A 72,089-nucleotide genomic window follows, 5' to 3' on the forward strand; every position below is an offset into this window, starting at 1 on the left:
ATTTACAATAAAATAATAATACATATGGTAAGTATTAGAAATTTACACCACAATTTATAATATTAAAAATTTAAATTATTTTTAAATAAATAAGATCAAAATAATTAATCTCACGGTCAAAAACCTATTTAAAACAATTAATTAGAATTAATTAAATCAATTAAAGGTTAAGGCCAAAATAAAAAATAAAATTAATTGGGATAAATGATGTACCGTATTATCTCAAAATAATTTTAGAAAAAATTAAATGACAAAAATAAATAATTTAGAGTGAATTTTGTATCCAATTCATCTAAAAGAATTATTTATTTGAACCCTAAAAATATAAAAAAATAAAAATAAATTGGTAAAATATATTCCATATTTATTTTAATATTTTATTTGAAAAGATCAAAATTAAATCCAAAAAGGTAAAAAAAAATCAATTTCAAATAATTCCTTAAGGTTTTAATAAAAAAAAAATAGTAATCCAATGCAGCCGAAACTAGGGGTGGACCAACCTACCGATCTGGTATTTTGGATCGGATATCCGCCTCTATTTTTTTTTTAAATCGCGATCCGTATCCGACCTGATATTCGACCACTATTTGATCCGAAAATACCAGATCAGATCGGATAGGCCAGCCGGATACCGTCGATCCTTTTTTTTCTTCATATTTCTATTTTTTTCATATTTCTAATTTTTTTCATATGTTCCAGCCTCTAAGCCTCCAATGATTATTGACTATTTGAGCTATAAGGAAAACGGGAAGAAAAAATAAAAGGAAGAGATATATTTTTGTTTGGGTTTGTAAAGGGAAATGAGAGAAAACAAAAGGAAGAGAAAGATTTTTGTTTAGGTTTTTAATTTTTAATAATATTTTTGTTTGGGTTTGTAAAGGAAAATGGGAAGGAAAACAAAAGGAAGAAAAAGATTTTTGTTTAGGTTTGTAATTATTATAAATATTTTATTTTATTTTTAAATTTTAAAAATCACCGGATCGACTTCGGATATCCGATTTTTTTTTGCCCGATGCGTATCTGATCTGGAAATTCAGTAAAACTATCGGCTCAGATCGATATCCGAATCTGATCCAACGGATTCAGATTTTTTCGGATCGGATCAACGGATTGGATCTTTCGGATCAGATTTTTTGGCCACCCTTAACTGAAACTCAGAGAATTTGCTGTAGCAGGATTCGTGACCATTGGATGAGCGCTAAATTTTTATCCAGCGCCCAAGAGCGCTCCGCGTAGCCCGTTGTAGACAAGGAGACGCGCGTTCAAGTCGTATCAGATTGAGAGACAACCGTTAGCTAGAATGCTAACGGATCGCCCAAATGCCAACAACGCCAAGACGGAACTCCAAGACGCCATCAAAACAACATCGTTTTTTGCTCCGATCATTTTCTTCATCGCGACGCCTCTAGATAAGCATGAAGAAGCCGTGTTGATTTTGGATTTTTGGAACTCCCTCGTTGGTCCACCAAATCAACTCATTCAAAGTTTGAAATGATCACCCTATGATGATGATCGCCTAATCCGACCACTTGACCGAAGAACAAGCAAAACATGATTAATGGTTTTTGGCTGATTCAAGCCACTAAAAGCTTCAACCGACCTTAGGAGTAGTATAAATACCACCCTTAAGTCATTCTGAAGCTAAGATACCAACATAGAACCCTTAAATCAAAGAAAATCAAAATCCGCCATTAAAACTTCAAAGCTTCAAATTTTTTGAATTTTCTATTTAGCGCCTTAAAGCTTTGATTTGTGCATCCAGAAAGCTTCCTTAAGGATCAAGGAGTGTTCTCCAATCCTTGGTAAAGTTTCAATCACCCTTTAATTCATATTTATAGTATGAATTTGGAATTTTTATATTTTAAATTAGAAAGCATGTAGGCTTGTTGTTCATGTGATTTTGATCCTAGGATAATTTAGAAACTATATGGATATGATAGAACCGACCAATCGATCTAAATAACAAAAACTCAAATTTGAATTTCAATAATAAAAAAACGTGTTTGTTGTTCTTGGTTAATTTGATCGAATCACAACCCATAAAGCATCCCAACATAATTATAATGATGCCGAGAAACTATTTAGATCACGTTTGATCTATACCGATCATATTTGATCAAAATCATTTTTTTCAAAAAATAATGAAATTTTGATTTTTTGTATTGGTCAAAATGAACCGCCAATGTGGTCTTGTTTTGGTACCAATCAAATATATATGATATAAAAAAGCTATTTGCTAGCTCATTTCATTTCAAAATAACTTTTAAATAAAAACCCAAATTTTGATCAAAAATTGTTTTGAACAAATTAATCATCATCCAGGTCGATTGATACCTTGAGATGATGATCAACATATTTTTGGGAGCTTTGTGAAGCTACTAAAACTCTTGGATAAATGAATTATATCTAAAAAAAACTAATTTAAAAAACTGAACCTTGGTGTTTTGAGGACCGATGCTCTTAGCCTAGAACTGTGAGATCCAACCGAGGATCCTCGGTCTATACCAAGAAACCAAAAATGAAAATCTTAGCCTAGGACCGCGTAATCCGACCGAAGATTTCATTAAGACCGTGGAGTCCGACCGATGTTCTTGAGTTGGGACCGTATCGCATGACCGATGTTCTTGAGCTAAAGTCGAGAGGTTCGACCGATGATTTCTAGCCAGGACCGGGGAACTTAACATAGGATCGATGTTTCTAACTTATGATCGAAAACCTCTTTAACCTAGGACCGATGAACTTAACCTAAGACCGATGTTTCTAACCTAGGACCGAAGACCCCCTTAGCCTAGGACCGATGGGTTTATACAACCATACTGGTAAACCTAACATAGGACCGATAACCCTCTTAACCTAAGACCGATGACCTTAATCCCGACCTAACCTAGAACCGATGGGTATATGCACCCAGACTGGTGAGCCTATCCCCAAACCAAACCTGGACTAATAAGTTTTCACACTTAGACCGGTAAGATCATCCAAGGACCGAGAGTCCTTGGCACCTCGACCGAGGGACCCCGACACCTAGACCAAAGATCCCAAATCTCGACCGAGAGGTTCCTAGACCCGAATCAAGAGTTTTTTGACCACGATCGATGAAAATGAACTCTAGCCTTAGAATTCCGATCCTAAGACCTATTTGGTTCCACTTTTCAAAACCCCAAATTATTTTTGTAATTTTGGACCCAAAACTATTTATAAAAAAAAATAGAAAATGGTTCAAAATATTTTGGAATGTTTTCCACCAAAAATATTTTGTCAAAGGTTTGATTGGTGTTTATTTCTAAACCCTAATGCCTTTAAAAATGACTAACATTCTTCAGGTATTTCTACCCTAGCTATCACCCGCAACAGGTACCATTAATTAAATATTGATGTTTCAATACTTTAAATAACACTAGACCTAGAAGCATGACTAGGACCGGAAAAATAAACGGTTAAAATTCAAAACGTTGTACAATCAATTTCCAAAAAGTCAAGTTTACAAAGTAAAGACCGTTATCGAAAGGGTACAGAGGACATAGCGCGAAAACTTTTTTCCGAGTATCACCAAACTTCAAACCAAAATAAAATTCTGGTGCAAAATACGTTTGTACAGGTACACATTTTTATTAATTTTTCTAAAATCAATTGACGACTCTTCAAATAAATAATATTTCTTAAATTAGTTATGTTTAATTAATTTAAATCGAATTTCATAAAAGTAATTTGATTATACCAAAATCCCACATTATTAATATTTGAATAAAATTAATTATTTTTATATAATTAATTTTAAGAGTGACTATCAAATTTTTTTAAAAATAATGTTTTATTTTAAAAGATATCTGACAGACACACAAACCAAAGTTAAAACCATATAATCTCGAGTCACTTCGGACCGTATTGCCACGTGTTCACCAACACGTGCTATGGAATTATCGAGAGTTCCATATATTTATTCTTATATTTGAATAATATTTTTTTAATATATAATTACTAGCTACAAAAAGTATTAACAAAATTTTCTAACAGTTTTATTTTATTTTTTAATATATATAATATGATCACTGGTTTTATTTTATTTTTTAATATATATAATATGATCACTTGTAACTGGTTGTTTTATTTTATTAAAAAAAACATTGTTTAATTGAAAATAATTTATAAAAAATGTCAATGTACATCAATATTTTAATTACTTAATATTACTTCAAATATAATGTAATTTAACCTTATTTATTTATTCTTTAAAAAAGTATTTAATTATATGATAACATATCTTATATTTATATAATAAATACTTAAATTTCTTAATCATGATAAATAATAATAATCATATTTAATCATAATACTAAAAATTATCTGACTAAATTTTAAAAGAAAAAGAAGACATTAATTAATTGTAAAAAAATTTATCTATCATAATAATAATTATTGTTTCGGAATACTATTCCTATTAATTTAGAGTGTATTTACTCTAATTATAGTAAATCATATACAATTTCCACACGGAAACTCCAGACTTAAGACTTATACATACAAGTATTCCCTCCTACAATTATTTAGTTTTGAGAATTTATTTCCAAATATTTGACACAAGAAACAACCTTTTTTTATTAGCCCATTTTACTATTTTGATTTATTCCTCCCCATTTCCGGTATACTTTTAAGAAACAACATTTTTTTGTTTTATTTTTTTATTTTTTTTAATTAATGTTAATGCTTTTCGAAAGTGTTTTAAATAAATTAATTTCTTTGAGAGTAAATTCATGTGATGTTTGATTTATTGGAACTGATAATAAGTTTTTAGATACATCCGCGTCGAAATCGTGAAGTTCTTTTTGTAACACAAATGTGTGATTCGATCCTCCCATCTCAAGAAATCATCAAGTTGGACAACAAAGCATAACAACCAGCGACAATTTGAGTTGCCTTGGCCTTTCCATTTTGATCTTCCTTTTCTCACTTCTACTTAAATTATTTGTAGCGTTTGGAAAATTTCAATAATAGTCCAATTTTGAATTAGAATATGGTATCGGTGGTTGGAATTAAACTAATTTTATTAATTAAATGGAAATGATATTTGGGAAATGAAATTCACACCAAATTCAAATCTGAATTAATAGTGAAATTTAATTCAAATGAAATTCACACCAAATTCAAATGTGAATTAATTGTGAAATTTATTTCAAATAAAATTCACACCAAATTTAAATGTGAATTAAGGTGAAATTAATCCAAATGTAATTCACATCAAATTCAATATAAATTAAGGTGAAATTTAATCCAAATGAAAACGAATTTGTTAATTATTAAAATTATCATTAATACTTTGAATGAGACAATTAACAAAATGTTGTTAATTGCAATTGTAACTACAAAATACTTATTGATGGATGTAATTTGAAAAGATAATAAAAAGGCAAACAAGGATAACCATTGTATGAATAGATGATAGATTAGTGGTCGTTGGATTAAAGAATTGATTAATGGTTTTAGAGTTTAATTTTCGACTATAAATATCCCTTCACATTGTATTCCTCTCTACACATCATCTTATCATTTCTCACTTTATAATTCCAAAAGCATTTCATTATCTTTGTGAGTGTTCTTTGTGAGCGTTCTTTGAGTTTTTGTCTAGTTCTCTTGAAACCCAGTGATTGTGATTTATGTATTTTTGTTTAGTTCGTTGTTCTAGTGGTTTTCTAAGCTAAACATTACAGGTTTCGTTGTACCCTGGACAGTAGCCACCGACGAAACTCTCCATCACAAACGGGAGACGGTGAAGTTGTTTTAAGGGAGCTGTGATTTTCACAGGCCACAGAGCAAACAAGTAGATTTTTCTTTGCTTTATTTAACAATCTATTGTATTTCTTCTATTATCATTTTAATGTATCGATATAATTTGTATGTATAATTATTTTGAGATAAGATTACCGACAATCTTAAAATAGTATAAAATATTACTCATCTCAGATTTTTACACGTTTCTGGTTTTATTTCAGAAATGATTATCAAAACACCTACTTTCAACATGAGGATGTCGGTTCCCGCTAACCATCTGGATAAGCCAGAAAAGTTTGATGGCTCAAACTTTAAGAGATGATAGTAGAAAATGTTCTTCTACCTCACGACCTTTAGTCTCGCACGATTCCTCGCGGAGGATCCTCCTACTCCAATATGGATGAGCCATATGTGACTTCATCATCGGATGCAAATGTGCATCTGAACGTTGATGTGCAAGCGACTTCGTCCATTGATGCTTGACACTATTCATATTTCTTATATAGAAATTACATATTTAATTGTTTGTTATATTCATTGTACAATGTTTATAGTGAAAAGAATACGACCAAAGAACTATGACAATATCTTGAACGTAAATATAAATCGAAGATGCGGGTGCAAAAATGTTTATGGTCGGTCAATTTTTGAACTACAAAATGATAGATTCAAGACCGGTCATTAAACAAGTTCAAAAAATCTAAGTTATTTTGCACAAAATTCATGCTGAGGGCATGAATTTGGGAGAAACTTTCCAAGTGGTGACTATTATGGAGACGTTGCCACCGTCTTGGAATGATTTCAATAACTACCTTAAGTACAAACGAAAGGAGATGAACGTAGAAGAACTGGTGTCATTTACGCATTCAATAGGAAAATAAAAGCACATCCAAGTAATACTTTAGTCAACATGTGGCTAAAGCAAATGTGGTGGAACATGGTAAAGACAAGAAGAAACATAATTTTTTTGTCAAAAACTGAAACTTTAATCCTAAAGACGGAATTTCTAAGAAGTTCACAGGAAAATGTTTCAATTGCAATGACATGGGTCATAGATCTTCCAATTGCAAGAAGCCATGAAAAGTTCGAGAGGCTAACTTAACTCAAGGATTGTCGAACATTGATCTATATACGGTAATATCCGAGGTTAACTTGTTGGGGTCTAATCCATGAGAATTGTGGATTAACGCATGAGCTACAAGATATATTTTCTCCAACAAAGAAGTATTTGCAAGCCTCGAAAAAGTGAAGAATGGTGAAAATTTGTGGATTGTTCATGAGGAATTTTGCCACTTCTGACATACAAGGTGAATGAAAAGTGGTGTTAAGGTTGTCTTTAGAAAAAGATTTAACTTTAATTAATGTGTTGTATGTTCCGAAGATCCGAAATTTTTTGATATCCGGTTCTTTTTTAAGTAAACATGGTTTTAAAATTGTGATTGAGTCGGATAAAATTATTTTATCCAAATGTGGAATGTTTATATGTAGTTGTTATGCTAGTTATGGGCTTTTTAAGCTTAATGTAATGACAATTAAGCCAAATATGAATGAAAAGAATAACTCTTCTATTTATTTGTTGGAGTTTTCCATTTTATGGCATGGTAGACTAGGTCATATTAATTATGATTTGATTCATCGAATAGTAAAACTAAAGAGTATATCTACATTCGAAATAAATAAGAAACACAAGTGTGAAATTTATGTTGAAGCAAAATTGACGAGATCATCCTTTTAAAATGTCAAAAGAAATAATAGACAACTTGATTTAATTAATTCAGATGTGTGTGATTTAAAAGGAACACTAACACGTGGTGGAGGCAAATACTTCATTACTTTTATTGATGATAACACAAAATATTGTTATGTGTATATTCTTAAAAGTAAGATGAAGCCATAAAAAAATTTACTCTTTATAAAAATGAGGTTAAAAACCAACTTGGTAAAAAGATCAAAGTGTTAAGAAGTGATGGAGGTGGTGAATATGAATCACCTTTTGAAAATAGAACATTAAAAAAAATGACGAACTCACTTCTATTAAGTTCTGATCTACCATAGAACATTGGGGAGAAACTATTTTGACGACTAATGACCTTTTAAATAAGGTTTCACGAAAGAAACTAGACAAGAGTTCATATAAGTTATGACATGAAAGAAAATCATCATATAATACTTACGAATGTGAGGGTGTTTATCTAATGTAGACGTACCATTACCTAAAAAGGTAAAAGTTGGACCAAAAACTATTAATTGTATATTTATTGGACATGCATATAATAGTGGTGCTTATCATTTTCTTGTGTTTAAATCAGACATTTTAGATATTCATAATAATACGATAATGAAATCGAGAAATGCATTGTTCTTTGAACATGTACTTCTATATAATGAAGAACAACGTCCTCCAAAAATATTTCTTGAACTGAATGAATAAGAAAAAGAAAATAAAGTTGAGGTTGAACTTAGACAAAGTAAACGAGCTAGAATGGAAAAATCATTTGGTCCAAATTTAATTACTTTCATGATGGAAAGTGAACATTAAACGTAAAATGAAGCAATTACCTCGTCTAAAAACCTCAATGGAAAGATGCAATTAATAGTGAGATAAAATCTATATTGCACAACCATACATGGGAACTAGTGGATCTGCCTCTGGGAAATAAACCAATAGGTTGCTGAAGGATTTTCAAAAGGAAAATGAAAGTTGATGGATCAATTGATAAATATAAAGCAAGACTGGTGGTAAAAGGATATCGTCAACGAGAATGTCTTGATTATTTTGATACATATTCTCCGATTATGAGAATAGTTTCTATTCGATTGATTCTTGCAATTGCTTCTTTGTGCAATCTAGAAGTTCATCAAATGGATGTAAAAACAACTTTCTTAAATGAAGACTTGGGAAAAAAAATTTACATAGATCAACCTCAAGGGCTAGAAAATAAAGTTTGTAAATTAGTTAAGTCTTTGTATGGCTTAAAACAAACTCCAAAACAATGCAATAAGAAATTTGATCATGATATGATCTCAAGTGTATTCAAGATCAATGAATGTGATAAATGTATTTATATTAAAGACACAAAAAATAGTTAAGTCATTTTATGTCTTTATGCAGATGACATACTTATCTTGTGAAGTAATAATAAAATGGTTAAATCTACTAAAGATATGTTAAATTCAAAATTTGACATGAAAAATATGGGATTGACTGATGTGATTCTTGGAATCAAAGTGATTAGAACATCAGAAGGATAGTTCTAAGTCAATCGCATTATGTTGATAAGATTCTTGAAATTTTTAACAAGGATGATTCTACATTGGGACGCTTATAGATACGAGTCAACATATATATAAAAATCGTGGAGACAGTGTTTCTCAATTAGAATAATCTTGAATAATTGTGAGTCTAATGTACTTAATGAGTTATACAAGACCAAACATAGCCTATGCAGTAAACAAACTAAGTAGACACACGAGTAATTTAGATAATAAATATTGGAAAGTCATTGTACGATTACATATGTATTTGAGAAATACTCGTGATTATGGTCTGCACTACACAAGACATCTTGTTGTTATCGAAGGGTACACTGATGCTAATTGAATTTCAGATATGAAAGACTATAAGTCAACAAATAGGTATGTATTTACACTTGAATGTGCAATTATATCTTGGAAATCTTCTAAATAATCTGTTATTGTTAGATCCACAATGAAATATGAATTAATAGCTCTTTACAAGTGTGGTGAAGAAGTTGAATGACTACGTCTATTCTCAAAAGATATTTCAATGTGGTTTAAGACCGTACTAGCAATTTCTATTCATTGTGATAGTAAATATGCGATCGGACGAACTAGGAGTCATATGTATAATGGTAAGTCTAGACATATACGTCGTAGATAGGATACCATTAAATAATTACTCTTTACTGGAATTATCTTAATTGATTACGTAAACTCAAAATATAATATTGCGGATCCGCTAACCAAAGGGTTAATCAAAGAGTTAGTGTTAAAGTTAATATGACTTAAGCATACAATAAGTTAGAGTACAATTTCTTTTCCTCTCCTCCAATAATTTCTTTAATTTTACTCAAAAATATAAATAAATAATTTTCATATTAATATTATTTTTCTAAATAAATCAGATTATTTTCAAATCCTAAATAGAGTACAATTTCAAATCATGTATTTGTTTAATAAAAAAAAAAAAATAAGAACTTCAAATCATAAATTATATGAAATTGAATACAAATGGCATTTTAAATTTTAATTCCACATAAAATTTCAATTATATATTTTTTTCTAACTTAAAAAAATGAATTATAATTCTAATTAGTTTAAACCAAATATCCAAACAAATTTTAATTCACTAAATTCTAATAAACCGAATTTCAAATTAGTTCGAATTCAAATACAGTTTTCGAATTGATTTTCGAGTTTGAGTTTCAACTCAAAAACCAAACAATTCAATTTTTATTATTTATTATATTATTTATTATATATAATATATAATAATTTATTTATTATATTACTTATTATATATAATATATAATAATTTATTTATTTTATTATATATAATAATAATTCGCTCGGCCCAACAATTCTCTAAACCTAATTTATTAGCCGCCCAACTCATCTATTTTTTAACCTAATTTCTCAGCGGCGGCCTTCGCCCATCTTATATATATAATTCACCTCATTCTTTCATCTCTATTCTCATATGAAAGAGCCGCCGCCTCGCCACCTCCCTCTATCATCTCTATTCTCATATGAAAGAGCCGTCACCTCCTTCTCTTCCCTCTCTCATCTCTATTCTCATATGAAAGAGCCACCTCCCTCTTCCCTCTTTCATCTCTATTCTCATATGAAAGAGCCGCCATCTCCTCTTTCATCTCTACTCTCATATGCTATATAGTCACCTCCTCTTGTAGTCACCTCTTCATCGTTATCTTTTAGTTTCTTCTTTTAATCTTAAATCTCGATCTATCTTTCATTCAACACCTATTTCAAATTCAAAATCTATCTCCATCGTTCAACATCTATCTTTTTTTTTTCAACATCTTAATTCAAATTTTATTTTGAATTAGAATAATTTGAATTCAAGATTTAGCCATAAAAGAAAAAAAATCCGAATTTCATATGTGTACATTGAATCTTAACTATCAAATTCGAAGGCTCTATTTTAATGGCAAGAATTTGATAGTTGAGGTTCCATGTTCACCTATCGAATTTTCGAATTATGGTTCGATTTTGTTATTCACTCACTTCAAATAATTTTTTTTATTTATTTTCAAAACATAATTTACTATTTAAATTTATTTTTTTTATTTTCTTTTCAATTATAATTTTTTATTAAATACATTCTAAATTTAATTATTTATATTAGTATATTTAAATTATTTTTTATAAATTTAATTCTTTATGTTTTAATATTTATTTATACATTTTTAAAATTATTAGTTTATATAATATATAATAAATATTGACTTAATCAAGTTTCAAATACATATAAATGTATAATATATATTATTTAAAAATAAAATTAATATATATTATACATAATAAATGTAAAAAGAATCGGACTTATTAAACTATTTTAGTGGGTCCTACCTAAAAAGAAGGTGGGCTGGCCGATAGGTCCGTCCATTAGCACCAATTTCTAAACGGAAAATAAAAACTAAAGAGAGACACGTGTCCATCATTTACTCACAAATTCTCACGTACCGTTAAGTTTTTGGATATCAAAGTCCAATCCATTTCAATTTATTTTTCTCCGCCCGAAAATTTTATTTTTCTACTTTTTGCCAAATTCGGTCCAATTCATCTTTTAACGGGTTCGAGCCCAATTCTCTCTCTCTCTCCTCCTGCGAAACCCTAGATCTCTTGCAGCTGCCTGCAATCTGACCGGAAAACTGCTCGTCTTGGACCTTGGTTGATCGGCTCTTCTTCCGCTCCTCGAGGTATGTTAATCTGCTTCGTCTTTCGATTAGATAGTTGAGCTTAGAGTAGTAAATCTGAAAAAAATATCTTCGTTGATTAAATATGCTTAGAGTTGTTATTTCTCATTCTTTGTGTATGTATCGTCATCGTGTATCTTGGATTCGACGGTCTCTTCATCTTTTATGGTGTTTTTATTCGTGATTTTTTGTTGCTGTGTGTTGTCGCTTGTTTCTATCTGATCGTGTTCGTATTTGAAGCGATCTGTTCGTTTCAGCTCAGATTTGTTGTTTGATTCGAACTACAGAATCCAGATCTCCAGATCTGAGTTTTTTTTTTTTAAATCTCTGGTTTGATAGTTGCAGGAAGCCTATGGCTAGTTGGAAATTGGAATTCCAATTATGTCCCTATCCCTAACCTCTAACCTGTGTATCTGTTTATAGCGAGCGAGTTTTTTTTGTTGTTTTTTTTATAATTATCACTGTGCTTCGTCCATAGACATTGATCTTGACTGACATTCATTGATTATTGGTTTGTTTTGAATCTTTGATAGAGACAATGGATATCTCCGCTGAAAATATTGAAAACAATGAGTTGGTCACCTTAGAAACACCTACGATCAAACGAAGGAAGAAGAAGTCAGTTGTGTGGGAACACTTCACAATCGAGACAGTTGGTGCAGGATGCAGAAGGGCTTGCTGTAAAGTTTGCAAACAATCCTTTGCCTACAGCACGGGCTCGAAAGTTGCAGGAACCAGCCACCTTAAACGTCATATCGCTAAAGGTTCATGCCCAATGCTTCTCAAGAATCAGCAAAACCAATCGGCTACTCCATTTAGCGCGCCTTCTAAACTGGCTAACGGCTCTTCTTATACTCCTAGAAGACGTTACAAAACAACTGCCCCGCCCTACTTTGCCTTTGATTCAGATCGCGTTAGACATGAATTGGCGAGGATGATGATCATCCATGACTATTCTCTTCACATGGTGGAAAATCAGGGATTCATTAATTTTGTACAGAATCTCCAGCCTCGATTTGACATGCTGAGCTTCAATTCAGTCCAGGGAGATTGTGTGGCGACTTATCTGCGTGAGAAGACGAGTTTGCAGAAGATGATTGAGTCTATTCCGGGTCGGTTCTGTCTCACGCTCGATATGTGGACATCCAATTTAACGGTTGGTTATGCTTCTATATCTGGGTATTTTATTGATAATGAGTGGAAACTTCATCGGAAAATGCTTAGCCTTGTGATGGAGCCTTATCCCGATTCCGACACAGCTATCAGCCATGCTGTCGCAACTTGTCTTTCCGACTGGAATATGGACGGTAGGTTGTTTTCGATTACCATTAATCAGAGTTTAAGCGAATCTGCCAACGATAATCTACGAGCGTTGGTTTCGATCAAGAACCCTCTAGTACTCGGCGGTCAGTTGTTAATCGGGAGCTGTCTCGCTCGAACTTTAAGCCGAATCGCGCATGAAGCGTACACGGCGAGCGACAAAATCATAAGGAAAGTCCGAGACAGTGTAAAGTACGTTAAGATATCTGAATCCCATGAAGATATTTTCCACAAGTTGAAACAACAGCTTCAAGTCCCGGGCAGTAAGAATCTTATTATAGACGATCAAATGCAATGGAACAGAACATTTGAAATGCTTTCAGCCGCTTCCGAAGTGAAAGAAGTATTCTCGTGTTTGGACACAGTGGATCCCGATTACAAACCAGGCCCTACTATGGAAGAATGGAAACATGTCGATACCATCTGTACCTACTTGAAATTCCTAATCGAAACCGCCAAGATCTTAACTTCCTCAACCCTTCAAACGACGAACATGTTCTTCCACGAGGCATGGAAGATTCAGCTGGAGCTCACAAGAGCCTCTGCCAGCGAAGATCCATTGATCGCAAGTATAACTAAACCGATGATGGAAAAGTTCGATCGGTATTGGAAAGACTGTTGCCTAGTATTGGCGATTGCTGTCGTCATGGACCCCCGGTTCAAGATGAAGCTAGTAGAATTCAGCTTCTCTAAGATATACGCCGAAAACGTAAACGATGTAATCAAGATCATCGACGACGGTATTCACGAGCTTTATCAGGAATACGTCGCCATCCCTCTTCCGCAGACGCCTAATTATGCCGCGGAAGATGACAACGGTAATAATAATAATGACAACGAGAGTGGGAAGTTCGACGCTGGGGTGAGCGAAGATGTGCTAGGGCTAGGGGGGCTGGCGGATTTCGACATGTTTATAATGGAGACGAGTAGCCAGCAGTCGAGATCGGAGTTGGATCAGTACTTGGAGGAATCGTTGTTGCCTAGGGTTCACGAGTTTGACGTATTGGGGTGGTGGAATATAAACAAGATGAAGTACCCGACGCTGTCGAGGATGGCTCGTGATATATTGACGATACCGGTTTGTAGCGTTCATAAGGACCTAGTATATAGTAGGGTTGGAAGGGTCATGGATTCCAATCAAAGTTCTTTGAGGCCGGAGACGCTCGAAGCGCTTGTTTGTGCAAAAGACTGGTTAGAAGGAGGGGTAAGTGAAATCTATGTCGAAGAAACTACCAATCCCCATTTGAAAATGGATTTTCCGGTCTAGTTTTTATTGTTTATTATTATTTGGATATTCTTCATTGTTGAACTTCTTCAATGTGTAGTAACAGTAGACTATAGACAATAGTAGGATTTCAAAAGAATTATATCATCTGATGAGGGTGGGTCATTAGGATTTTAAATCTTTTACTGTTTCTTTCTTTCTGGGATTAATTAATAATCTTCTTTTTTTTAATTTTCTTGGTTTTAACTTGGGCCTTGTTTCATAATGTTGTATTATATTATCTAGGCCTTATTTGATTGATTGGGTTAGGGAATAAATAGTTAGTTTTCTTGGCTTAATTTGGTTTTATTAAAATATGTTATTATTATGCTATTTTGTGTTGTTTTAGGGTGTTCATATTTAACTATTACCTAAATCTTCACATAGTAAATTTTTTACATATTTCTTCAAATAAATTTTTTCATTTATAAATTTTTTCATTTTTATGTTTAAATGATTTATTATTATATTAAGTTTAATTATTTAATATTATATTTTATTATTACTAAACTTGTTGATTTGCAAATGGATCTTCTGTTCCAGGAGGAAGTAAAAAAATTATTATTTTTTCTACCGTCTTTCAAATTCATAAAAAGCTTATTAAAACAGATATTGGGTATCAAATATGGATTTCATCTACTCCCCAATAACCCAATGGATACTTTCTATCTCCACCCGAACTCGTTTTTTGGCACCCAAAAATTGATTAAAAGTCAACCGACTCACAAATAATAAACACTGTTTTGAAATGAAAATATGTCAATAATATGACTAAGAAATCAACCATATCAAAATGATTGGCAAAAATGGTTTATAAAACTCGAAGGCTCAACCTAGTCTCATTTACATTTATCTTCACTTCAATCTTCGTCTAACATGTTACCTACTCCATTAACACCACATTTTAAAAAAAAAATCAGCAAAGTAAAAAGCAAATAGACTCAAGCCACTTAAACAATATATTAAAATCTTTTAAGCATACAATAAATACCATAATTTGAGAAAAACTTAATGGAAAAAAGACATGTAAAAATAAATAAATGTAAGAGAACTTATTTCAAGAATAAAATAATTGATGATTTCTAACATAGACCAATTCATCAATAAATTAAAAAAGTGAATACTAGGGGTTTATACATCAATGATCAAACAATATATAATCAATAATCACAAAAAAAAAATACAGCCATATTGGCTCATTTACAATATTTATCAATGGTTCATACATACTCTCTATATCCTGCTTCTTCAGCATCAAGAAACAGGATGTGATGATTCAGTAGAAAAATCTCGCCCATCTTATTCATGATGCAAAATAACCAATAATCCAAATAATAATATCATCATTCGTTCACACAAGTCCCGGGTATTGACCATAATACCCTTGAACCGGAACACTAGCAACAAAAGGATCGCCAAAAGGATTTATTTGTTGCTGCTGTTGCTGTTGTTGAGGACCCATCGGCAAATTCTGCTGCTGTTGGTGCAACATGAAAGCTTGATTCTGATCAGCCATGGCTGCCATTTGTACAGAAGATGGAGCTGCCACATTGTTTGAACCATAGAATGGATCATATGTTGCTGTTGATTGTGGTGTCTCCCAAGGATTATTATTATTATTATAGCTAACATTTTGCTGATTGCTTCTTCTTATGGCATCGTCGTATAAACTATCTAATGTCAGTTTATCAAACCCTCCCCCCTATCATCAAAAAGTTAATTTTCTTTACTAAAATGTACCAATGAATAACAATGAATAATAGACAATTTGTACCAGTTGGCTAGCTGTTGTAGAATTCAAATTGGAGTTAACGTCCGTAATAAGAGCTAATTCCCAGTCTGTCGTAGTAGTAGAAGCATCTTCAAACAAAGAAACAACAAATTAATATCAGTTGAAAACAGTAACAACACTTTAACTAAAAACATACCAAGAGGTACAATAGCTAATGCAAGAGCATTCTTCTCATCCAATTCTGAAACCGCAACAATGACCGGATCATTCAGATCCTGTAAATTATTATAAAGTTATTTCATTTATTCATGCAAAACTACAATATTTACAAGCAATAACACCACATAAACTAATAATCACCATTAAATCGGGGGGAGTAGCAAGTGGAGGAGTTTCCTGTTTAACAGGTTCGGATTCAGGTTCGGGTCCTTCGGGTGGAGGACTTACTTCTTGTGTCTGTTCATTTTTGTTGTATTCTATAGCCAAAACCGCGGCAGGAGAAACACTTTTATCACCTGCCTGTTATTTTGTAATTGGAATGAATGATGAACGTATAACTTTATCATAAAAACAATTGTTAAGCTTTCAGTAGGAATTAATTCCTAACCTGCTGGTCTTTACTGACAGCTTCTCTCAAATAATCTTCCATGGATTCCACTAATGAAGCAAGGGGCTAAATCAGAAAAAAAAAAAACAAATTATAATTCTTTTCTTTACAGTAGAAAAAAAAGAACCACTATGGAAAACACAAGAGACCTGTTCAATTTTAATAAATTTCTCTCCACGTCCAATATCAAGGTTTTTACAAACTTGATAAAACTCCGAAAGCCTCTGCGCCTGAAATTCCATCCATGTTTATATGAAATGAAATACAGGCAAGTTCGTTTTCCAAATAAATCCATACCTGCTGTTCTGCTCTATGGTGTATATCGAAAGCCTTAAAAGCATCTTGGCGTTGCATCTTAAAGAACTAGAAAAATAATCACATGTCAAAATAAGTATGAAAAATGACTCTTTTATTTCGAAAGCCAAAATGCAAACCACACCACTTACCTTATCAGTCAAGTTAGTAATACCATCACTCATGGCTTGATAGATTTTGATGCTTTCAGAAACAACCTGAAATAAGGACCAAACATTCTTTTATTGGTCACAATTCCATCTATAAAATTCGCAGCATCATAAGATCCGCGTACTCACCAAAGAAAGTGCTAGATGAATCACAGTATTACGTACAGCTACACCTTGTGGCTATCAATGAAAACCATAATCTCCTCAACCTCGGTTAATAGTGAGTTATTCACAAAAAAGAAAAGAAAATGGAACATACCAGGCAACCGAGAAGACGAAATAGAAGTTGTTGCAGTGCTGGTAACTGCTCCAGCAATTTCGGTGTGTCCAAATCTTTAGTTCTCTGCAAAATTATAAGCATTAACTAAGTTGAAATGTCGTGTAACTGCCATAATAAGAACCCTAGAGGATAAACCAGTTAGATAAGTCATCCTCACCAGGCCATTTGTCACCACATCAAACTTCAGTACATAAAAGCATTCTAGTTTCTCCTCTAGAAATTGTGCGTAAGAGCGAACCCAAGCAGAATAATCCCATGCTGAAAAGAAGACAATTTTCCACAAATAAGGTCTTATAATGTAATTTGTAGAAGAACCATAACTAAGAAGAGATCGTATTCGTACTCTCTGGACTAGTTTCATCCTTAAACTGAGCCATGTTGAAAATATGGCCTCTGTTCCTTCCATAATTGATAAGTTCTTCATGGAATGTTTGATCCGTTTCCTTAAGTGCACGGTGAATAACAATCAATGTCTTAAGTGCAACCTAAGCATAAGAAGAATGAATGAAAAATGGTGAACTCTTGTTTTACACAACACAAATAATATCTCAATCAAATAAGAACATACAGCCCAATTACGTGTCTTTGATAATCGTCTAGCAAGGCCATTTATACAATAGGCAACATCAGCTCGAGGCCTTGTGGATGAAATGGATGCAATAATAGCTACACAAGAGCGGAAAAGAGACTGAGAAAGCCCTAACAATAAGAAATTGACAATCACAGTGCAAAATATACAGACCTCTAACATGTTTCTCTTTTGCTGGACGTTCATAATGACTTGTTGCCCTAACTATAGCAATGTCTAATTCCTGAATATGACAGAATAATTATAAAGATAAAGAAAGATAAGGAATACAAATTAAGGTTAAGCATGGATCTATCTATATATATATATATATATATATATATAAATACCTTGTAATCACTGTTTACTTTAGCTAAATTAACAGTAGTGGAGTCTTTAATCGCTCCAAGAGCTGTCCTGATACCGCCTCCTGACATTTTTCTCTTCCTATAATCATATATTATGTATCATAAATCCATTTATGTAATGATACTGGTCTGAAACTTTGAATTAAGCTAAACAAAACAAAAAAAAGTTCAAATTCAACAACGATTTCATAATTTCGACGTGAAATCATCAATTATCAGATATGAAACAACAAGTATCACGATCAGAGTAATTCTATTCGATATAAAACCGCTCTTAGATAACAGTGATTAAATCGAGCTCGTTCTTTGAGAAGAATTCACTTCTTCTTCTTTTTATTCTGATTCTGCTTATCATTTAAGTTATAGCTCGATTTGAAAGATATAAGAGAAACGATATATACCTGAAAACGCGGAATATTGAGCTCAAAATGACTTTTCAAGCTCAAGTAATAACAACGAATTCAATATGCCGAAATCGATCGAGAGAGATCAGTATCAGCTTCCTTATAAGCCTTACCTGAACCAGAATGCGGATTACAGAGAGAAATGGTGATAGAGAGAGAAACGAGTCGGTGGAGCGATGGTCAGAGATGAAGAATAATCGCCAAAATTGAATCTTTCAAGCATGGTAGGGAGTGTTCTGTAATTATTTCGTTTTGGAAGAAGATTAAAATAGCCCCTGAAATGTTTTCCATACATAAAATAAATCCTTTTCTTACAAAATGTTACTTAATATTTATTATCCATTTATTTTTAATATTTAAGGTGTGTCAGGGAAATTTAATCTTGTATCTTTATGAGTAAAACAAATACTAATAAATCTTCAAATAATTCTTGATTAGACTATTATAAAATTATTTATAACCTTGATTATTAAAGTTCGACAACATTTTTTTTTACATTGGTAACCTACAGTTTTTTATTTGGCTGGAGATAATAAGGGAAAAGATGTGATTTGATCTCGTTAATTAATGTAATATTTGTTTGAAAGTGAAGAATTAATTTATCATATTCTTTTTTATTATGACCTTGTCAAAAAGATGTGATCTCTTATGTAGAATCTCTTACATTTTTAATGGGATACATTATACAGAATCTCCTACATTTTTAATGGAATACACTAATAATATCATCGACTTATGGTTCAAATGAATTGAATGGAGATCTATTAACAACATCGCGGACGATTGAAAACTAATTTCCTTTATCATGTGGTGGTGGACGATTTGAAAAGAAATAAATAGAAGAGTTTTCGAAGAGAAAAGTTATAGGTACAATCGTCTCAAATATTTACGCATTCGCTTCGATCCGAAAAAAAAAAAAGGAATTGTATATCATGAAAAAATTTCATTTTGTTAAAATGTTTTCGTTGTTTTTTTTTTCACTGAATTAATCTTATGCTTTTCTTTTTTTTTAATAAAAGTTGACTTTTTTTTTAAAAAAAAAATTGCTTAACTTCCATCTCTCATCTATTATTCTTGTTATTTATTATATTTTTATTTTGAGCATTTTTTACCATAAAAAAATAAAATTTTGTCTCAAATTAGTTACACAACCTGTCAAATCATTTTGGTATTTACCTATTTAATTTTTCATTTGTCAATGGAGGACTCATTAGATCTAATATATATAAATCGAGGGCTTAAATGACATTCTAAGTTTGGGTTTATTTAATATTTAATTATTTGAATCTAATTCATCTTCTATGTATTTTTTATTTTTTTGGGTGAAGTACAAACTGACTACTATTTGTCAGTGTCGGCTACAGAACCCAGCTACCCTCAATTGTACTAATTATAATCATAAATAATTGAAAAGGATTTCTTTTTTTTTTTAATTGAAATTTTATGTTTTTTTGTATGCAAAAAAAGAAAAGGCTAAAATTATAATTTTATTGGTCAATGAAGACTTATATTAATAGGTCTATTATTAGCAAGAGCTTAAATAAATTGATTCAAAAGCTGATGAGTTGAATAGTAAATTAAAAAAAAAAAAAACTGTTTTGGCCCAGGATTCTGGTAATAGTTCTAATTTGGCCCTATACTCTAGTATAAATACAATTTAGACCCCTTTTAAAATTGAATGAATAAAATATTGTCAATGGAAATAACCCATAATTATCTAGTTTGTATTGCGTGGCAATCCATAAATTTATAATACACTTTAAAATAATAATAAAATCCTAATATTCATTTGAGCATATAATAAAGAAGATTAATAATATAAAAATAAATAAATTATCATATAATATATATATATATATGAGTTAGAGTTAAGACATTAAACAAATATTATCGAGAATCAAATAACACTTAAACTTGAAGATTAACTAAAATTTGTGGAAAGAAACATCAATTTATATATATTACTCTTAAAAATCAAATTATGATTATATTGATCTCAACTATGATTATAGAAATATAGAATGATTTAAATGCACTAAAGTAACATTTTATTTTTCCGATTAAATTTAATTCTTCTTAGTGTCATATTTTTTCATACACCTTTAATATCATTTTACAAAATCTAATTTATTTCATACATTATTTTATCTATAATTTAAACCATGAATTATTCAATACTACAAACAAAGTAAATCTTTCATATAAAGGCCACTATTTAGAAATTTGTATTAAATTCATAAATAAAATAATTGAGTCATTGTTAAAGTTCTTCTGAATACTTCAATTACAACTAAAAAAACATTGATTATGTACAAGATAATATCAATTAATGTAAATGTTCAGTTAAATTTAGGTAGGATACCAAGCTAGTTAGTTTGCAACCTTTAAGGCATTCAAAATTGACCAAAAATGGATTTTTTGAAAGTTGTTTATAAGTTGCTTTCAAGATTAATCTTATTTAAAAGAATTGATGTTTATGTGTTTGTATATGAATAGTTAATTAATAAGTTTTTAAATATAATGTAATCTGGTCTAAATCAAAATCTATTTGGCTTTGGGGAAAGGACTTGTATTAAGTTAAAAAGAATTAAGATAAATAGATAGATTAATTATTATTCATTAAGTTATTTAAACACGATTAAAAAATAACTTTAAGTTATGAACATCAATTAACTTAATTATACAAGTATAAGTATAAAATAGTCTTTAAATATTTTTAATATTAATTTATATTTAATTAAATTAATTTATTAAATACTTAAAATTTAAATATTTTTTTATATTATTAAATATTTAAGTAATTAAATGCTTCAAATAAAATAGAGAAATGATTGTGGGAGAAAATTTGGGAAAATAAATTACATGACACAATTATTTTTCAAGTGTCAGAGCATCTCCATCGGTGGGTGGAAATCTGATGTGGAGGCAAATTGTACCTGGGTGCGGGGAGAGTTTTCCAAAAGGAGCCTCATTTTTAATTCAACTTTTCAAACTAGCCTCATTTGTTCAATCTTCCCCAAACTAGTCTCTTTTACTATTCAAACTCGAGTTAACTCGATATATATATATATATTATATTTAATTATTTATATTATTATTTTTTATAATATAATATCATCACCTTTATAAATAATTAATATATATTGTTTCTTTACCAATTATTTGTTATGTTTTCTCTGTATCATTTTCTATATTATCATTTTAAAACATCTTCATCCAAATAATTATTTATTAGTCTTCTGTTCTTATCAAATATTTATTATAAATTATTTAGTTTTTTTTTTTTTTAACACTTCATACATTTTTTAATGTATAAATAAAAAAAAAAATATTGTATTGTTAATTCACAATTTTTTTAATTGTATATTCAAAACTTTTCATTGGGTTGTATATTCAAAGTTTTTCATTGTGTTATATATTTAAAACTTTTCACTAGATTCTCATTTCATAACTTTCTGCTTAATCATCTTTATCGATCGATAATATACAATAAAATGAAAAACTTTGAATATACAACACAATGAAACGCTTGGAATATATAATAAAAAGTTGTAAATTGACAATACAATTTATACAAAAATAATTTTTTATTATTATTTATATATTGAAAAGTGTATGAAAGAGAATAAAACACTAAATAATTCATAATAAATATATAGTAAGAAAAGAAAACTTAATAAATAAAATTTTGGATGATCGATGTTTTAAAATGATAATATAAGAAATGTTATAAATAAATCATAACAAATAATTGGTAAAAAAACAACATATATTAATAATATATAAAGGTGATAATAATATTTGTTATATTATAAAAAAAAATAATTTAAATATATAATATATATTTAATAATAATTTATTATATTAATAAAAAAAAGTTATATATATATATATGCTGAGTTTGAATAGTGAAAGATACTAGTTTGGGAAAAATTGAACAAATGAGGCTAGTTTGGGAAGTTGAATAAAAAAATGAGGTTAAGAAAACCTCCATGAATGAATGGGAATATGGGTATAATTGGAACTAATTCCCAAACTAACTTTGTTTGACGTTCAACTTCCCAAACTAACTTACTTTATTCATTCATTCCCAAACTAACATACTTTACTATTTAAACTCAGTTTGTTTTATTTTTTTTAATTTTTTTATATTTAAACTTATTATTATTATATATATATTTAAATATATATATAATATGTTTATATATTTTATGTTATGTTTGTTGATAAATATTTTTTATTTAGGTTTTATTATTGTTTCTCAGATGTTTAATCTTGTTATTTTTCAATTTATTTGGTGACACTTTGAACGATCGTGTTTTTTTATAATGTTTTTGTCATTATATTTAAACCATTCTCGTTTATATAATATTTTTTAAATAAAAATAATAATTAAAATTAAATATATATTAAAATATAAATAATCAAATTTATAAAAAAAATAATTTAAAATATTAATTTAAATATAAATAATCAAATTTATAAAAAAACAATTTAAATATTTTAATAAAGATAATAATTTAAATATATATATAATAATAAGTTTAAATATAAAAAAATAAAATAAAATAAAATAAATAAAAAAAAAACTGAGTTTGAATAGTAAAGTAGGTTAGTTTGTGAATTGATGAACAAAGTAGGTTAGTTTGAGAAGTTGAACGTCAAACAAAGTTAGTTCGGTATAATTGTGTAGAGAGAAATAAGAGGAGCAAATATTTACTACCGATACAAATAAAGAAAAGCAAGCTAGAGAGAAATAAGAGGAGCAAATATATACTACCGATACAAATGAAGAAAAGCAAGCCAAAAAGTGGTCCCCGCTGACATGTTGTTACTTTTTTATTAAAAATGTAAAATTATTGCTTTTTAATTTTTTTAATTGATAAAATGTGGATCTCTTTTATTTGAAAAAAATGACCGTTTCTTTCATCAATTGAAAATATGACCGTTTTATTACAACTTTTTTATACATATGATCAATTTTTTTATTTATTTAAACAAATTAATATAATTAAAAATGAAACAAGATTTACTTGAATTATTAAATTAAAAAATATTTTATGAATTAGATGATGTGGATGGTGGGGCCCTAAAATAGTAACAATTATACATGAGATGGTTGAGAAATAAAGGTATAAATTGATAGGTATAATTTACTTTTGATGTGGCAGCTGATGTGACACATATTTTTACCTTTGTATGGGTATAGGGATGGGATGCTCTCAGTGATGTACTCAACGTCATTCCTCCTCCCAAATTTCCCTATCATTTCTCAAATCAAGTATGTGTATGTGTATGTGTATGTGTATGTGTATGTGTATGTGTATGTGTATGTGTATGTGTATGTGTATGTGTATGTGTATGTGTATGTGTATGTGTATGTGTATGTGTATGTGTATGTGTATGTGTATGTGTATGTGTATGTGTATGTGTATGTGTATGTGTATGTGTATGTGTATGTGTATGTGTATGTGTATGTGTATGTGTATGTGTATGTGTATGTGTATGTGTATGTGTATGTGTATGTGTATGTGTATGTGTATGTGTATGTGTATGTGTATGTGTATGTGTATGTGTATGTGTATGTGTATGTGTATGTGTATGTGTATGTGTATGTGTATGTGTATGTGTATGTGTATGTGTATGTGTATGTGTATGTGTATGTGTATGTGTATGTGTATGTGTATGTGTATGTGTATGTGTATGTGTATGTGTATGTGTATGTGTATGTGTATGTGTATGTGTATGTGTATGTGTATGTGTATGTGTATGTGTATGTGTATGTGTATGTGTATGTGTATGTGTATGTGTATGTGTATGTGTATGTGTATGTGTATGTGTATGTGTATGTGTATGTGTATGTGTATGTGTATGTGTATGTGTATGTGTATGCGTATGCGTATGTGTATGTGTATGCGTATGTGTATGCGTATGCGTATGTGTATGTGTATGTGTATAGACTCATATTTATAGCGAAATAGGATTGAGATTTATTAAGTGATGTTATAATTTTTAGATAGTTATGGGAAAGTTTGCATTTGAGGCAACGAATATGAAATACATAAATTTTTTGGTAATATCTTTATTATATTTTTGTGAACTATTTCACTTTAAAAAACATCTCAATCCTTAATCATAATTGTCCAAAATGTGTAATTCATAATAATATTATTAAATTTATTAGAATGTTTTTCTCATAATTGTTCTCAAAATTCAATGAAGTCAGTTAGAATCTAGTCGTCCCTTCTCATGATTTACGAACTCAATTATCGGTTAGGCGACTTGTTCATATATGGTACGTGCAAGGTCGGCCCTGGGGTAAGTCCGGTAGGCCCTCGGGCTAGAGCAGCCCACTCCCTAGGGCAGCCCATTTGTTAAAATATAAAAATATTTAGTTATATTTATTGTAATTTTAAATATGAATAGTTGTAGTTTGGTGGTTTAAGATATGCATTTAAAGTTTTAATGTGGTTATGAGTTCAAATCTCACCAAAAATGATTTTTTTAAAATTAGACTTAAGGCAACAAAAAATATATCAAACTTTTTCTACCGAGGCTAGGGCAGCCCAAACTTGGGACCGACTCTGGGTACGTGTTAGGGTATTAAGATTATAAATTATATATATTATTAGTGTTTTGTTGGAATGATAAAATGATGTATAAATTATATATTATATAGGTTTTATAATGTTGTGTTTGGTTGATGGTATAAGAAAATAATAAAATATTTTAATATTTATTTTATTTAATATTTATTATTAATTATATTTAAATTAATAAAAATATATTTAATTATCATATAATTATTTTAAAAAATAAATAATAATGCTATATGATTATATATAATATATATATGATTTCTTACATTTAAATTTTTATAATTAAATAAATATTTATCAATAATTAATATTAATAAATATATAAAATAATTTTATTTATAAAAAATAGTAAATAATAAATACTCAAATTAAAAAATATTTAAACTTTAATAATTAAAATTTAATGAAATATTAAATTAATAAGGTTAATATTAAAAAAAAATATGATGAAAAAAATTATGAATTTAATTTAAATGAGTGATAGAGAGAGGGAATTTGATGTGGGAATTTGGTGAGGAATGACTGACATCACCTTCATTGGTTGAAAAATGTAAAAGTGTGAGGAAAGAGAGAAAAGAGATAAATTATTTGATTTTTTTAGCTAATAAGATTATGCCAAGATTCCCTCACCAAATTTCTTCACCTAATCATTTATCTTTAATTTATACCAATAATTTTATTGTTAATATAAAATTAATCCAACCAAACTGTTATATAATTTTACTATTGAAATAATTATATCATCCCATTAGGGTAATAACTCCTACCAAACACCAACTAAGTATACACGAGAAAACATTATATTGAAAAATAAAAAAGTCACAAAAAAAAGGAAAAATAAATAAATATAAATACGTTATCTAATAAATAATTCAACTTTTAGATCGTCGAAAAAACGATTAACTCTCTTACCACCTCAACGACTTTTCAGAACGAATATCAGAAAACGTCGTAAAATTAACATTAGAAATGATACGAATTAAACAAGTACGATAACTAATGTTTAACGATTTCTCTCCCACTAAATAATAAATAATATATAAGTTTGTTATACAACATTAATATCCATCTAAACTTTCTAAGTTTCCAATGATACTCAAATTTGTTTTCTTTTTTTTTATATTGAATATGATGTTTCTCATCATTTTCATAAGTATGTGTAGCATTTTATTTTTACTTGATTACTAGATATATGAGAGTTGAGAAGGTCAGAAGGACGTGTATTTTACTATAATTCCATTACTTCAATGGTTTGTTGCAAGACCATTTTTTTTTTCGCGTTATGATCTTGTCATTCGTGTTACCATCTTAACCTTCGCGTCTCTTTTCTTACTGGTCTCTTTTCTTACTGCTTTGTCTTCTTCCATCTTTTCTCTCTCCTTACTGCTTGGTCTTCTTCCCTTTTCCCCAGATTTTTCATCGCGAGACGATTCTGATATTCAATCAAATTTATTGAATATGATATTTCTCATCATTTACATAATTATGTGTAGCATTTTATTTTTACATGATTACTAGATATATGAGAGTTGGGAAGGACCTGTATTTTACTAGTCAAAGGAGGGCACGTGTGAACAGCTGAGGCCTTGTTAGAATGATTTCGTGTTGAATATACGATGGAGATGTCATTCAATTCAATGAATGACAATTTGCAAGAATTTTCCGATATTCATCCCTTTCGGCCCACGGCTGCGGGCCATGTTCAAAGTAGGTCAGTGAGAGAGAGAGAGTCGGAGAAACTGGCTTGAATTCACGTCACTGATGATTGACCTAGTTATTGACCTCAGTACACCTACATATAGCAATTGGAATTTCCCAGTCCGGCGCCCACCATCTTGCCATTAGGCATCATTCTCTTGTTGTTGAGGTTAATACTATTCTATCTCTCCACTCTTTATTGCAGAATTTCTATCTAGGGATATAACTTACTTATACTAACTACTATCTCATCTGATCTACAATTTCAGTTTATTTGATTGATTGATTACTCTTCAAACTCACACGGTGGTCTTCTCCGACAGCTGAATGAATATGTAGTATTTCAAACCCTAGTTCATTCCACGGTATGCAAATTCTGATTTCTGTGATTGATTTAATACTCGTCTCATACGAATTGTCGTTTTGTGTATTTGGAATCTGACTATTCACTCTACACTTTTCATTATTCGTGTTTCTCTGCTTGCTTTTTAATGTTGAATCTACTAGCTAGTATTTTTCGTCTCTGCTGAAAACCCTATCTGATTGATTTATTCAACATGCTAAATTTATTTCAATTCATGATTGATTGATGTTTTCCCTGTCTCTTAATCAACTACTACTAATGCAGTTGGCAGCAATTCATCTCAAACATGGGTTGTACATGGAAAGACTTGATTAAGATGATGATGATGATAGTTGCTTTAAGCTTATTTCTTCTGGTTGGGGAATTGCAAGCAACTGTCTCCTCTAGCTTGTTGATACATTCAAGTGTATGCTCCATACATCACATTAGCTTTACAGATGATCATAATTTCTTTTTTATCAATGGAGAATTGGTAGACAAAGATTTGTTCTGCAAAACCCTTAAATATCACAATGCAAATGGCTGCTTCATCAAGAATGGCGACAGAGTAGATTGCTCTAATTGGAACCTTTCATTAGGTATGCATCATGTTTGCGTTGCTTTATGTGTTCTAATATTTGGTATCTTGATCAAATAAACAATGCTAGCGATTGCAACAGGTCGAAAACTTTTGCAAGGTGGAGATCAAGATTCTGGCAAACCTATATTCACACCAAAGAACTCTGTTATAGCAGCATCTGGATTTCTATTCATTTGCTGTGGATTGCTTTGTCCTTGCTATTATAGGAAACAAAAATCGCCAGAGCATGCTGTTATCTCGAAGGATCCAAGTTCCCGTAAGTTTAAACTAATGAAAATTGATTTCGCGAAAATCTCATTAGATAACTAATAAAAACTCTTTGATCTTGCAGATCACTCAGTTTCCTCGGTGGAACTGAACTCTGTTTCTGACAAGCGTCCCAACAGTCCACTACGCATACCACCTGGAAGTCCATTTCGAGTGCCACCTGGAAGTCCATTTCGGGTGCCACCTAGTCCATCTAGGTTTTCCATGTCCCCAAAACTTAGTAGAATTGGATCTGTCCATCTGAATCCGAGCCAGGTCAGTAAAGCAACAAACAATTTCTCAAAATCGATGATAATTGGCGAAGGTGGCTTTGGAGTTGTGTACAAAGCCCAGTTACAGGATGGCCTGATGGTTGCTATAAAACGTGCAAAAAAGGTTTGCATAGATCTCTTGTATATATAAGGGCAATTTATTCGGATTTCACATTGCCTGTCTTATGATGATATCCAATTACATGGGACAGGAATATTTTGAAGCTCTAAGTGCTGAGTTTCACGGTGAAGTTGAACTTCTATCCAAAATTGAACATCGAAATCTGGTGAAACTGCTCGGATTCGTAGACAAAGGAAATGAACGTCTTATCATAACGGAGTACGTTCCCAATGGTACCCTGAGAGAACATTTGGATGGTAATGATTAATTTTGACTGCATTGCAACAAAATGGATTAAAGTTACAATCTTTTACCTCAACCTTTACTAATTGTGACGCAGGCTTTCATGGTAAAATTTTGGATTTCAACCAGCGTCTTGAAATCGCGATTGATGTTGCTCATGGTTTGACCTACCTCCACCTTTATGCAGGTAAGCCATTTTTATTCTTCCTTTTTTGGGGAGATAAACATGCTTAGCTTATATATATTGAGATTTTAGTACACCATAGAGGATGAAGATTATCTAATTCTCATGCCTATGATCACTTTTAACAAACTTATTAGCTCACTTGAGCAATTTGGGATCAATCCTTAATTTTCTGGCTGAAGCAAATAACAAATGTTTCTGAAACACATGAACATGAAACTGTTGTACACAACAATTTACTTGTTCACTCGTAAAATTCTAGAAATCAACTAGTTGATGCGTGACTTCATAATTGTGACAGAAAAACAAATAATTCACCGAGATGTAAAGTCATCAAATATCCTTCTAACTGAAGGCATGAGAGCGAAAGTGGCTGATTTTGGATTCGCAAGGCTGGGGGCAACAGATTCAGATAGAACACATATATCAACCAAAGTTAAAGGGACAGTGGGTTATCTTGATCCAGAATACATGAGAACGTATCAACTAACTGCTAAGAGCGATGTTTATTCTTTTGGGATTCTTCTGATAGAGATATTGACTGGACGACGTCCTGTGGAGATGAATAGACCAGTGGAGGAAAGGGTGACCCTTAGATGGGTAAGTTTCTTATTTTTGGGCTCTTGGTTGTAAATTGATGCTGATATTGTTCAAATGATCTGATTTGTGCAGGCATTCAAGAACTTCGAGAGAAATGTATTGGAACTGGTGGATCCGTTAATGCAAGAAAAGGTGGGTAGGAGTATAGTGGTGAAGATGTTTGAGTTAGCGTTTGAATGTGCTGCCCCGACAAGATCTGATAGGCCAGACATGAAAACCGTGGGAGAACAACTTTGGGCAATTAGGATGGCTTACCTTAAGAATGGGAAGAGTGGATTATGATAAAACAAAATAAATAAAAGTAGTTAACCTTCCCTCCCTTGTTCTTCTTCATGTACAAAAATGAAGAAAAAAAAATACTAGTTTATGTGCATTTTGTGTGAAATTATTGGCTTGGTTGTGATATAGACTATTGGGTATATATATTTATATATATATATATCTTTCTTTTTTCTTCTTGGGGGAATTCTAACATATATATTTACACGAAAAAATTTGTATTATGTCTAGTTGTACTATGCAATTCACTTTTTTTTTCGCTATGACCTACATATTTGAGATGTTATTCTAATTATTTTTTTAACTATCTTTTTGAGAGAAATTCTCGAATTTTGAATTATCGTAGTTGTTTTATGCGTATACGTTTTTTGATATTCGTTATGAAATTTTCCAAGAAAAAACATTGTAAATTGTTATGAATGTATATTTTACAAAATTCAGGACGAATATAGATTAGTTTGACAGGAATTTCATTTTATTCGGGGTTAATTTTTATCATGTTTGATAAAATTAATTTTCATGAAGTCCTTGAAATTAGGGAGCTACAACTAATAATAATTATAATTTTATATATAATAACTATATTTTGGAACAGTGATAAATGATAATAGAGAAAAATTGAAGAAAATTATTGACGAAAAAAATATAAGGGCCAGAGATTAGAAATAAAATTTTTATTATTTTTTCTATCAATGCATTCAGTTATTTATTTTTTTAATTCTTTCCCTCCATCCTTTCTTTTTTTTATAATATAATTATTTTAATTTATAAAAAAATATTTTAAAATATAATATGCTATTTAAAATATTTTAATAAATTTATATATATTATTTTGTAAATTTTAAAATGATTAATGTTATGAGAATTTAAAAATTGACTAAATTTAAAAGGTCTAAATATTAAATAAAATTAAGTTAGATTTTTTTAATCTGCTAATATAATTTTATAATTATACTTTGCTAATATCTCACTTATCTATTTTTGTTTAAATTTTATAAATTGCACCAGTAAAATAAAAAATAAAAAATAACGATAAATTAATTATTTTTTTAGTCAATTTAAAATTCGAATATGTAAAACATTTTTAATTATTAACTTTTTAAATTCTCATATTAACCTCCAAATATTTTAAGTCTTTATATTTATATTTATATATATATATATATATATATATATATATATATATATATATATATATATATATATATATATATATAAATATAATAAATTATTTGAAAATTTATATTATAAATATATATATATATACATATTTACTCCACATATTAAATAATTATATATTTTTTATTAATATTGTGTATTGTCCAATTATTGAGTCTAAGTGTATGTGGAATGAGATGCAAAGTGGTTTTTGAGTTCACAATTAGACTAAAAAAATAAAATAAAATAAACAGATCTTATAGCACAGGAAAATATCCTATATTAAAAATAGTTAAAGAATATTAAAATATAAACATAGTGAAAATTAACCATCCTTACCCTTATTATTATTATTATTATTATTTTATTTTTAAACAAATATGAACATAATTTATAAGATCATAAATACATCCAACATATTTTTATATCATAGATAAATTTAAAAAAAAAAATACTCAAACATTAATGATAAATACAGTATTCTTCAAATTTAATTGCCTTAATTGAAAATAAATGGGCTCTATACTTGCTGGGCTAGATGTTTCAACTACACACAAAATAATCAAGCAAGTGGTTTGAGAAGAAAGTGTCAACTAAGACAGGTTTGGTTTGAATTGTTTTAAATTTAAACTTAATTAAATATCTTTTTATTATTCTATTATAAATAACATTACTCAATTTATTAATTAAAATATTAAAATACTTTTTATTTATTTTTTAAAAGAAATTATCATTATATATTAATAATAATATTAAGTGTTCGTCATATCCGTGCGACTTTAAAATGTATTTAAAAAACAATTAACTCCTTTAAAATAATCATCTATCAAGATTTTTTAACCAGATCTAAGAATGATAGAGTTAAGAAAGGTAAAAAAAAAATATGTGAACCAACTCACTTTTCCATACACTAGTGTGACAATCAATCAAATCACACAACCTTCCCTCCCCCAAATAATATTACTTGAGAGTTTCTTATTACAATGTCAAAATAATAATATAAAATTACAAGCTTTTTGAAAATAGAGCCCCAAAGACTAATTTGTTCATAAATAAGCCTTCACATCTACTTAGCCAATAAAACTTAGATTTTGAGATTCAAAGTAGTACCATCATTTTTTTTTTTTTATATTTAGACAATTATCTTTTAAGCAATATCATGATTAAATTATCACTAAAAACAACTTAAATTTAAATTGAGTTAAAAATAAAAATAAAGTATCCCCTAAGCAATCCCATAAATATTATTGGTTCAACCACTATTAACATGGACCTTCTAATGAGTTCATTTGATTTGATGATGGGTAGGGTAGGGTAGGGCAAATAGGTTAAAAAGGCTTGATTATAGTTTAGGTTATTTTACTATTTTAAGATAATTATTTGATATAGAAAATAATTATGTACTATTCAGTTGGGTTGATTGATCAATCAAACTTTGCTTTTGGTGTGGTGATTGTCACGTTTGATCTTCTTTATTTAGGGAGTAATCATTACTAAACCAAACCAAACCTAATTAAAAAAAACGTGACATTCAATCAATATCCAAATAATATGTAATAAAATGTCCTTATATAACTATTGATGGAAAGAAAAAGGTTAGTTTAATTAGGTCATGGAGCATAATTAATTTTCTAAGGTTATAAAGTATAAACCATAAAATAAACGCGTGTCTGATAATTACAATATATTAAATTGTAACAAGTGAAAAATGGTCTATCTTCCTATTTGAGTTTTGTAAATTAATCTCAACTACCATCCTTACAAGATATGATTGAACAAATAATTATTGATAAACAAAATAATATAACATGTTGGTGAGACTATCCTCTTTTCATTTTTTCTTATTTTAATATGCAATACATTTGTTTTTTAAACAAATAATTATTTTATATGTAGATATATTTGTTCAGTTGACGTGTTTTGGACTAATTAAGTTATATAACTTTATGAAAAGAAAATTATCATTTAAATATTATATATACTAAGTATGGAGAATTATTAACTAAAAACTAATTTGATAGTTATTCACATAATTTGAAATAGGGTCCGATTAATGGTCTAACGGTCCGACCACAAAACAGTTGAGCTGAGTGGACAGTCCAATTTTTGACATTAATACCGTCATTATTTGAATCGGTCAAAATTCGGTCCGATAAAAAAAACAAACAAAAAATATCCCATTCGAAATGCATTATTCTGAATAATAAAACTGGATTTAAATATTCTCCTCTCTCTCAAGACGGTCTTGAATCTACATTTTGACATCAATACTATGTTTCTCGTTTATTCTTTAAATAGTAAAATCTTTGTTTCTCTCCTCAACTCTTGTTCATCATGTTCGGGTCTAGTTGTAGTTGTTTTCCGGGTGAACAAATTTCAGATTGCTACTACATATGTTTGAAAGATAAGGAGAAACATGATTGTTCTAAGCTGATAATTTTCAAAAAAACAAAACAGAGCAATAAAGATTGAAGCAAATGAGATAGAGGAGATGCTTGAAATTTCTTGAAGTTAAAATTCGGTTTAACCAGTGGTTCACTGTTTAGACCGATTAGACCGAAGTTTGTTAAAATATTCGGATGGATGACCGAAACGATTTTCAGAACAATGATTATTCGCAGTTTATTCATTTTAGTTTAAGAAAAAAAAACAGAATATTCAACTTTTTTTTAATAATTAACATTGAGTGTTTTTATACCTTTAATTGTTTGAACTTTTAATTTTATTTGTTTATGATTATTTAGCTTATTCACTAAAATATTTGTATATATTGTTTGATTTAATTTATAAGCAATTTATTTGCTAAAATAAGTGTTACCACTTTATATCATCAATACTTATTGACACTTATAAACTTAATTAAAATTTCCCTATTTTGAGTATTCTCAAATATAATTATCAGATTATATAGCAAAAAATATATGTTTTATGTTATACTATTGAATATGATAGTCCTGATTTAATCAGAGATGGTATAGACTTCTTACTTAAAAAAAATATATTAATTGTATTAATTTGACTTTGTGTGATGCAATTTTAAAATATTGCATTAAGGCAGATTTAGGAATATACTCTGATATAGTTAAAGGTGAAAATCAAGGACCTGTTTGATTTGTTTTTATTTATTTGTTATAAAATATTGTTTCATGAAAAAAAAAGATTTTTTAATGTTAAATGGTTAACATATCTCTAATATTTCATATTTTAAAGAAAAAATTAAATATATATTATAATATTTTAATTAATAATTTGATGAAAAAATGAATGATAAAATTAATAATTATTTTATTTGAATTATATATAAATAAACAATTCATATCAAACAAGACATTAAATAAGTGGCACATGAGACATGACAATAAATATATAAATGAATGAATTAAAAATGTATTATTAATAAATGTCCCATTGCATTCTGTCACACTTTACAGCAATACAATGAAAAATACACCATACCTACCACCCACACGCACAATTTCAGATCTTGTTTCTCACCAATTTTTGGAATAAATTATATCTTATTTAAATTTTTATTTGCTTTTATTCCATCTAGATTTTGGAATATAGTAATTTAAAAATAACTAAATTAAAACTGAAAAAAAGTGACTCACTTTCTCTCTCCATTTTTTTATCTGAATTTATTTCATTTACTTTTTCATTCTCCTTTTTTTTTTTACAAAATTTATATATTTATCTCTAAAGATGATTTGAAATTAGGATTTATTCTAAATTCTGATATCATATCTTATTTCTTTTTTCAAGTATTTAATTACTTAATTTATCAACAAAATTTTTTTATTTTACATTTATAAAATTCAAGCTTTAAATAAAAAACATTATAATAATTCAATGTATTTAAAATATAAATAACATCAACAATTTTTTTCTTTTAATAAACCCTCACTTTTTCTTATTAGTATTACTTTAAATTGATTAACAACAACACAAAAAGTAAATAAATAGTTGTATATTTATATAATTATTTTGAAAGAATAATATATACATTATGAATTTTGTTTGGATGTGTATTAGTAGTGATGCATACGCAAGTTTAATCCAAAGAGGTTGGGCGCAGATCTGTAAAATGATTGGTTGAGCTAATGGGGGTTGCATATATCATGGGAGGTAGGACCCACACACAACCCAACTTGGGACTTATTGTCTATGTTTTTTTATATATTATAAATATTTTTTTTACAAACTTATTTAATTGATTTTTTTTTTTTTTTTTTTTTTTTTTTTTTTGTTAATTAACAATATTTTAAACAATAGATTATTTTACTATGCCAACTAATGTTACGGTGACCATTCAAATCAAACTACTATATCTACCCAATTAAAAAATAATAATGAGTTGATATAAGATCTGATATTTAAAAAAATATATATATATTAATATTGGATTTAAGATTTATTTAAATAATCAACAAAATTCAATTAGCCTTATATTAACTAAAGTTACAATATACAAGAAATGTTATAGATATACTTCTTAATATTTTTGTATTTTTTTTAATAAAAATTTGTTTAAATTATTATTATTTTTGTTATTTTTGTTTAATTAATAATCAAAATTGATTATAATTAATTTAACATATCAAATATGAATTATTGAAGGGTTAATATTCAAAAGTTATCAAATCAGTTCAATATTTTATAATCCAATTATGTAGAGTTGTTTAAGTATAATTCATGTAATTAAAATATTAAATCTGATTGATGACTCTATTATTGTTGAGGGACACATGTTTTGATAAAAAAAAATGAAAGATATCAAAATTGTAATGAATTATTAAATAAATAATTATGAAATTATAGTTTATTTGAATTTCACATTAAACAAGGGATCTTTTATTGTCGTGTCCCACATTAAGAGATTATTATTTATTAAAACACAAAACACCACATTTTGGTAACCCCACCCTGACCCATCTCTCTCTGTCTTTCTTAAATACCTATTTTGTACACATTTCAACCTTTCATGCCCACTCTCCCTCACAAACAATTGTTTTTTATTTTATTTCTTATATTATATTTTTCCCATGGAGCAATTAAATAATCATGTAAACATGTTATATGATTTTTTAACCAAAAAGACCTATTATCTAAGATCCAAAATCTTTACACCATTTATAATGTGGATATTAGTGCACACTATACACATTGTCATCTCTAGAAAGGCTTATTATCATGAATAAATTATAACAAACTCAAATATTTTGTAACAACAATACCAATTAATTAGCTAAGGTAAATATAGATGATAGATATTATATTTTGTTAGTGGTTTGTCATTATGGTAAAAAAAAATGAATATGATATATTATATATGGTCTATAAAAGTGTGTATTTAAGGGTTGAAAGAAGATATAAAACATGTGGTCAAAAAGATTGAAGAATTTGGTCCCATAATCCTTTTAGCTACTCATGTTCATGGAGCTCCACATACTTTACGTGTAAATCTATCTTATTTTTCCTCTCCCCTTGTTTTATTATTTGTTTTAGCTCAAATTATATTATGATATGATTGTTATATTTATCTTCATTTTAAGATCAAAATTGAAGTATTAGTTACCTATAGTTATAGAATATTTAACTATTTTTTTTTTTAAATTGAGGCAAAATCCTTAATAATTTAACAATAATTTTTTAAAAATAATTCATTTAATAAAAAATATTTAAGCACCATGATGAAACATGACTTACTAATCAATTATCTAGCTCACTCTCTCATTAAATAAATCTCTAGTTAACTTTTATTTTTTCTTATATATTATTGAATGAAAAATTAAATTTCTTTTTTTAATCTTTTAACATTTTGTTGTTTCTCTTGCATTTTACATATTATTGTCGCAATCTCCATGGTTTTGTAGGTTGTTTTAAAAAAAAAACCGACATAATAAAAAAAGAAACAAACGAAAAAACACGCTAACGGATTTGATAATAAAGTTTAACCAAATTTTGTCTAAGTCTTCGAGCAATTAATAAGGAATAAAAGATAAAAATATTAGGTACAACGAGAAGAGAGAGTTTATTTTATAGACTAAAAAAACTTTCTCGCTCTCATCGTCTTTTCACGTAGGATTCTAATTATGTGGATAATTTTTTTATATACTAAGAAACTTGTCTCACCCTCCTCATCATTTCGATGTGGATTCTAATTATGCCTAAAAAAAAATTCAAACGTTCATAACTTTGGAGACGTTTGAATTATTTTAAGTTTTTTTTTCAAACCCTTTTAGTCTATGCCAACTTCTTTCTCCTAAAATTAAATAAACGTTCCAATCTTTATATTAAGAAAACACCACCTCAAACACCACCTCAGTGACCAAAATACTAAATTATATATATATATATATATATATTATTTAATAATTTAATTAAAATAATATATAAAAAAAAAAAAGCATATTCGGCCAGAAAAAATGGCACTAAAAGGTATCGTAAACTGCAAAAATGCTACCCCACTTGTAATTTCAGAGTTGGGGACTTTATACGATATGAAGCTAAAGCATTATGAAATCAATTTCTGGTAAAAGAATAATATGTCTTTTTTTAAAGAAAATTGGTCAGAAAAATATCATAATCTTGTTTTAAAATATTTGTTCATTTTGTTAGATTAGGCAAGAGTAAAATTATTTTTACCACTTAATCTATTAGTTTATTAAAAATATAAAAGATAAAATAAAAAAAGACTGAAGGTTTGACAAATCCACTTTATAAATAATACTATATTATATTCTACATTCACAAAATAGTTTACAATTATCAAATAAACTAGTGTAATTTATGTGAATTTTTCCTAAATTTACATTAAAATTTTAATAAAAAAATACATATTATATAATAAACTACTATTAAATATAATGAAACCTAAATATAATTTAAATATATTTAATATTTATTTAAAGATAACAACAAAATTAAAAAATTATTTATTTATTTAAAGATAACAACAAAATAAAAAATTATATATTTAAGTTAATCACGCATCTTATCTTAAGTGGATGGTTATAATTTTCCTTTATAAATTTTTTAAAGTAAAATTGATACACATGTTTGGTTAATAGTCAATTATACAATATTTAATAGTCAATTAAAGAATGCTTAATACTTAATTGAGAAAAATATTACGTAATTGTGAAGAACACTTATTTTCAAAATCTAGAAAGTGGGATACAATATAATGGATTTTAGGCCTAGTGATTTTTAATTTATCAAGAGGTATTTCAAAAAATAACATTTTATCTCATTCACAATTATATTGATAATTAATTAAAAAAATTTATAAAATGAAAAGTAGGAGGAGTGTGATTGAAATAAATTAATAATCTTTTAATAAAATTTTGTAATAATTAATGTAATAATTACAATTATTTTAAAAAAATAAATAAAGTGAAAAATTAAATGGATAAACATGAAATATATTTTACTTTTAAAAGTGACTTTGTTTATCATTAATATGAAAAATGATCTGTATAAAAAAAAGTGATATTATTTTATTATAAATATTATAAAAAAAAAAATTATAAAGTAAAAAGTGGAGCAATTTTTGTCTGTATTTAATATAAAAAATATAATTAAAATAGATAAAATTATTTAAATTAAAAAAATGAAGAAAAGTAATAAGTGGTATTTATAATCAATATTAGAATAATCTTAAAAATTTCTAAAGTGAAAACTAAGAGTAATTTTATTTAATATAAAACATAATTAAAATTAATGAAATTAATTTTAATTTAAAAAGAAGATTAAGAAAAGTGAAAATGTATAATTTTTTTAATTAAATTTGTTAATCATTATAAAAATAAATACTCAAATTGTGACATTAAATGTTTATTTTAATCATTTAAATAAATAATTATATCAGTAATCATTAATAAAATATTCCAAAACTTGTTTGATTTAAAAAAAAACATTGTATTTCTTTGATGAAAAATAAAAGTAAAGAAATGTAATTATAAAATGAAACAAATGACATGAAAATACTTTAAAACCATACAAGCCCCAAATTTTTATTTTTTTTCAGATTGCCCACAAACCTAGGAGAATTATATAAATATTATCCTTTGTTTATACAATTTTATTTCTTTATAGAAAATCTTATCCTAAATGAAAAAAATATAGATTAAAGAATTTAGAAAAAAAAATTTAAATTTATTTTTATATACTGAATAATGAAAAACAAATATAAATTTAATAATTTTATATGGATATATATTGATATAAATTAAATAATTAGATGGATAGGTTAAGAAAATGAATTTTAAAGAAAATAAAAGAAGATAAAATGAAGAAGAAAGGTAGAAATGGGAATTTCTCTCTCTAGTTTATCTCTCTACAGATGAAATGTGATGAGTAATAGTTGTATATATAGAGACTATGAGTGCTAGCCGCAAAGGCACATATTATAGAGAGGAGAGCCATACTGAAGAAGAAAGAATACGCCTCCTTCTTCCTTTCTTCTTCTTCTTCCTTCTTCACTGTGTAACTCTCCCACCGACGCCAAATGGGGGACGTAATTCTCTCAGATCTGTGGACTCTAATTCTGATTCCGATTTGTGCGATTATCGGACTCGTTTTCTCGCTTATCCAGTGGGTTATCGTCTCCAAAGTCAAGGTTTCGCCGGAGACTCCATCTGCTGCTAACAACGGCAAGAACGGCGGCTTCTCTGAGTCCTTGATTGAGGAGGAGGAAGGTCTAAACGACCATAACGTCGTCCGTAAATGCGCCGAAATTCAGAATGCTATATCTGAAGGTAATGGGTTTTTAGATTCAGATCTTGTCGATTCGCTAATTCTTCTCAATCACTTCTTTATCTAATCGTTGTTTGTTGTGCCGCCTACTGTTCATTCATCTCCGTTCTTGACCTTTTCATTATATACAGAACGTAAAGTTTCCAAATTTACATGTTCTCTCATCTATCTGTTATGCTTACGCGTGTCTCCATTACAAAGACTCCGTCTTCTTCATTTATAGGAGAGAATAATATTACTGTAAACCAATAGGTAGTCATTTTGATGGATCTTGTTGTGGTCAGGAGTTTTCTCAAAGAGCAAGCTTTAAAGATCCGGTCTTAGTTTTTTGTTTATGTTGGATTGGATTTTATATACACAAGAAGATGTTTGTTCTATTTTAGCCATTTCTTTTCCTAGTTTCTAACATTTGAGTTCTGTTTCGTGGATCTTACAGGAGCAACCTCCTTCCTTTATACTGAGTATAAGTATGTTGGTGTTTTCATGGCTGCTTTTTCTGTATTGATCTTCCTTTTCCTCGGTTCTGTGGAGGGTTTCAGTACACAGAGTCGGCCGTGTACATATGATGGCAGCAAAACATGCAAGCCTGCTCTTGCTACTGCTCTCTTCAGCACCATAGCGTTTATACTAGGAGGAATCACTTCTCTGATTTCTGGATTTCTTGGAATGAAAATCGCTACTTATGCTAATGCAAGGACGACCTTGGAAGCAAGAAAGGGGGTTGGAAAAGCTTTCATTGTTGCCTTCAGATCCGGTGCTGTCATGGGTTTCCTGCTTGCAGCTAATGGTCTATTGGTGCTGTACATTACCATCAATCTCTTCAAAATCTACTATGGTGATGACTGGGAAGGTTTGTTTGAAGCTATAACTGGTTATGGACTTGGTGGGTCTTCAATTGCACTTTTTGGAAGAGTCGCTGGGGGAATCTATACCAAAGCTGCTGATGTTGGTGCTGATCTTGTGGGTAAAGTTGAGAGGAACATTCCTGAGGATGACCCCAGAAACCCAGCTGTAAGAATGAATTATAAAACTAGTATTTTTTTTTTTTACATTTTTTTTAAGATTGCTTATGTTTCTTTTTCTGTTTTCAGGTTATTGCCGATAATGTTGGTGATAATGTAGGAGATATTGCTGGCATGGGATCTGACCTGTTTGGTTCATACGCAGAATCTTCTTGTGCTGCTCTTGTTGTGGCTTCTATCTCCTCTTTTGGAATTAGTCATGACTTGACTGCAATGTTATATCCTCTTCTAGTCAGTTCTATTGGTATTATTGTTTGCTTGATAACAACATTGTTTGCAACTGATTTCTTCGAAATCAAGGCTGTAAAAGACATTGAGCCATCATTGAAGAGACAACTGGTTATCTCAACTATATTGATGACTATTGGAATTGCTGTTGTTAGTTGGGTTGCTCTTCCATCTTCATTCACAATCTTTAACTTTGGTGTCCAGAAGGATGTAAAGAACTGGTGAGCCCTTTAATTCTTCTTCCCTTAGTTGCTTTTCCCATTTCTTACTGTTTGTTATAAACAGTGAATATCTCTGGTCAGAGTATCTAAATTTAACTTGCATCTGCAGGCAGCTGTTTTTATGTGTTTGTGTTGGATTATGGGCTGGACTTATCATCGGGTTTGTAACTGAGTACTACACAAGTAACGCTTACAGGTACTTGACACTGAATTTTTATAATAGTCTATTTGAAAATTGGTATTTTGTAAAAGTTATAAACAAATGTAGATTTTTCAGTTCACGATGAACATGGAAAATAGTTGATAACAATTTCTGTTATCTTGTACAGATGATGAGATTTATTGTTTTGTTTGTTCAAATTTCAGCCCCGTGCAAGATGTTGCTGATTCATGCAGAACTGGAGCGGCTACAAATGTTATATTTGGCCTTGCTTTGGGATACAAATCGGTGATCATTCCTATTTTTGCTATCGCAGCAAGTATTTTTGTTAGTTTCAGCTTTGCTGCCATGTATGGTATTGCAATGGCTGCCCTTGGGATGTTGAGCACTATTGCTACTGGTTTAGCAATTGATGCATATGGCCCTATTAGTGACAATGCTGGAGGCATTGCTGAAATGGCTGGTATGAGCCACAGAATCAGAGAAAGGACTGATGCCCTTGATGCTGCTGGAAACACCACTGCAGCAATAGGAAAGGTAATTTTTATTATTGAATCTCAATCTAATAATACAAACTGTTTTCAAATAGGTCCATTTTCTTAATTGCTGCCAATGGATCCACAGGGTTTCGCGATTGGATCTGCAGCTCTCGTGTCCTTGGCTCTGTTTGGTGCGTTTGTGAGCAGGGCGTCAATTTCAAATGTGGATGTGTTGACTCCAAAGGTTTTCATTGGTTTGTTAGTTGGTGCTATGCTTCCATACTGGTTCTCGGCCATGACAATGAAGAGTGTGGGAAGTGCGGCTCTTAAGATGGTTGAGGAAGTGCGAAGGCAATTCAACACCATCCCTGGACTAATGGAAGGAACTGCCAAGCCTGACTATGCAACATGTGTCAAGATCTCAACCGATGCTTCCATCAAGGAGATGATTCCACCTGGTGCTCTTGTCATGCTCACTCCCCTCATTGTTGGAACCTTGTTTGGAGTCGAGACTTTATCTGGTGTTCTTGCTGGTTCTCTTGTCTCCGGTGTTCAGGTAATTAATCCACTCATAGACAAAATAAATAAATAAAAAGGCTCTCACCTTATTTACATTTTATTATTTTGTAGATTGCCATCTCTGCATCTAACACCGGTGGAGCTTGGGATAATGCGAAGAAATACATCGAGGTAAGCCTGTTTGGAAATTATTTCTTTTTTGAAACATGTAAACTTTTTTTATATTAGAGTGTGAGGTTAGCAAAAAACATAAGAACAAACCTGTGCACAAACCTTTTATCCTTTCTTTCCCAAAACTATATCCCTCAAAGTTTTCTAGATCATGATTCAATTTAGTCATTTTGTGCAAACATAAAACATGATTGCAATAATGACAGGCGGGTACTTCAGCACATGCTAAGTCCCTTGGTCCTAAGGGATCGGATGCACACAAGGCAGCTGTGATCGGTGACACTGTGGGAGATCCCCTCAAGGATACTTCAGGACCATCACTCAACATTCTTATAAAGCTGATGGCTGTCGAGTCGCTTGTATTTGCTCCTTTCTTTGCGACCCATGGTGGTTTGCTGTTCAAGATCTTCTCTTAAGAAGGGGGTTTGAAGGATTGAGAAGTTGTTGCAGAAAGAATCTATGTCTCCAAACAGCGATGTTTTAAGTTTTCTGAGATTCTTATTACACCTATCTGTCCCATTTTTTCGTCATGAACTTGTGTCTTGTCTCTCTGCGTATTATTTTTATCTGGGTCAGCTATGGTAAAACCGAATCATTTAGGTTTGATTACAATATCACTGGTGTAGTTGATGATGACGATGATTATTTGACTCAAATTTTTGCTACTAGTATGATGGGATTGTCATCTTTAATTAATGTTCTATATTTTCAACATTTGATAATATATTATTCTGTATTTTTTTGCCAATTTAGATTATTTTGTTATGATTTTCAAAGAAAAAACAGAGGTCTTGGCCAAAATAGTTTTTTCTCAGATTTCCATAGAGTTTTATTGTGGTTTGTTTACAATTTTATTAGAAAAAAAAAGAAGTAAGTTATTTACTTTTTTAATAGGTTTAATTAATAAAATATTTGTTATATTTAAAATTTAAATTTAATAAAATAGTATAAATATTTTTTTAATTAATTAAATAAATGATTTAATGACTAAAATAATAATGACATTACAAAAGATAAAAAAATCTTTTAAAATATTCTTAAAATGTCTTAATTAATTATTTAATTTTATTACAATAATTAAATTAATATAATATTTCCTTTTTATGTAATTTATTTTTAAATAATATATTATTATATTTTATTCAACCAATTCTATAAGTCAGTTACTTTAAGATTATTTAAACAAATTTAAGAGCTTATTTTATTAGTTGCATTTTAAAATATAATCATTCATAATTAAACATTATTTAATTCATTTTATTAATTAAATTATTTTCTATTTAAATATATTTTTTTATTATACGTTAATACTTTTTAATTTTTTCTACCAAATCTAAATCTATAAATTGTTATAAAAAAATATATCTTATAAATAAATTATTTTAATTGTAATTTAAATTAGATAATATTTTAATATATATTAACAAATTGAATATTTTTTTTCCACTCTCTTCAACTACAATTATTTTTATCTTAAAAGATTTATCTATAAATTTTGTTGAGTGTGGTTAAATATATATTTATATACACGAGAACACTGATTCTCTAAGTAGCTATGTTCCATTCATTTTTCTCAAACTAGCCATGTTTGTTATTTATTCAATCACTATTTAAACTTAGTTGTTTTTTTTAAAGAATGGATTTATATTTTTTAATAATATTTTAAATTATTATTTTTTAAAAATTATATGTTTTTATTATAAATTGTTACTTTTCATGTTTGATGTTTTTTAAAAATGTTTTTATTATGAATTGTTAAATTCAATATTTTTAAACGTTTCTATTAGCACATGAATTTTTTTTTTGACAATCTTACCCTAACAAAAGTTTGAGAAAGAGTAATGGAAATTTTTGGTAATCTTATTCTAAGTAAAATAAATAATTTATGAAGAATCTTAATTTGTGGAAGATATGGTCAAGATAATCATATAATCGATATCCCCTAAAAAAAATTAATAATTTTTAATTTTTAAGTAATTGTATTATTTTTCTTAATTGTAATATTTATTAATGGTAAGATTTTTATTAATTATTAAATATTATATTATGTTTTTTTTAAATATTTTAAATTAATTATCTATTAAATAAATATTAATAATAAAATAATTGAATAATATTTTAAAAAAATATAAAAATATTATTTAAAAAAAAAAACCAATTGAGTTTAAATAATGATTGTGACTAGTGTAATAGTGTAAGAATAAAAGAAGGAAAATGGCTAGTTTGAGAAAAATGAATGAGACATGACTACTTAGAGAATCATACAAAAAAACACTAATATTTAATATAGAAAGTACAGTTTAAAACCACTTGAACAAGAGGCCACAAGAGGTTCTTTCTCCTCAAACAGATCCTTGATTCCTTTGCCTTTTTTTTCCATATTTTTGTATGGGATTCAATGTGCTTGGGCTTCTAGGTCGCAGACTGGGCAGGGTCTTTTGGACTGGACTCATTGCCATTATTATTAAAAACAATTATAGAACATTATTAATTCAATGATTTATTTTATTTAGTTATTAATATTATTTGAGTTTTTTTCTTTCAATTATTCAGAATTTAATTAATTTGATATTTGAGTGAGGATGAGTTCAAAATAATTATTTATTTTAATTCCGTAATATGAGCCCGTATAGAAATTTTAAGTTTTTTTTTTTACTTGGAATTATTTAAAAATTATAAATTGAGAATAAAAATGAGTGTTTACAAAAATAATAATTTTAAAAAATCCCAAATTTTAGTTGAGTGTGTTTTAAGTGAGGATCAAATGAGAGATTTTAAGATATTCATTCAAACAAATCTTATCATGAATAATTAAAATAAACATGCTAAATGTCTTAAGTAAAATGAAGAAAATCATTAGATTCAAAATATACATGAGAAAAGAAAGTATGCATTTATAGTTTTGATTATTATTTTGCAATGATAACTTCAAGTCTTCAAATTTGTAATTTCTATTATGTTAGGTTGGGATGACTGAAATTTGAATTCAGATAATAATTATAATTATAATTTTATAAGAATTTCACATTGAATAACCATTCAATTTTTATTTTAGAAAACTATAGATATATTTGAAATTGAATTTCAATTTTAATTTTTAATTTTTATAATAAAAATAATTTAAATATATAGTATCTATATTATTATTTATTAAGATATTGATCATAGAGTGACAGTTAAAAAAAAAAAAAAAAGTTAAAATAAGAGACTAAAAATGTAATAGTGAGGGATCATGCTAATTTTCTTAACTAAAAAAAATATATATTAAAATATTGGTTTGAATTTTTTTTTTTAGGATAACTCAAATGTCAATTATAGCATAGGGTTTGATTTTCAATAAGACAAAAAATATCAATTTGAAAGATTAACTTTTTAATTAAAAAATGGTTATTAGTTTTGAAATGTTAACTTTTTATATTAAAAAAATTAAAATATTAGTTGAATATTTTATTTTTTTAAATTAAAAAAATAAAATTATATATTGTAAATGATAAAATAATAAAATATTTTTATTTAAGAAATATAAAAAAATAATTATCAAATACACATAATTTATTTATAACTCTAATTTAATTATTATCTATATATATCTAATAATTCTCAATAAAATCTACAAATTATTTGATTTATCTCTCATAATATTTATTATATTTCTCTATTCTAACCAATTTGTTTATTAATTTCTTTCCTCAATCAAAAATTTATAATTATTTCATATATATATATATATATATATATATATATTCAACCTTAACTATAAAATAATTAATTTTTAAAATTTTAATTTAATTTAAATATAATAAACTAATAAGTATTTATTAAATATTTTTAAAATAAAAATACAATATATATATTTTAATAATTAATAATATAAAAATTAAAAATTTATACAAAAAATTTTCAAAGAAAAAGGTAATTTAATTAATTAGGAAAGAAATTAACACATTTTTTTTTATTTTGTATTTTAATAATAAGTTTAAATAAATAAATTAATAATTCAAAATTTATTTAAAATAATATTACAAAATCAGCATTAATATTATAATAATAATTCATCCTTAAGAAAGTTTAGTTAATTAAGAAAGAAATTAACACATTTTTTTTATTTTTTATTTTAATAATAAATTTAAATAAAATTAATTAAAAAATTATTTACAAAATATTAAAAAATTAACATCAATAGTATAATAATAATAACTCGTATATATATATAAAATAAATTTTAATAGTGAAAATTTAATAAATTTAATTTAAATATATTAAAATAGTAAGTATTTATTAAATATTTTAAAAATAAAAAATATATTTTAATTATAAATCATATAAATTAACTATATTTAGTGGTATAGGGTGGATAAAATATTAATGCTACATAATAGAAACTATTGCCCAAATCTCATTAGGCACAATATTTACACTATTAAAAAAACATTGATGATTAATATGTGAAAAAAATGTTGATTTATTGAGATGATTTTGGATGTAACATGATAATTTGATGGTTAAAATATGAAATGAAATTGATGGGTGAATAAATTACATTCACGAGATTAAAGGTTGATTGAGATGGATGGTTAAAATATGAGATGAAATTGGTGGTTGGGTAAATGTCATTCACAAGATTAAAGATCGATTGCGGTGGGATACATATGGAATGAGATGGTTGATTAGTTGACGATGTGAGGATAAGTAAGTCAGATTGTTTAGTATAAAACATGTGAGGATACGAGTTGTTTGACCGAAGTGAAGTAAGTTTCGAAATGAGAGGTCGATTGAGATTTTAGTGTATAAAAATGTAGAATGAGATGATTGGTTAATCGAACTGTGTATGCCACATGATGAGAGATTGATTGTGGATTAATGGGTAAAAGTGAGTGTAAAAGAGATTGATAATGTACCCAAGTGAAAGTTTAAGATCACGGTATAAGATGGTTGGTTAGTCGGAGTGAATAAGTAACTCGAGTTGTTTATTATAAAATATATGGTATCGAGATGAGAGGTTGATTGAGATTGGTGGAATAAAAATGTGAAAAGAAATTGTTGGTTAATCGAACTAAATAAGGTCACGCAATGAGAGGTCGATTAGGGATTTGATGGATCAAATTGAGGGTAAAAAAGATTGGTAATGTTGGAGATAATTGATTTGACCGAAATGAAAGTGTGTAAGATCATAATATGAGATGTTGATTAGGGTGTGGATAAATGTGAAATTAGATGGTTATTTAACCGAAGTGAGGATACAAAAGTAGTTATGTTGTATATTGTAAAATATGTGAGAAGATGGTAAGTGAAAATAAAGTATCGAGATGAGAGGTCGATTGAGATTGGTGGGATAAAAAATGTGGAATGAAATTGTTGGTTAATCAAAGTAAATAAGGTCACACGGTGAAAGGTCAATTGGAGATTTGATGGATCAAAGTGAGGGTAACAGAGATTAGTAATGTTCGAGATAATTTATTTGACCGAAATGAAAGTGTGTAAGATCTTAGTATGAGAGGTTGATTAGGGTGTTGATAAATGTGGAATGATATGGTTACTTAGCCGAAATGAGGATAAAAAAGTAATTAGGCTGTATATTGTAACATATGCGAGGAGATGTATCACGAGATAAGAGGTCGGTTTGAGGGATTGATGACTAAAGTGAGAGTAAAAGACATTGGTAATGTTGGAGATGGTTGATTTGACCGAAGTGAAAGTATAAGATCACAAATGAGAGGTCAATTATTGGGGTGGATAAATTTGAAATGAGATGAGATGGTTAGCCGAAGTGAGGATAATAAGGTCGGGTTGTAAATATGTTAGGAAATTAGTTATTTGACAAAGTGAAATTAAGGTCTCAAGATGAGATGTCGATTGTGAATTGGTGGATATATTTGGAATGAGATGATTAATTAGTCAAAATGAAATTAATGTAATGAGATGAGATGTCAATTGTGGTGGATACATGTGGAATGAGATGTATGATTTATCGAAGTAAGAATAAGAATGTCGGGTTGTATATTATTAAAATATATGAGAAGATGAATTGTTTGACAAAGTGAAAGTAATGTCTCGTGATGAAAGATCGATTGTGATTGGTAGATAAATGTGAAATGAAATGATTTTTGATTAATCGAAGTGGAAGTAACGTAAATAGACGATAGGTCGATTGAGAAAGAAATTGATATTGTTGGTTAAAATATGCGATAAGATTAGTTATTTGACCAAAGTAAAAGTTAAAGTCACGAGATGAGAAGTATGATTTGAATTGATAGATATATGTGGAATAGGATGGTTGATTAGCCGAAGTGTTTTAAGGTCACGAGATAAGATGTCGATTAAACATTGATGGGATAAAGTGATGGTAAAAAAGAGATTGATAATGTTTTAAATTTTTTATTTGACTAAGTAAAAGTGTAAAGTCACGAAATGAGATGTTTATTGGAAAAAAATATGTAAAGAGATTTGTAAAAAGATGAATTATTTTACCAATGTTAATAAAATATGGAATGAGAGTATTATTTTTTTATTCTAATATATTATTAGTAATTTATTAAGACTTTTAAACATTGAATATATATTTTAAATTCATTATAATTTTTTTAAATTTATTTTATTTATCAAATACAATATAATGTAATACTATTATTGTAATCACTTCTTCTAGCCTAACAACAATAAGAGATGAATATTAACTTTAAATTCTTGGGTTCGAGCCTGTCAGACGGTAAGTGCTGTATCTAGTTAAATGTGTTTGCGTGTTACATACATAATCCGTTTTTTATTTAAAAAAAATATAAATAAAATTCTAACCTTGTAAGTAGTTATAATTTAAAATAATATTATTTAGAGTTCTTTATTTATGGATATTAAATTATCACATTATTATTATTATTTTAATTTTAAATATATAAATACATAATATTATTGTATTTTTATTTTTCTACAAATAATGTATTTTTTTTGTTAATTAAAAAAATTATGATAGGGTTATAATAAATTTATTAGGTGTTTCGGAGGACAAATGAAGGATATTTCTATTATTTTAAGGTTATTTACAACTGTTTTTTTAAGATAACTTAGAACTAACTTTTTAGATTGATATATAGTTTGGAATAATTTAAAATTTACAGTCCTATCACATTATTATTACTTTAATTTTAAATATATAAATACATAATACCAATCTATTTTTTGAATGGATAAGATATATATTATATATTGAGAGGATAAACGTAATAAATATATTAAAAAAAAGATAGTTCAAATTAATATATATTGAGAGGATAAATGTAATAAATATATTAAAAAAAAGATTGTGGTCCAAATTGATTAATGTTAAATTGACTAAATTTATCCATTATATTTAGGGATCTTCAACCGGTCGATTAACCAGTTAAACGGTTCCGATTGAGACCGGTTTTACCTCTTATTTTACAAACCGGTTAACCGGCCGTTAATGGTACCGATTTTACCGATTCTGATTCTAACGGTTTTGATCGATTAACCGGATTTAATTTTTAAATTAAATAATAAATTTATTAAATATATATTTTTTAATTATTATTTGCACTTTCTTATTATACTATTCTCTATCTTTTCTTCTATTATAATATATTATATTATTTATAATATAAAATATTATAATATAATATATTATTATTGGAATATATTATATTATTTTAATATATTTTATTGATATTTTTAATAATATGTTATAATATATAATTTTATTATAATAATATAATATATTTTATAGTTATTTTTGTTAGATTTTTATGGTTACTTGAGAAAATTCAAATTCATTTTTGACTAACCAAGTGTTGGACAGAAAATTAAAACATGAAGCGAATGTTGAAGACATTAAGTTTTAATTTATTTATCTATTTTGATTTTGTTAATTTATACTTTTACGTTATTTTATTGTTATAAAAACAATTTTATATATTTTAATGAAATTATTTTAATTTTATTTAATTTATTTTTGTAAAATTTTATATAAATTATAATGATTTTTAAAAATAATTCTATAAAAATTATAGTTTAAATTTTAAAAATAAAAAAGATTTATAAATTATTAAATATTATTTATAAAATAACTATTACAAATTATAAAATATAAAAATATATAATTAAATTATTACCAGTTTACCGGTTAAACCGTTAGAAAAATCGATAAACCGAAAACTGAACCGTTTAAACGGTAAAAACCAGTTAACCGAAATCGCTAGAACTGGTTAACCAATAAACCGTTAAAATGAAACCGGTTAATTATTGGTTTGGTTGGGTTACCGATTTTCTAGTTTTTTGTTTTTTTTGCACAGCCTTAATTATATTATTTAATACAAATATCCGATCTATAAAAAAAAAAAAAATGAACAAATTGACTTTATTAATAAATATATTTAAAACAAAAGAAAGGTAGAACCAAACAATTGAGACACTAGAATAAACTACATATTTTTGTGATACTTGACCAATTAAAAATTATTTGTTTCCCTATATAAATTTCCCATCAATAACAAAACAATGTAAACTAGAAATTACACAAATCAATTGAACAAATTGTCGACTTCCAAGGACATCGGAGCAAGAGCAGGAGCCGGTGACGGACCTTGTGAAAAAGGAGTTGACGGAAAAGGTGTTAAAACGTCGCAAGGAAGCGAGAATAACGGGTTGCTAGAAGGTACTAAACTGCCGAAACAAGTGGTCTGAAAATTATCCACGATGAGACAACAACCGGGAATGATGTTCGACCCGGTTGTGAAGGCATTCAAGATCTCGGGAATGCAGGCTCCGAGGTTAACCATTGTGTTAAGACAATTATTTTTTATGCCGGGCAGATTTTCTGACGGTGTGGAATCGATGGATCGACCGGCTTGTCCAAGCATTGATGAAAGTGAAATCACCACTAAGACTATAAAGAAATTCATTGAAAAAGATTTTGAAGCCATTGATTTTGATAGTGAAATGATATTTTGGAGGAGTATTTATAGTGGAGTACCAATTAATTAATGTTCAAAATGGAGTCTTGTATAAATATTAATATATCTTTTACAAATATTTTATTTACTTTTTGACCTTTGAATGAAATTATATATATTATAGAAAAAAAAGTTGAAAAGGGGAAACAATTATCTTTTTGACAGATTATTTGAGTTTAATTTTTGAATTTATAAACTGGAATTCTTAACTTAATTGGTGAAATGATAAACTTCACACAAAATCTCATATGAGATTATGATAATATTTGATATTGTGATTTCTTTATTCCATTGAAATTAATTAATATAAATTCAATATTAAAATATTAAAAGGTTACATCTTTTCAGCAAATGCAATATTTTTATTATTTCTTGCAATAATATAAAAATCGTGAAAAAAATATTACGGTAAAAATGTGATATCATTTTTAATTTTACTTTTAACCGTTTTAAGTTTATGGGCGGATCAACCCACAATCCAACTCAAGTATCCCTTTACTCTCACATATATATCCAAATTAATCACAGCTCTCAACCTGACAATTTGGACACTTTAAAAATTAAGCATCATTATATATAGACTAGTTAGTTAAAAAGTTGAACTTATATTGTTAAAATGTCCCGCGTTCATCAAATTTGGTGTTGAATTTAAAATATAAAGTGTTATTAGTCTAGTTGATTAAAAGGTTGTACTTGTTTTTGTTAGGTTGCAAGTTCGAACTATACCTATAACATTTTTAATTTTATTTTTAACCGTTATAAACTTATGTGCGGGTCAACTCACAATCCGACCAAAATATCCATTTACTCTCACATATATATCCAAATTAACCAAAGCTCTCAACCCGACAATCCAAACACTTTAAAAAGTAAGCATAATTATATATATAGATAAGTTAGTTAAAAAGTGAACTTATATTGTTAAAATGTTCTGCGTTCATCAAATGGCCGGATCAATCCGCAATCCGACTCAAATATCAATTTACTCTCACATATATATTCAAATTAACTACACAACTCTTGACCCGGCAATCCAGATACTTTAAAAATTAAGTACCATTATATATATATATATATAAATTATTATATTATATTAATAATTTTTGCTAACATATATATATATTTTTTTAATTTTAAATTATATATTAAAGACATAAAAAATGTATAAAGAACTACCATTTAAAAATGTATTTTGGACTGACCAAAATTCAACAGATTTATATATTGGTAGAAAAGATGACTAAACAATTGACATTTTTGTTGAGAAAATCTTACATTTGACTTTCTATATATTTAAATATATATATATATATATTTAAAATTGAAATTTATAATTTTATTTTATTAATTTTAATAAATATTACACAATTTTATAATATTATAAATAATCTCCCTCTCCCTCTCCCTCTCCCTCTCCCTCTCCCTCTCCCTCTCCCTCTCCCTCTCCCTTACATTTGACTTTCTATATATTTAATTGATTGTTGTAATTTAATTATTCTTTACCATATGTATAATTAAAATAATAGATTATTATAATTTATTTATTTAAATAATAAAATAATTATATATATAAAATAAAATTATATTATTATTATAAAAATATATACATAAATTTAATATATAAACATACAAATTAAATATATTAGTCTTATAACATATTTTAAAATAATAATATTATTTTAAAATATTTTATTTAAAATTATCATAATACTTTTAAAAATTAATTCAAAAATAATTTATAAGTTTAAATAGATAAATAAATTATTTTAAGATAAAAGTCAAATAATTAAAAAAAAATTAATTTTTTTTTATTTATTAATAAAAATTATGATTATTAATCTTATTAAAAAAAATTTAAAATAAAATTATAATTTCAAAATACTTCATGATTTTACCTGTAAATAATAAAATATTTGTTTTATAAATTATCCTCACTTGGTGATTGAATATTTATTTAATAAATATTTCAGTAACTATTTTAAATAAACTAAAATTTAATTAGAATTTTTAATCTTATTTTAAAAAATAAAATAAAACTATTATTCTTAAAATATTTTATTCTTAATTATCATCGATTTTAATAATTATAAATTAAAGTATATATATATAAATTTGAATTATTAATATTATTAAAAAATTAAAAAAAATCATTATTTTAAAATATTTTATTATTTATAATAAAATTATTAAATTTAAATATAAAAAATAATTATTTCAATTTTTATTTATCTTATTTAATAATTATTTTAAAATATCTCATCATCTATCTAAAAAAAATTAAATATATATATATATATTATATATATATATTATATATATATATATATTAGGAAAAAAAACTCACTTAAACGTATGTACTAATAAAAGGTTATTTAAACAGACGTACTATCAAAAATTGGCTCATTTAACTTTTTTTTTTTTTTAGTAATAATGGTTAACTTTTATTTTTTAAATTTATATATTTATTAATTAAATATTAATATATTTTCTCTTTTTTTTTCATTTATTATTTCATTTATTACTAATAAATGAACCCTCTATTTTTATTTTTTTTTATAATATTTTATTATTTTTATATGAGTATTTATGATTGATTATTTTAATTTTATTTTATATATATATATATATATATATATATATATATATATATATATATATATATATATATATATATATATATATATATATATATATATATATATATATATATATATATATATATATATATATATATATATATATATATATATATATATGAGCATTCATCATTAATTATTTTAACTCTATATTTCTTCTTTTTTATATATTTTTTTATATTCACATTAATTATTAATAATTAAAAATTAAATAATAATAAAAATTCATTCATCAAAAAGAGTAATAATCAAATATTAGACAAAACAATCATTTACTACTAATATAATTAATCGTGAATAAAAATTAAATAAAAAATTATTATTTTTATTTTTGTTTATATTAAACTAAATAAGAAAAAACTCTTTTTCATTTTTATTATATTAAATTAAATAAGAAAAAACTCTTAAAAAAATATTACACTAAAACATAAAATTCATAAATAAATTGTTAAATTTTAAAAAAAAAATGAGAATTGAAAAAATATGAGAAATAAAAACTAATAAAAAAAATGAAATATAAAGAGAAATTAATATTAAAATAATAAAAAAATTTAAGAATAAAATAAATTACTTAATTTAATTAATGAAAAAGAAGGAAAGAGAAAATATATTAATATTTAATTAATAAATATATAAATTTAAAAATAAAAGTTAATCATGGTTATTAAAAGAGGCTGAGCCAATTTTTGATAATAAATGGTCTTTTATTAGTACATACGTCTAAATAAGCTAGTTAATTTGTTGATCTACCTATAAAACTTAAAATTTAAAATAAAAAATAATATATATAAGTATTTAAGTTTCTACATAATTATAAAAGTATCACTTAACCAAAATAAAACTTAAAATTAAAATTGTAAATATAATTATGTACATTTATGTTTATGATATTAATAAATAACTTTAACTATTCAAATATTGTTTTACTTATTTTTAATTTTTTTTACTTATTTTTCATTCATTAATCACTTAATTCATTAATAAAATATTAAAATATTATATATTTTAAATTAGTATTATTATTTTATTTATATATATGAATAATATTTAATTCTATTTTACTTAAAAAGAAATTATTTTATTTTCAAAATAATCACCAATTTTTTTTTCTCTATATTTTTTCAAATAACTCTATAAGAACAAGCCCATAGTTTATACTACAAATATTTCATTTATTCATATAAACTTATCACAAATATATCAAACCATTCTTTTATTAACACTGAGAATCTCATTCAAAATTAATAAGGAAAATTCAAAAACTATTCAACCCAGCAGCCTATGGTCAAATGCAAACCATTACATTTTCTTATATATATTTTGTATTTTTTGCTTAATCATTTTATTTAAATAAATTATTTTAATTGATAAAGATAGCATAAACCCTGTCTGTATACTTTAGAACGTTTTAAATAGGGAAGTCAATAAACGAATTAGAACGGGAGCATTTATCATTCCAACCCACATCTTATTTTGAAATTACATATATGATTTCTAAAATTCTCCATGACACCGTTTATAACATATATTCTGAAAAAGGGCAGACCACTTGGTAATGTTACTAATGTATGCATCTTCATAGCCCCACTTTCTAGAGGCCTCTGCAAAAAAAGAAATTAAAATAATATGTTCTTCCTAAGACTTGAACATAGACCTATAATCACTAAATTAATAAGGAGGATAACTAATTAATTATTTTTTTTATTAATATATTATACATCTCTATCTCATATTAAAAGATAAAAATATTTTAAAAAATAAAAGTTGTATAGACCCAATAAATATTCAACCTTCCGGGTCGGGCTTGGAATCAAGACACAAAATTTGAGTTTCCGATAAAATACCCTTTGAAAGAGTTGATGAGTATATCTCCGACATGTCTTCTTTCGTTCACGCTCTCAACGCCATTTCCGGCTATCTTCACAGGTCCTCATAATTTGAAGATTCAATTCATGCATATATATGTGTTCACATTTGATAGAGAATAAATAATAAATTTGAGAGAAAAGCTATAGGGATTTGGAAGGAAGCGCGATCGACAAATGCGGTAACATCACGATCGACACAGTCACATGATAGGCACATGCAAAAAGACACGATCGACACAACCACATGATAGACACATGCAAAAAGACACGATCGACACAGACGACACAATATTGTTCTCGGTCGTAAGTCATCAAATCGGCGCCAAAATCACCATTAATCAAAGGAAGCGCGATCGGCACAAGCGACACGACACGATCTACACAGGCAGCACGATAGGCACATGTGACACGACACGATCGACATGGACAACCCAATATTATCTTGCGTTGTTCATTAAGTGTCGCTATATAAGCGCGGCTGGAATATTCTCTCGATTGCGGTTTATCTATGATAATCTATGAGGGTTTCTGCAATTACTCTGTTCTACTACTCTGTTTCTGTCATTATGGGGAAGGGGAAGAACACAAGTAATAAATCTAAAGAAGTCAGGGAGGTTGTACTAGAAGGAATTAAGGAAGCAACAACCAAAGAAATTGAAAAAATTACTGAAGATGTCAACAAAGAACAGTAGGATAACAACACAAATAAGCAATCTATTCCAACTTTTAATGGAAAAATTCTTGTAGAAAATAATGTAGGAAAACAGGGGGATAATGAAGGAGCTTGGAAGATAGGTTATAATGAAAGAGCTAATCTGTTTAGACTCAAGAATCAGATTACAAAGATCCTTATGCATGCCAAAAGGGGAGAAATTGTCATTAATAATGACAAATCACATCAAATTGCAATTCAACTCAACATTCACTATCTTTAAGAATGGAATCTGCTGAAAAAAGAAGAATATGAAGAAATTGTTCAATGGTCAGTTGCTACAATGATTGAGTTGACGAAGACTATCAAATCTAAGTCATATACTATCAGAAACAACTCGACATGGAAAACTAATTAAGTCTAGAAGAATAATAATGCAAAAAAGTCAGAAGATCGTGCATATAAAGGGAAATCTACTTGGGCAATACACAGACAAAAGTGAAGATACTGAATTCTTCATTTGAATTTAATTTGCCTACAAAAGTAGAGGAAAAATGTATAAATGAATGAGAAAATGTAGTTGTAGGAAGTTACATAGAAAAAATTGAGTATCTTTCCCAATTACTAAAGATGCACTATTGAAGCAATTGGAAAGAAAATGGATGAAGAAGATTTCAACAAATGTCAATGATCTACATTTCTTTAAATTCAAGAAAAATGATTTAATCTAAGAGGAAATTCTAAGAAATGAGCATACATATATATGATCCAAATGTATGAAGTTGGAAAAATGGCCTGAAGACTTGAACCTATTGAGTAAGCCAAACGAAATTGCACAAATATGGTTCAAGCTCTGGAATATTCCTACACATATGTACAATTCTGAAGCCCTTAGTCATTTTACAGATTTATGGGTAGACCGTTATACATGGACCCAATTACTAAAGGATAAAAGCACCTATTATTTGCTAGAATTAACATTGATGTGCATCTTAGAAGCACATTACCAAAAAGTATGACAATAATAGACATAAAAGGAAAATCTACTATCATGGAAATCACTTATGAGTGAAGTCCTGATAGATGCTATTTCTGCAATACCTTCTAACATACAAACCCAAAATGTGATTTGGCTAAGGAAGAAGATTAGAAAATTCATAAAGGTCATAAAGTAAAGATATAAGAAAATGAAACAGAGGTGCTTATTATCAAAGAATAAAATATGGTTAAAGAACATGAAACAAAAATTAAAGAAAATTATGTACAAGAAGAAAGTTGTACGAAGAAGGAGGTGAAACCTCAACCTAATCATGTTGAATAGATAGTTGAATAATCGTAATCAAATCAAGTTGAAGTAGTTACTGATGAAAACAGAGAGTAAGATACTCATGCTAATCAAGAGAAAGAAGAGAATTTCAAGATTGATATAGAGAAATTCAAAGTTGTTGAAAATATTCTAAAGTTGAAGCTAAAGGAAATAAAGATAATGATCTCGAAATTCAAGTTGAGAACAACAAGGTGAAGAGCCAAGAAATCTTGAAGAATAAATTTTTTCTATAAAATCATAACGGGTTCATATAAAGAAAAAAATCAAAATGAGAATAAACAGTATTCATCAACCTCTCCAGTTCATTATCCTTTCATTGTGAGAGAAAGGAAAAGGGGAAGAGGAAGGACAAAGGGAAGAGGAAGACAACTAGTTGAAATATCAGGTTGGTATGGATAAATTCTCAACAACTTTAGATTCCTCTATATCAACCTTGAAATTCTCTTATTCCGCTTGATTAACATGAGTATCTTTCTCTCTGTTTTCATCAGCAACTATTTCAACTTGATTTGATTGAGATTCTTCAACTATCTTTTCAACATGATTTGGTTGATGTTTCACCTCCTTTTTTGCACTGCTTTCTTCTTGTTAATAATTTTTTAAATTTTATGTTTCTTGTTCTTTAACCACATTTTATTCTTTGATAATAAGAACCTCTGTTTCATTTTTCTGCATCTTTAATTTTTGGACTTTATGAATTTTTTAATCTTCTTCCTTAGCCAAATCACAATCCGGGCTTGCATGTTATAAGGTATTGCAGAAAGTGCATCTGCATGACCTCAACTCATAAGTGATTTTCATGATAGTAGGTTTATCTTTTATGTCTACTACTGTCATACTATTCGACAATGTGATTCTAAGATGCACCTCAATGCTAATTCTAAAAAATGATATGTGCTCTCCTCCTTCAGTAATTGAGTCCATGTATAATGATGTAACCAATAAATATGTAAAATGCCTAAGAGTTTTTACATTATACATTTGTGAATAAATATTCCAAAGTTTGAATCATATCTGAGTTGTTTTCTTAGGCTTGTTTAATAGGTACAAATCTTCATACCATCTTTTCAACTTAATGTAGTTGGATCCAATATATGTATGCCCATTTTTCAGAATTTCATTCAGATTTGATCCCTTTTTAAATTTCAGAAAGTAGAGATTATGTATATTTGCTGAAATTTTTTTCAGTCATTTTTCCTCCCATTATTTCATAAGTGCCTCTTTGGTGACTATGAAAAAAACTCTATTCTTTCCTATGTAATTTCCCACCACTGTAAATTTCCCATTCCTTAACACAATTTTCTTCTATTACAGGGCAATTTAAATTCAAAAGAGGAATTCTGTACCTCCAATTTTGTCTGCACATTGCCCACGTATTTTTTTGTATGCATGATCTTCAGCCTTTTTCCCAATGTTGTTTTTCCAGACTTCATTGATTTTATATGTAGAATTACTTATGATAATATAGGTCTTCGATTTATGAGCATTCACTAACTCCCTCATTGTTGTAAAATACCATTTTACTATCACTTCATATTCATCATTATTGAGTAAATTCCAGTATTGGAGATAGTGGATGTTAAGCTGAACTGTTGTGCTTTGTATTTTCTCATTTTTAAGTACAATCTTTCATTTCTTAACATGCATCAGGAGTTTGGTGATTTGTTTTTTTAGTCCAAATAAATTGGCCCTTTGATTATACCCTATCATCCAAACTCTTTCTTTCTTCTCTTTGATCCCTGCATTATTTTCCAAAGTTTTTTGGGCAACAATTGGGTCTTTGCCGATTTCCTGCACTTTTTCATTAATAACTTCTTCAATTATTTTGTTCGTTTCCTTCTCTGTAGTTTTTTTGACTCTTTTAAAAACAAAGTCCCGCACTTCTGTGGCCTTGTTGTTTTTCCTTTTATTCATATTCCAATAAGACTTCAGAACAGGGGATTAAAGTCAGAACAATAATCTTGAAACGACCTTATTCAAACTCTAGACAATTTTTTATTGATGTGCCGAACGTGCCATACGTACCTGTTGTGCCGAACATGACAAACGTACCGATCGTGCCGAACGTAACAGACTTGCCGACGATCTTTACTCCTACCACGTTTGTACTACCTTGAATTAAATTGTTTAGGAGTTATGATTACAAACAAACCATTATTAATATTATAAGTTATTGAATTAAATTGGTTAGGAGTTATGAGATATTATATCTATACATTATAAATATAAGGTCGATATATTTTAAATATAAGGGCATGCAAAACATTACCAATATCAAAATAAGATTGAATTGGCAAGACAAGGGATCTCAACAAATGAGAAGGATACATAGCATCGTTGTTATTGCATCCAAAGTTATAATTACTTAATAAAATTAGTATTTTTTATTAGGTCAATAGCACGAAATAGAACAATAGTTAATTATTATCCTTTTCTATTCCAGTAAAAATGATAATGTTCATTATTGTTATTGGATCATAAGATTCGGTACGAATAAAAAATTTGAGTTTGAGTGAGTTTTAATTTTGTTTGAAATAGACTTTAAAAATAAAAAATGAATAAATAAATTTTACTTATTTTTTTTAATTAATTAGAGAAAAAATAACGAATTAAATTTTATTTTATTTTGTATGAGTGAGCTTCAACCCGTCGAGCCCTTACATAGATCAGTTCGTGATAAGATCCTCCAAAAGGACGACAAAATCCTTACAGAATCATTACGTTTTACATTATGAATCTTATGGCAATAACGATGAAGGCTATCAAAATCGAGAGTTTAAGTAAAATCGTTAGCCAACTGTAAACTCGTAAAATTTAGAATTTACTTGAAATCGTAAAAGTTAAATTGGAAAAAATATTAATTGTATTATTATTATTATTATTTATATATAATTAAGTATTTTATACTTAGTAATTTTAAAATTTTATATATTTAAATATAAAAACAATTAAAAATTAATAATATAAAACATAATTTATATTTATAAATTAATTATATTTATTTGAATAAATAATAAATAATAAATAATAAAAAATATAAATATAATTTTTTTTAATTTTAATATAAAATAGTATAAAATTAAAAATTATTTAAAAACTTGTAAATTCGTAAAATTTTATTATAGTAAATTTAAAATTGTAAGAGTTTATTTAAAAATTTATATAAAATCTGTCTCGTTCACATTATTTAAATATCTAAAATTATAAAATCATAAAATTTTGAAAGGAAACTCAAAATTTTAACCGTTAATAATTATAGCGTGTTAATAATGATAGCGTAGTGAATAAATTTTAAGGCCCCATATATCTCCAAAGCTCCGGACACCTACATATAGACTTGTACAAAACCCAACAAATGACCATCAAATGATTATACTATTGAGATGTATATTGACTTAATTCATTACAAGTTATAAATTTATTTTTGTTTGAATAATGTACCAGTTTTTTTCTTTTTTTCTTTTTCATATTAGAATAATGAAAATATTGATTGAATAGAAGGAAATTAATGAGAACAGCTAGTAATAGAGGATTGGTATTGGGTTGGAAGAATTAATTAAATAAGTGGTTAATTATCTACATTTTATATTATAATTTAAAAAAAGATATATTTTCGATTTAAAATGAATAATAAGATCACATGATTAAAAAGCATCTAATAAATATTCAATTAAATTGATAAACATTATATGGTCAAAACTGATAATAAAATATAAAACAATCTCATAATTGAATAATTATAACAAAATAAATAAAAAATGTCAAAGTTTATAGTAGGAAAACAAATATTTTATCTCATTTTAGATACATTTATAATATTTATTCTCTAATCTTTTAATTCTCATTTTAAAATTAACATGCAAAAATATACAAAAATATAGTAAAACAAATTACATAAATAGAAGATAATAGTAAAATCTATACCAAAATATAATAAAATAGAAAAAATGATAATTACATCTATGAAATTTTCTTTTAATTGACATTTTTAAGTTATTTTATACATTTTTCAAATTAATTGTAAAAGATAGATGTATAGAGTGATTATTAAAAGATGATGTAATTTACTTAATTTAAGAAAAAATCATGCTCACCAAGATTTGAACCTTAGTCCCAACTTTAAAAATGTGAACTTAACTACTAAATCACTTATTATTGGATTCAATTTATAATTTTATATATATATATATATATATATATATATATATATATATATATATAATAATTGTTAATAAATACAAATAAAAGATAGAATAAATATTTTTTAAATTATTTATATAAATAATAAATATGTAGACATAATGTATGAAAATTATTTAAAATAAATTTAGAAATTTTAAATAAAGTGTATGGTTAAAATATTTTTAAAATTTAATATATAATTATATATTATAAAATTATTAATAAAAATATATAGATGCATATATAAAATTATTTGTTAAAGATTATAGTGAAGAAAAAATATATGGTTTTAAAAAAATTAATTTATAAAAAGAGTTACAACAATGGTATATCTAATAAATATGAAGTGAAATAAAAAAATATTTTAATAAAAATAAAAATATTTCAATATCAATTTAGTAAATATAGAGAATATATTAATATAATATATATAAATGAAATGGTAGACTATAAATAAGAATGTATATATAACCTTATAATATTTTATAATTAGTTATTTTTTTTGGAAAAAATATGGGTTGTTATCCAAAATTTGGTTCAAGATAATTTTGTTTATCTTCTTACAATTTTGGTCTATTAGACATGATTTTTGTCAATAAATTATAATATTTAATTGGAATGTACTTTTGAAATTATTTTATTTGTAATTTCACTAATTTGTGATGATTTTTGTTATTCCTTGGATTATGACTGATATTTTTTTATTTATTTTTAACCTTACAAAATTTCGATTTTACAAAAAGATAAAATAATAATAATTAAAATATCATTTTAAAGTTATTTTAAAAGAAGAAGAAAACAATTCATAAATAGAAGAAAATTAAATTGATCATAGAATCCATATAATATTTTATTTCTTAATCTTCTTAACATTTACTTTTATATTCAATTAAAATCATAAAAACTAAAGTTAGAAGTGATATTTTTTATTTGATATAAATAATATTTTTATCTATATTATTTTTTAGATGACAATAGAAATTGTAATGTATTTTTTTTAAAGATTATTTTTCAGATCTTTATCCATATTATATTGTCATTTATTATTTGTTTTGATATAAATATTATTTTATGATTATTATCTATATTCTATTTTAGATAATTGTAATTCTTACAAAAACACAATAATATATATATATATATATATATATATATATATATATATATATATATATATATATATATATATATTAAATCATAAATTTAAAGTGATAACAAATATTCTCATTTATATATTTTACTAGCTAGCTAGCCATGAAGCCCAAAATCTCACGACATGTTATCGAGACAATAAAAACAAAACCAAAATTTCAAGACACTTAATTAATTAAACATAGTTTATCCGAAAAAGAATGTAACACTAAATTCAAAGCGTTTAGAGCTTATCATTACCCATTAAACTCCTATAAACAAGAATTTGAAATTTAGTTGAACAAATCATCATCAATTTCAACATTAACAGTCGAAGGAGCAGGTGCGGCTGGTGGCATAGGAGTTGGAGGGGTGGCTTTGCAGAGAAAGGAGAAGAAAGGATTAACCTTAGGTGCACCGGCAGGCAAGCAACTCGTGCGGACAATATCAATTTTCTGGCAACAACCGACATTTAGGGGAGATCGTGTTGTGACAGCCCTAAAAATTTCTGGAAGGCAAGTTCCGAGGTTGGTGACCGCGTTGATGCATTGTCTTGAGACACCGGGTTGCTTGGGGTTGGGTCCAATCGGTGGAAATGGAAATGGGAAAGGTGGCAGAAATGGCAATGGTGGTAGCGGGAATGGCAATTGAGCTTGACCGGGTGTGACCAAAATGATGAAGGATACAAAGAGTATGATACACAAAGTATTTGAAGCCATTGTTATTTGAATGATTTTGATGGTGAGATGATATGTTGGTAAGTTTTTTTTTATAGTAGAAGAGAAAATGATGTGAACACCTCTAAATGTAGTAACAACATATTATTATTTATTTCATTGCTCAAATGTTAACAAATATTTTGTAAACATATAGTAGTAAATGTAAATATCTCTTTATTGTTAATGTAGCAGCAAAATTAATGGGTTGTTGGTCAAATAAAAAAATTATTATTATTTCATAATTTTGACTTTGAATATTGAGGAATTACTATAAATTTTATGTATGTGTTTAATTGTATTTTTATTTGATTAAAAACTAACTGACACTATCGCACTAAGTGGAAAATACACTATTAGCCGTCGGTAACAGATCAAATACCGACGCTAATAATTATTAGCGTCGACGCTAAAACTTTGGTCTTTAAATGAGTGTTAACCACGATGATCTTCTCCTAACACCGACGTTGATAATCCTTACTAATTCGATCATTAACGTTGGTGTTAAGAGAGGAGAGCCGACGTTGATGAAGATCAATTTTAACGTCGGCGTTAGGGGAGGAGAGCCGACGTTGATAGAGTTCTTTATTAGCGCCGCTTTATCCTAACGCCGACGTTAATATCGATCTTTATCAACGTCGTCTCTCCCTTAACACCGACATTAATATTTATCTTTATCAACGTCGACTCTCCCCTAACGCCGGCGTTAATAGTCGTTGCTCTTGGGTTGTTTGAACCTTTTATGGTTATCTTATTAACGTCGAAATTCCCCAACTCTGATTTTAATATTGGTCTTTATCAACGTCGACACTCCCTTAACGCCGACGTTGATAATGCTTGTTCTCGAGTTTATGGCATTTTTTTGAATTTTATTAAACTGTTTCATATGTTGTTATTAGGGTTGTTTGAATTAAATGAATATTAGTGTCAGCGTTCCCTAAAACCGACACTAATATTACAATATATTAACGTCGACGTTCCCTAAAGCCGACGTTGATACTGCTTTCGGAAAAACATTTCAAATTCGATAGAAACTCAAACATATCAACGTCGATTTTATCAAAAAGCCAACATTAATATCTTATTTTATTAGTGTCGGCGTTCCCCAAAGCCAACACTAATACTCCTTTCCGAAAAACCTTTAATTTGGTAGAAACTCCAACCTATCAACGTCGGTTTTATAAAAAGGCCGACATTAATATCTTATTTTATTAGTGTCGACGTTCCCCAAAACCGACACTATTACTCCTTTCTGAAAAAACCTTCAATTTGACAGAAACACCAGCATATCAACGTCGATTTTATCAAAAGGTCAATGTTAATAATATACTTTTTATTTATACCCATAAAGTCTAATGATAAGTTAATGAAAATGGAATTGATTGATTGTTTTCAATATTGAAATTTGTGAAATATTGAAAATTTTGTGACCTCACAATCCTCCATTATTTGTTGAATATTATTGATACTTCAAATTTAAAATAGAAGAGTTTTGTTGAATATTTTAAGATCAAATATGCTACACCTCATAATCCTCAATTATTTGTTTTGAAATCATAATTAAACATGTAATTAAAATATTGCTGCATCATATCATTTTTATAATTAAAGTCAAAATATTCCATCTTCAATTAACAAATAATTATATGTCGCTGGGTCAAAATACTTGCAAAGTGTTTATATGTCCAAAATATATAATCAAAGTAATTAAATAAACCTCTTTGATGGACGACTTGAATACACAATAGACAATTAGGCTCTACTAGGAAATCTCCATCTTCAATTTCATTCTAACCAATTGAAGATGGAGATTTCCTAGAAGAGATTGATGATCATTGTATTCTTTAAGGAGAAGCGAGAGAGGAGCATGCTAAGTTACTGCAGAAATTGGTTTCTCCTTATGATCTTCAACTAATGTGCTTCTAATCAATAAACAATCGGACTCTTCTGAGAATTCTTCATCTTCAATTATATTTAATTAACCAATTGAATATGTAAATTTTCCCAGAAGAGCCTAATTTGATATTAGTTAGAAGAAAATCAGTAGTTTCACTTTTCACCAGAGCTTCTCAAATTCTTTAAGGAGAAGGAGAGGAGCGTTCTATTTAAAGGCCATGAAACTTATTTGACAAAGAATGTTAGCGACAACATTTTTCGTTGGGTCGTTGATAGTCTAAATATCAATTATTAGGGATGACGATAACATAATGTTGTTAGGATTTGTATCTCCCAAATTCGATCTACTTGAAAACAATCTGCAAAAAACACAAGAAAGAAGAACACAAGAACACACAGATTTATAGTGGTTCACTCAAATTGAGTTACATCCACTTCAGCCACCACCAGATTTCACTATGAAGAAGAAGAAGGAATACAAAGTTTTTGCCTCACACTTTATCTCTCTAAAATTCTGTCTTCACCATGTAAACCCTTAATAATTACATATTTATAGGGTAAACATTCAGGTAATAAACCTAAATAACTTTGGTCAGGCCCAAGCCCAAAACTAAAAAGAAAATCCAATAAACTCTAATTAACAATGTAGAGTTTATTATAAGTGTAGGCTCCATAACTCAACAATCTCCCACTTGGAGACTAACTTCATCATCTCTCGATCGGTAGTGGTTTTCTATTCGGTGTCTTAACGAAGAAGACCAACTGAAGTTGCACACAACTTCAGTTTCTCATTTGTCACAGCTTTCGTCAACATATCAGCTGGATTCTCACTCCCGGGAATCTTCTCAAGAGCTAATACTTCATCTTCTAAAGCTGACCGGATGAAATGATAACGAACCTATATATGCTTCGTCCTGCCATGATAAACAGGATTCTTTGCCAAAGGAATGACACTCTGATTGTCGTATCGCAATACACTTCCATCGTAGTCTTGACCCAATTCTCGCAAAAAGGGTTGTAACCACATCATTTCCTTAGCAGCTTTTGTCACAACAACATACTCTACCTCACAACTATAAAGAGCAACAATTTTCTGCAATTTTGAAACTCAACTGATTGCAGTACCTCACAGAGTATAAATATACCCTGTTGTGTTCTTCCTACTATCAACATCACCACCATTGTCAGCATCAACATTTCTTTCCAAACCCATATTAGACTTTCGAAAACACAAAGCGAGACCCGTACTTCCTCTTAAGTATCGTAGTATCCACTTTACTGCTTCCCATTGTTGTCTACCCTGATTGCTCATGAATCTACTAATAACTCCCACTACATGTGCTATGTCTGGTCTTGTGCAAATCATCGCATACATAATACAACCAATGGCAGAGGCATACGGAACAGTTGCCATGTAATTTTTCTCCTCCTCTGTTGAAGGCGACTAATTTTTAGATAGTCTGAAGTGACTAGCTAAGGGGGTAGTAACTAGTTTTGTATCATACAAGTTGAACCTACTAAGAACTTTTTTCACATATTCTTCTTGTGAAAACTTGAGAACTTCTTCATTCCTGAAAATTCTCATCCCAAGGATTTGTTTAGCAGCACCCAAATCCTTCATTGCAAACTTTTCAGACAACTCTTTCTTGAGTTTGTTAATCTCATACAAGCTTGCTCCATCAATCAACATGTCATCAACGTAGAGAAGAAGAATAATGTACGATTTATCAAACCTCTTGATATAGCAGCAATGATCAACTTCACACCTCAAAAAATTGTTACTTTTCATGAAGCTATCGAACTTCTTGTACCATTTCTTTGGAGCCTGTTTCAAACCATACAGACTCTTCTGAAGCTTACACATAAGCTCATCTTTTCCTTTGATTTCAAATCCTTCTGGTTGTCGCATATAAATCTCTTCATCTGAATCACCATGAAGAAAAGCAGCTTTGACATCCATTTGTTGAAGATGAAGGTCTTCTTTCACAACCAAACTCAAAATAGTTCTGATTGTCATCAATTTAACTACTAGAGAGAAGATTTCATTGTAGTCAATACCTTCTTTCTGTTGAAATCCTTTCACAACCAACCTTACCTTGTACCTCATTGTTTTATCATATTCTTCTTTAATCCTGAAGATCCATTTGTTGTGAAGTGCTTTATTTCCCTTTGGTAGCTCAGTGAGCTCCCAAGTCTGATTCAACGTCAAAGAGTCCATCTCATCTTTCATCGCAGACTCCCACTTAACTGATTCATCAGATTTTATTGCTTTCCTTAAAGAATTCAGGTTCACCTCTATCTGTTAACAAGATATAGTTCAGAGATGGAGACCACCTTCAACTGGTTTTCGATTCCTTGACGATCTTCTCAACTGTATAACCGGTGTTTGCTGATTTACTTCTAGGGACACATTCTCAACAATTTCATCTTCAACAACATATTGTTCTTCTTCGACAATCGGTATATATTCAGCTGAAAAATCTCTCAAATCGACTATACCAGTCTCTTCCAACTTGGAATCACCATCTGATGTCTTCCCAACACAATCTTTGTAGAGAACCTTTTTATTGTTCCAAGCTTCTTCAGGAATTCTAAATTCAAGAGGAACAAAGGGTCCCCTGTTTATCAAATAGGCACCAGTATTAATGGCTTCTGCCTAGAAGGTTTTAGGCAGCCCTACATGCAATCTCATGCTTCTAGCACGCTCGTTCAATGTTCGATTCCTTCGTTTAGCTACTCCATTCTCTTGAGGCGTTCGGGGAACAGTCTTCACCATACGGATCACATTCACAACACAATACTCTTTGAAATCTGAATTGATATATTCACCCCCGTTGTCGGATCTTAAGCACTTAACTTTCTGATTTGTTTCTTTTTCAACCAAAGCCTTCCATTTCTTGAAAATAACAAATATTTCAGACTTGTGCTTCATAAAATATACTCATACCTTTCTTGTCGAATCATCTATAAATGTCACGTAGTATTGTGATCCGCCAATAGAAGAAACAGGTACAGGTCCCCACATATCAGTGTGTACCAACTCTAACCTTTCTTTCTTGAGCTCCTTCCCAATTTTTAAGAAACTCACATGTTTCTGTTTTCCAAGAATGCAGGTTTCACATAACTGATGTTCAACAGACTTCAGTTCTGGAATCTGTTCATTCTTCAAAAGAATTTGCATCATTTTTTTGCTCATATGACCCAACCTGCAATGCCATAGCTCACTGTTCTTCGAGTCATCAACTACAGCAGCAACTGATTCTCTGCAAGTTGAAGTCGTGTATAACATTCTAGTTTTATGACCTCGAGCAACAACTATTTCTCCTTTAGTCACCTTCAACGCACCATTTCCACAACTGAAATTGTGACCTTCTTCATCAAGTTGTGTAACAGAGATCAAATTGCGCATTAAACTTGAAATGTGTCTCACCTTATTAATCTTCCAAACAGAACCATTTGTCATCTTCAATTTGATGTCCCCCATGCCAACAATATCTAGTGGCTCACCATCTGCGAGATAAACTTTCCCACAGTTTCCAGCCACATAATTCTTCATTAATTCTTTGTGGGCGGTGGTGTGGAAAGACGCTCCTGAGTCTAAAACCCATGAATCTATCGATCTATCAACAGACAAAAGTAACGCATCAGTGACAGATTCTGTAACAACGTTGGCTGCATCATTTTTATCATCACCATTTTTCTTCGGTGCTTTGCAGTTCCTCTTTAAATGACCCTGTTTACCACAATTCCAGCACTCAAATGTCCGCCCAGACTTGGACTGACTCCTCATGTTCCTTGACATAGATCTGCTCTTACCTCGGTTGAAATTTCTATCATTACATCTTCCCATGTTTTCCACATTCAGAGCAGAACCTTTGAATGTTTCACCAGAATCAATTTTACGAACCTCTTCAGCAAGAATACGATCTCTAACTCCAACAAATTTCAGTTTAGCATTTCTAACTGAATTACTAATTGCTGCCGTCATAGGTTCCCAACTATTTGGTAGAGATGCTAACAAAATTAGGGCACTAACTTCATCCCAAAATCAATCTCAACAGATAACAATTGATTCACAATTGTATTGAATTCATTCAAATGAGTAGTGACAGAAGTACCATCAACCATTCTTAAGTAAAAGAGTCTTTCATTAAGTGTACCTTGTTGTTAGCAAATGGTTTCTCATACATATCAGAAAGAGTTTTCATCAGACCCATGGTGGTCTTCACCTTTGCTACATTGTGAGCAACCATCTTGGCTAGCGTCAATCGGACAACTCCCAAAACCTGTCTATCAAGGAGTTTTCATTCAGCTTCATCCATCTTCTCCGCTTTCTCACTCAAAGGAACATTAAACTTCTTTCCATAGAGATAATCTTCAATCTACATTCTCCAGAAGGCATAATCTGTCCCATCAAATCTTCCAATCCAATGTCCTATACTGTTCTCACTTTTCATCATTTCCAATGCTCAGATCTAGCCTAGCTGCTCTGATACCAGTTGTTAGGATTTTTATCTCCCAAATCCGATCTGCTTGAAAACAATCTGTAAAAAACACAAGAAAGAAGAACACAAGAACATACAAATTTATAGTGATTCACTCAAATTGAGTTACATTCACTTCAGCCACCACCAGATTTCACTATGAAGAAGAAGGAATACAGAGTTTTTGCCTCACACTTTATCTTTCTAAAATTCTGTCTTCACCAATTAAACCCTTAATAATTACATATTTATAGGGTAAACATTCAGGTAATAAACCTAAATAACTTTGGTCAGGCCCAAGCCCAAAACCAAAAAAAACCCAATAAACTCTAATTAACAAAGTAGAGTTTATTATAAGTGTAGACTCCATAACTCAACAAATGTCGTGGCTAATAATCTATAATACCAGTCACGACATTATGCTAACGCCATCTCTAATAGAGTGGCAAAGACAAATCAACGTCGGCGTTATTCTGTGCCGACATTAATAACAATTAATTAATGTTGACCTTACCCTAAAACCAACGCTAATAATGTTTAATATACCTTTTTATTAATATATTCATTAAGAAAATTATATGTCGATAATATATAATCAAATAATTAAATAAACCACATTGATGGACAACTTGAATAGACAATAGACAATCAGTCTCTCCTAGGAAATCTACATCTTCAATTTCATTATAACCAATTGAAGATGGAGATTTTATAGAAGAGATTAAAGATCATTGAGAAAATCCTTACGAAGAAGTGCTTTTAACCAATAGACAATCATGCTATCTTTGGAAATTTCTATATTCAATTTATTCATTCTAACTAGATGAAAATGATGGAGATTTCCAAGAAGAGATTGATAATCATTGAGAAAATTCAACCAATGTGTTTCTAACCAATAGACAACCAGACTCTCCCAGAAAATCTTCATCTTCAATTTTATTATAACCAATTGAAGATGGAGATTTCGCGAAGAGATTGATGATCATTGAGAAAATTCCTTAAAGAGAAGCAAGAGAGAAGCGTGCTAAATGACTACATGAATTAGTTTCAACCAATGTGCTTCTAACCAATATCCAATCGCGGTCTTCTGAGAAATCTTTGATTTCCTTTTAACCAATTGAAGATAAAGATATATTAGAAGAGATTAAGAAGACCCCAATTGGATACTAGTTAGAAGGAAATCAATAGTTTCACTTATTTGGCAATCTTAAATTCCTTGAGAAGAAACCATAGAAGAACATGTTATTTATATGCCATGAAACTTATTTGACAATGAATATCAACGACGACATTTGTTAGTAGGTCGTTGATAGTGTGAAGACTATTAGAGACGGAAAAGTCAAACTATTAGCGACGACGTCGACAAACAAAGTTGTGGCTGATAATTTTTATTAACCATGGTGTAACATCGCCGTGACTAATATTTTGTATTAACCACGACTCTTATATCAACAATGCTAATAAATTTTATCAACAACGACGTAGCATCGTTGTCTCCAGTGTTGGTCGTTAAAACCCTTATTCTACTAGTGTCACGATAATTTTAATTTTGTAGAGGCACATGGAGTTAATTTAAAATAATAATTTTTTTTTTAATGACACA

At 28.2% G+C, this 72,089-nt stretch overlaps 4 protein-coding genes across 4 annotated transcripts; 3 read left to right on the forward strand and 1 right to left on the reverse strand.

The window, feature by feature from the left end:
- Window positions 1-11,567: 11,567 nt before the first annotated feature.
- LOC124932089 (zinc finger BED domain-containing protein DAYSLEEPER-like) lies at window positions 11,568-14,514 on the forward strand. The gene is made up of 2 exons (XM_047472695.1): window positions 11,568-11,726; window positions 12,257-14,514. The coding sequence occupies exon 2, from the start codon at window positions 12,262-12,264 to the stop codon at window positions 14,308-14,310; it is 2,049 nt and encodes a 682-aa protein (XP_047328651.1). The 5' UTR covers window positions 11,568-11,726; window positions 12,257-12,261; the 3' UTR covers window positions 14,311-14,514.
- Window positions 14,515-15,395: 881 nt separating this feature from the next.
- Window positions 15,396-18,939, reverse strand: LOC124930839 (putative clathrin assembly protein At5g35200). Its single transcript, XM_047471201.1, has 16 exons — window positions 18,728-18,939; window positions 18,309-18,405; window positions 18,133-18,202; window positions 17,959-18,056; window positions 17,734-17,875; window positions 17,548-17,648; window positions 17,370-17,453; window positions 17,240-17,290; window positions 17,093-17,158; window positions 16,944-17,009; window positions 16,796-16,876; window positions 16,647-16,712; window positions 16,400-16,558; window positions 16,236-16,314; window positions 16,082-16,167; window positions 15,396-16,009 (listed from the first exon to the last, which is right to left on the reverse strand). Exons 2-16 carry the CDS (start codon window positions 18,393-18,395, stop codon window positions 15,659-15,661), a joined length of 1,587 nt encoding a protein of 528 aa, XP_047327157.1. The 5' UTR covers window positions 18,396-18,405; window positions 18,728-18,939; the 3' UTR covers window positions 15,396-15,658.
- Window positions 18,940-26,986: 8,047 nt separating this feature from the next.
- LOC124930896 (calmodulin-binding receptor-like cytoplasmic kinase 3) lies at window positions 26,987-29,939 on the forward strand. Its single transcript, XM_047471265.1, has 9 exons — window positions 26,987-27,196; window positions 27,297-27,392; window positions 27,656-27,969; window positions 28,051-28,227; window positions 28,303-28,613; window positions 28,702-28,867; window positions 28,951-29,040; window positions 29,339-29,637; window positions 29,710-29,939. Exons 3-9 carry the CDS (start codon window positions 27,678-27,680, stop codon window positions 29,917-29,919), a joined length of 1,545 nt encoding a protein of 514 aa, XP_047327221.1. The 5' UTR covers window positions 26,987-27,196; window positions 27,297-27,392; window positions 27,656-27,677; the 3' UTR covers window positions 29,920-29,939.
- Window positions 29,940-39,465: 9,526 nt separating this feature from the next.
- Window positions 39,466-43,379, forward strand: LOC124931501 (pyrophosphate-energized vacuolar membrane proton pump-like). The gene is made up of 8 exons (XM_047471979.1): window positions 39,466-39,833; window positions 40,268-40,842; window positions 40,923-41,302; window positions 41,412-41,498; window positions 41,669-41,999; window positions 42,087-42,497; window positions 42,572-42,631; window positions 42,838-43,379. The coding sequence occupies exons 1-8, from the start codon at window positions 39,584-39,586 to the stop codon at window positions 43,045-43,047; spliced, it is 2,304 nt and encodes a 767-aa protein (XP_047327935.1). The 5' UTR covers window positions 39,466-39,583; the 3' UTR covers window positions 43,048-43,379.
- The last annotated feature ends 28,710 nt before the right edge of the window (window positions 43,380-72,089 follow it).

The sequence above is a fragment of the Impatiens glandulifera genome, chromosome 3, assembly GCF_907164915.1.
Source record: "Impatiens glandulifera chromosome 3, dImpGla2.1, whole genome shotgun sequence".
Classification (NCBI taxonomy): Eukaryota; Viridiplantae; Streptophyta; class Magnoliopsida; order Ericales; family Balsaminaceae; genus Impatiens; species Impatiens glandulifera.

Excerpts from the sequence above, each read along its gene's own strand:
- LOC124932089 (XM_047472695.1), top strand. The coding sequence starts at position 12,262 with ATGGATATCTCCGCTGAAAATATTGAAAACAATGAGTTGGTCACCTTA.
- LOC124931501 (XM_047471979.1), top strand. The coding sequence starts at position 39,584 with ATGGGGGACGTAATTCTCTCAGATCTGTGGACTCTAATTCTGATTCCG. Across the intron at positions 42,498-42,571 it reads CTCTTGTCTCCGGTGTTCAG|ATTGCCATCTCTGCATCTAA; the intron begins GTAATTAATCCA and ends ATTATTTTGTAG. Across the intron at positions 42,632-42,837 it reads ATGCGAAGAAATACATCGAG|GCGGGTACTTCAGCACATGC; the intron begins GTAAGCCTGTTT and ends CAATAATGACAG.
- LOC124930896 (XM_047471265.1), top strand. The coding sequence starts at position 27,678 with ATGGGTTGTACATGGAAAGACTTGATTAAGATGATGATGATGATAGTT. Across the intron at positions 28,614-28,701 it reads CTATAAAACGTGCAAAAAAG|GAATATTTTGAAGCTCTAAG; the intron begins GTTTGCATAGAT and ends TACATGGGACAG. Across the intron at positions 28,868-28,950 it reads CCTGAGAGAACATTTGGATG|GCTTTCATGGTAAAATTTTG; the intron begins GTAATGATTAAT and ends ATTGTGACGCAG.
- LOC124930839 (XM_047471201.1), bottom strand. The coding sequence starts at position 18,395 with ATGTCAGGAGGCGGTATCAGGACAGCTCTTGGAGCGATTAAAGACTCC. Across the intron at positions 16,315-16,399 it reads CTACTCCCCCCGATTTAATG|GATCTGAATGATCCGGTCAT; the intron begins GTGATTATTAGT and ends AATAATTTACAG. Across the intron at positions 16,168-16,235 it reads ATTAGCTATTGTACCTCTTG|ATGCTTCTACTACTACGACA; the intron begins GTATGTTTTTAG and ends CTTTGTTTGAAG.